At 43.7% G+C, this 72,089-nt stretch overlaps 1 protein-coding gene and 1 long non-coding RNA gene across 3 annotated transcripts in view; one reads left to right on the top strand and one right to left on the bottom strand.

Annotated features, from left to right (window-relative positions):
• LOC107180500 overlaps window positions 1–610 on the top strand; it is a 14,082-nt gene extending 13,472 nt beyond the window's left edge. For both annotated transcript variants that reach the window (XR_006210105.1, XR_006210104.1), the window contains one exon: window positions 371–610. This is a non-coding gene — a long non-coding RNA (uncharacterized LOC107180500). The remainder of the gene's footprint in view (window positions 1–370) is intronic.
• A 28,729-nt stretch (window positions 611–29,339) lies between these two features.
• On the bottom strand, window positions 29,340–59,154 carry PIWIL3 (piwi like RNA-mediated gene silencing 3). Its single transcript, XM_042961555.1, has 21 exons — window positions 59,062–59,154; window positions 58,076–58,302; window positions 56,869–56,971; window positions 53,903–54,002; window positions 53,102–53,316; window positions 51,711–51,829; window positions 50,768–50,848; window positions 49,744–49,938; window positions 47,498–47,609; window positions 44,062–44,188; window positions 43,725–43,842; window positions 43,217–43,331; window positions 42,514–42,701; window positions 41,854–41,926; window positions 34,856–35,056; window positions 34,607–34,710; window positions 32,305–32,375; window positions 31,748–31,898; window positions 31,075–31,200; window positions 30,029–30,176; window positions 29,340–29,865 (listed from the first exon to the last, which is right to left on the bottom strand). Exons 1-21 carry the CDS (start codon window positions 59,152–59,154, stop codon window positions 29,749–29,751), a joined length of 2,784 nt encoding a protein of 927 aa, XP_042817489.1. The 3' UTR covers window positions 29,340–29,748.
• Window positions 59,155–72,089: the final 12,935 nt, after the last annotated feature.

Here is a 72,089-nt window from a genome sequence, read left to right as displayed (position 1 = left end):
AGGTCCACAAATGTTCTATTTCTAACAAATGTCACCAGCTCTCTTGGGATCCTCTAAACCTAAACTCTTTCCCCTGCCAGAAAAAAAAAATTACTGCTTTTCACATATACTTCATTACAATCTTTTAAAAAAATGATTATTTAGTTTTGAAAGCGATGGTCAGTTGGGGGGGGGTGCAGGGAGGAACGGGGCAGAGAGAGAGAATCCCAAGTAGGCTCTGTGCTGTCATCGCAGAACCTGATGTGGTGCTTGAACTCACTTACTGTGAGATCATGATCTGAGCCCAAATCCAGAGTTGGACGCTTAACTGACTGAGCCACCCAGGCACTCCTCATTATAATCTTAATTCTTGTTCCCCACGACTTCACAGATGATGATTTGGATCTCCACGGCCAACTCTGGACTAGCTGATTTGAACAAAATCATTCATTTGAGAAGCATCTTAGAAAAAGGAAGGACCCTAATTGGCAATACGTTTTGGTTGCTATGTTGAGACCTCCAAGGGAAATTCTGAATCAAAAACGGTCTCACTGAAAGATTGTTTGGACAAAGCTAATGAACAATTTGACACACCTAAACAAGAATAAAGTAGAAAAACCTCTTTAGTAAATCCTCCCCTCCTCATGCCCCAGTTGTATCCCTGTATCTGCTTCTCCTCTTATGCATCTGGTCTCTCTCCTGCACCTGCTCCCTGTCCCTCCCCTTCTATAGATCCCTCACTTTGCCCTCCAAATTCACCTAAAACACCAAAGTGCCCCTGGCCTCTAAAGATCTGTCCCTCCCATAGCGAGGTGTGAAGGCAACAGCACACCGTGTAAATCTTAAAACTGAACTTATGTAAGAGCTTATACTTCAAGATGTTTCTAACCCAAAGAGGACCAGAAAATATTCATGGAAGCATTTAAAATTCTTTTAGGTGCATATATGACCCAGGATTAACGGACATATATCAACCGATACACATATTGGTTGGGCTCTCAAATGATAAATCTTGAACGGAAAAAGCTGATTGGACTGACCTAGAAAGACACCTACAAGACCCCCTTTTCTACCGTAAACTAAAGGGTCAAAAAAGGGGTGGTGATGGTTATAAAAAAGCCAAATACCAAATGCCAATTCAGGTATTTTTAGGAAATATTTTTCATTCTCATTCGTGAGTTTAAAAAGGTGCTGTTGTAACAGTAACCCTTTCATCTCATTCTGTCAGTGGAGTTACACCTGAAATTGGAGACCTAACTTTAAAACATAAATTAAAAGGGAAAAGAACCCCTTTAGCTGAACGACAGTGACCTGGGAGAACATTTGGAAAGGGCTTTACAACAAAAACAAGACAAGGAGAAGTGGTGGCCATGCGGGTGACACAGCTAGGTGGCCCACTCCCTAAACCAACTACCTATGGAGAAGGACATTTGTAGATATTGTCAACAGATTCAGCACTGGGAATTAGATGGTCCCTTGTGCTGAAAGGAAACCAAGACCCAAGAAACATCCCTCCAATGAGATAAGTGAGGGTGTTCCAAGGAAAAGAAGGTTTCACAATCTTGCTACATGCTTAAGCATGCAAGACTTAAATATAAATAGACAGGATCGTCTTCATCAATACCTAGCAGATAAGGGTGCTACTATTTGGATGTTAAATGCTGCCATTGCTGCTTATCCTCTTCCTTGGAGTAAACATGCTATGCATGTGATTGGCCTCAAATAACCCAAAGATTTTCCTTGTCTCCCCACCCTTAACCACAACCTGAGACCCCTTAGCTGAAAAAATTAACCTCCGCTTCTCTAGGATTCCACCCAGGCAGATTTAATAGGGAGAGACTGCACGTGGAATTGTAATTTCTTGACAATTTCTTGAGATCCTACACGTCTGTGTATAATCAAGTTGTATCTGCTCTGGATGTACCTTTGCCTCTTCCATGATATGTAAGGCATACCCTAGATAAGGATATTGTTGCTGTACCTGACACTCCATGTGCTAAAAATCCCATTGACATAGGCACAACAATTGGATCAGAACCTATAAAAGTTTAGGTAGAGCCTACCAAACCACTACTTGAACTTCCCCAATATCCCTTCAAGCCAGAAAAAAAAAATCAAACTTGCAGCTTAAAGCCTTTTATCTGAAAGTCCTCCTACACCCTCTACTAGTGTTTGTAATATCCCTGTTATGCCAGTAAAGACACCAAATGAATGAGGATACTGATTTGTTCATGATCTCAGGGTCATCAACAAAATTGTTATTTCTTGCTTCCCTGGAGTACCTAACCCAAATGCCATCCTGTTGTCAATTCTTCAAAGCTACTTGCTTCAGCATCATGGATCTTTGCTCTGCCTTTTTCAATGTCTCCCTAGACCAGGCGAGTCAATACTTTTTGCTCTCTCCTGGAAAGAACAGTAGCATAGTGGAGGGCCATGGCCCAGGAACTTCGATGCCCCATGTACTTTTCCCATGTGCTCCACCAACACTTAAAAAAAACCCTAAGTTTCCCTTGTAATTCAGTTCTCATACAATATGTAAATGATCTCCCACTTTGTCGAGAGAACAAAAAAATCCTATAAAAAGGCTTCCATTTACTTGCTCTCAACCTTAGCAAGAGAGAAATAATTGAGTTTCCAAAGAAATTACATTTTTGCCAGACACAGTTCATTATTTCAGACATAACCTATTTAAAGAGGGGGAAACACTTCCATCCTTCCATTAAGATTAGCAAAAACTCTCAGAAACCTGTGAGATCCCTTGGTGTAAATACACACAAGCAGTTATGGCTACCCAGTCACTTCCCTTGGGAACACAGTGGATAACCCACTATACCTTAGTAGCTGGAAGACCCATGTATCTGCAAATTTCACCACCCAGACAAGACTGCCCTACTGCATACAGACAAGGCAAAAGATTGCAAAGAACTGTTGTACTAATACCCAAGTTTTTCACCAACAACTTAAGGCTGCCTTCCTTCAACATCTTCCTAGAAGCTTCTTCATGATCTTCAACTGGAGATTTTTCTGTGGGAACAGACATCAGAGCAAAACTGCTCTTACACGGCATTGGAATGGGCCCTATCAGGTACTGTTTAAATTAAATAAAGCAGTGAAACTCCTGGGATTCACCCTTGGCATCATATTTCACCGTGTGTGTGTGTATCTGTGTGTGTGTGTGTGTGTGTGTGTGTAATTATATATGCATATATATTTGTATATTCAGAATTAGAAAGCTATTCAAACTGGGAGGCCTCAAACAGGTTTCTTGGAGATCTTCTGTAAGCAGACAGCTGACCCAAGGTTTTCAGAACAGACAAATGGGGACGCCCAGATGACTTAGTTTTGTAAGTGTCCGAGTCTTGTTTTCAGCTCAGGTGATGATCTCACAGGTCTGTGGGTTTGAACCCTACATCAGGTTCTGTGCTGACAGTGCAGAGCCTCCTTGGAATTATCTTTGTTCCTTTCTCTCTGTCCCTCCCATGATCTCTCTCTCTCTCAAAATAAATAAATAAACGTAAAATATTTTTTAAAATCAGGTGACGGATTTTAATGGTCCGCAAATGGTGACGGATAGTGAGCAGCTTCCACCCAAGATGTTGGGCAAAACCTCCCATCTAATTCTTTTTCTGTTTTGCATCTGCTTAGTTAAAACAATTCTGCTCATTTTCCAGAAATTCTTTGTTGACATCCACCCATCATTACCCCTTTACTCCTTTTCTCTTTCTCGTTTTTAAAAGATTTTCTTTTTTCGGGGTGCCTGGGTGGCTCAGTCGGCTAAGCGTCCGACTTCGGCTCAGGTCATGACCTTGCGGTCCGTGAGTTCAAGCCCCGAGTCTGGCTCTGTGCTGACAGCTCAGAGCCTGGAGCCTGTTTCAAATTCTGTGTCTCCCTCTCTCTCTGACCCTCCCCCATTCATGCTCTGTCTCTCTCTGTGGGCCCCCAGCCCATTTTTAAAAAAAAAAAAAAAAAAAAGATTTTCTTTTTAAGTAATATCTCCACCCAACCTGGGGCTCGAACTTGCAACCTGAGATCAAGAGTCATGTGTTCTACTGACTGAGTCAGTCAGGCGCCCCTCCTTTTTTCTTACTATAATCCTTATGCTAGTTATAAACATTGTTGGCCAGAAGAGACCCAAACAGTTGCCATTACCCTCAGTCTTCCTGAATGCTGGATATGCCATCTATCATCAGACCCCATGGTAAATACTTCTGGGAAATTTGGGTTTCATCAAATGAAATGAATCACCAAGGCTTTAAATTCCAGTTCATATATGAGCTCCAAAATGAGGCCACATTTCATTTCTCATATTTTTTAATATTTCAGTTTTTCAATATTTCAATTTTCATTATTATATGTGCACTACTGGAGGAATTAGTTCTTATGAAAAACATTAGGACAATGCTCCCTTTGGTGGAAATTGCATAGAAGTCTATAGGGGCACCTGGGTGGTTCAGTCAGTTAAGGGTCCAAGTCTTGATCTCAGCTCAGACCTTGATCTCAGGGTTGTGAGTTTAAGCCCCATGCTGGGTTCCATGATGGGGGTGAAGTCTACTTAAAAACAAACAAAAAAACACATACCTGTAAGAAACCTACCTCTAAAGGGCATCTGAGTGGTTGAGTCGGTAAAGTGTCAACTTTGGCTCAGGTCATGATCTCATGGTTTGTGAGTTCAAACCCTGTGTCAGGATCATTGCTGACAGCGTGAAGCCTGCTTCAGATCCTCTGTCCCCCTGTATCTCTGCACTCCCCCACTCTCACGTGCTCTCTTTCCTCAAAAATAAATAAACATTAAAAAAAGAAACCTATCTTGAATTTTGGCAAAATTTAGATAAAAAAATCTATGCCCTGTTTGGAATACACAGCAGTCTCAACCAATTGGCATGAGTAGTAATGGAGAGTTACGTTGCCCTAGATTTCTTGTTGGTTAGTCATGGTGGCATCTGTGCCATTGCTAACACTTTTTGTGCTTGGACCAATAAAGTCAGGTAGGCAAAATAGGGTATAAAGTGCTTGAGAAAAAAGCTGTTTGGATTCAAGGCTGACCCTCGGGGCTTATGGGATTTGTTCTCTTGGCCTGGATTAGGCAATTGGAGTTCCTGGTTTTGAAGCACCTAACATGGAGTATTAATTGTTCTAGTTTTTTTGTTTGTTTGTTTCATAGAGGTTATGATTTTGTCCCTAACATGGACTGTTATTTGTTCTTGCTTGTTTGTTTCTTTGTTTCATAGCAGTCATGTTGCTGGTCCATTGCATTCTATCTGGAGTCTTAAATGCATTTATGTAAAATGATCTCGAATCAGGTGGCTGCTGTGATGAGAACAAACTGGTCATGAAGGTCATCCTCCAAGACAGTTAACTATGAAGATGGTTGACAGTGTCCAGCAGCAAAGTATGGGATCTCAGGTTTTCTCTGAATGGGCCAACCTCTCAAAAGTGAGATCATAACCAAAATGGGGGACTGAGAATGGAAGATACAAAAGAACAGTGGCCTGGCCATATATAAAAATAGGACTCTGATATGAGGTCTGCAGCAACCAGCCCAGGAAATCAACCCATTTTCTTCAGTTTTGGCATATTACCTAGAAGTCAGACGTGTAGGTGTCAGACCGCTCTCTCGAGCAAACAGCCCCGGAAGCTAAATAATAACCTCTGTATTGAATTGACTGGGCCAAATGGCCAAGACTTGATTTGCCACTGCGAGTATCCCTGAATTTTGTCCTCACTTGCAACTTAAGACCAGCAGATAAAACCACAGATGCACCCCTAACAATGATATAGGATGCCCTTCTTCTAGAACACTCACCATAGCTTCCTTATGCCAATAGTCTCCTGCATCACTGAGGCCTTGTATTATTCTGTCTCTACAAAGTTTCTCTAACTTCTGTCCATCTCTGAGTCTGCCCAAAGGCAAGGGATAGTGGCTGACTCCCTTGCTCTAGCAAATTTTGAAGAAATCACCTGTACTTATTATCATTTGTTTTGTCTTTATTTGTATCCACAGCAACACTGAGTAGTGTCAAAAAACACTGAACGGTCCAGGTAGGGAGCTGGGCTAAGTCAAGAGTGCTGGGCCCACCCTGCTGGGGACCCACTGAAGTCTGCTTCTAGCTCAAGTATTCCTTACACTGGTATTTTCCTGATTTGGGTGGTTCTGGAAATGCATAACTTTCCCATTCCCTTCAACTCCCTAGACTTCTCCAGCAAGCATCTGGTTACAGAAGTTCTGTGGTCTTGGTGTTCAGCTTTGGAAACATTGAGACCAAGTTCTGAAACAACCATGTGGAACTGCTGAGTAAGAAAGTCGAGATGGTGTGGGCTAGAGATTTTAAAATTGAATCGAGGCCATCCTAGGTCAGAAAGATTGGAAATTATCAGTATAGATGCTACCTGAAAGAAAAAGAAAGTAGGAAAATATGTCTGGTGATCCTCAAGTAGTGTCCTGGGGAGGGGGTCTCCAAGATGTGGTTATGGGGAGGGCACTCCCAGAGGAGATAAGGCTCTGTCCCCTGCCACAAAAGGGTCTAGACTCATCAAAAGGATGACGAGTCTGTAGAAACTGGATCTGGGGGATGAAGGAAGGAGCAGGGAAAGTGGATACTCAGAGCCAGAACAGCTAGGCTTAGTCCATGCAGCTTAGACACTTCAATCAATAGCCAGTGAGACACGGAAGGCCACAGACAATTTATGAAGCCACCAAAGCACTAGCCCAGGTGGCCACTCTCCAAATTACTTCACAATACCTGCTCATCCAGAGCTGGTCAGTTGAAGGGAAGCTAATTCTTAGCAGAGCCATCATGTGACCATTGGTTTGGAATGTCTTGGCTTCTGAGTCAGCTTGGGAGCCAAACAACCCTGCTCAGTGAGGGTGTTCAACTGGTCACCTGGAAGGCACCATGTGAGATGGCTGGTGGTGTGAAGATGCCGGGGAAGGATGGCCCACGTTGGGCTTCCCCTCATCCTTCAGAGGGGCTTCACTTGGGGGCAACTGCATCGTGTTTTGGGTCGAGGATTGAAACCTAGAGATGGGAGACTGAGTTAGGATCTCGGTTTTTCTCTTGGCTCAGGCATCTCCTCCAAGGCATCAACTGTTGTCTTCGCAGAAAATGGGGCAGGAGGATTTGAGGAAGAGACTGAGGGGCCCCTGGTTAGGGGTGCAGGGCATGATTTCAGGTGTTCAGAGATCTCTCTCTCCAGGGAACCAGCTAAATTTCTGTCTTGAACACCCAACTAAACAGTGTAGTGACTTTTGGTGAGTCACTTTTTCTCTCTAAATTTGAATGCCCCCACTGTAAAATACAGATGACAGGCCCTGCTCTGCCGCCTCCCACCTCAACAGGGCTGACACAGAAACCACAGGAGATCACAGATATTCTCTTTGAGATCACAGATATTCTCTTTGAGCTGTAAGCATCTCTCCATATAAAGGATAGCAGGAAGCTTACATCCTCCCCTGCTGTGGAGCCATCCACAACACCTCTCTGGATTCAACCACTACCAAGTGTCTACCTTATTTAGTGATTGAACACCTAGGGTAGTTATGAAACACCAGCCACTTATTTTTCTAAAGACTTTACTTGTGTTTAATCATTTTGAGCTCACAACTTAATACTAAAAATTAGGCCCTATTAACATTTCAATATCTCAGAACAGAGAAACAAGTCACAGAGGGGTCTATACAACTTTCTCAGGTACATGGAGCTTCTAAGCAGAGTTTTGACCCAGGCCTTCAGTCATGGACTATGTACTTGCTGTGCTTCTATAATGCCTCAGGGAAATAAAGCTATTTGCTCACAAAACCTGTCTGTTGGGTGTTCGAAGTGTACACCCAGTTGCAAGATCTCTAGAAGTCCAACTTGGCTTCACGAGGCTCTGCTGGTCAGCTGGCGAATAATGGAATCAAAAGATTGATTGTGAATACATGATCACTAATTTCCCTATGGACTTCTACAGCAAGGTGTCAGCAGTTCTCTCTATTGCAATGCATTTCCCAGGATCTTGTTTCAAGGATGAAGAAGAAGAAATGTTCCCCTGAGGTCAAGAATATCAACTGGCACCAGGCAGTGCTTCAGAAAACTCCACATCTGGCAAACAACAGGGGGTATTCTATAAATGACCCCATTGAGGTATTGTGGAAATTCACTCATTAAGTTCATTCAAGAAGAAGGATTCTACTTTAGTCAGTGGCCCATATTTAATAGAAAACCATAAAAATCTGAACCATATTCTTCTGTATGCAAAGGGGGATGATCAAGGCAATCAGTTGTGCTGTAACTGTATAGAAGTTAAGATACATTTCTAACTCAAGATTGGGCACACGTTTTACACTAAACAATATCTCTAGCTGTTGTATAGACCTTTAGCTGACTTGTGAACATTGGCTCTAATAGATCTCTTCCTAAAACAGTGTTTACAGATTTTTAAGAACCTTAATAGGCATTATTTAGAACAGGAGGTTTAGATGAATGTAAGAGTTGAACAGATAATGTAGAAAGTTCCCATATTCTACCCCTCCAGTTTCCCCAACTGATAACATCTAACACGAGTGTAGTACCTTTGGTATAATTAGCAAAATCATAATGGCACATTTTCATTAAATTAAAGTCTGCAGCTTCCATTGAAATTCACTCTTTGTGCTTTGATATTCTATGAATTTTGACAAATGCATAATGTCGTGCATCACCGTGACAATATTCTACAGAAATCCATACACCAGTGTCCCTAACTGCGCTATCCAGGGGAGCAGCCACTGAGCAGATGTGCCTGCTTATGCTTAAGTTAATTAAAGTAAATGAAGTTAAACACTCAAGCAGTTGAATATCCCTGCTGCTTTGGAGACTGAGGAATGGGGTATGAAATCCGAGAGAAGGAGGAAATATATGTGAAGCTTTGTTTTGTTTTGTTTTTCATGTGTCAATGTCATAACAGTAGGAGATACTATGTGTGTGGGCTTCAAGTGAGTTTTGCTCTTCAAGATGATCTTTCCCCCAAGACCAGCTCTTTTCTGCTTCTCCACCGAGCATCAAAGCCTCAATTACATTTGGTTTGCACGTTTTGCGAATTGAACAGGGAAGTTACTACATTGGGTTTGGTATGACCTGTGACAGAAGAAGTCTGGGGAGACACACTGTCACACACGTGAACTGGAGACCAAGTGCTACCATGTGAGCTGGAGGCTGGGGATGTGGGGACCCTCTCTCTGCACCTTCAGGTCTCAGACCAGCACCTGCATGGGACACCCTCAGCTTTGCCTCTGGGTGAAAGGATGCTCCTGGAGTGGGCATCACAGAAAATGTACCCTCTCAGCCTCCTGCAGAAGTGAGGTGGGAGGTGCACCCTGGAGCACGTTTCTCTCAGGATCAGAATAAATCCTGCACATGTGAGTCCATGTGAGAGAGGCCTGTGTGCAGCTGCCCTGAGACCCTCCCTGGTTGGCAGGAATTCTAGAAGCCTGTGTGAAGGCTGCTGGGCTGGCCATACACACTGGCTCTCACGGCCCCACTGAGCTCTCCCCTGGGACTGACCAGGCCCAGAGACTCCGAGCAGCAGACAGGAGTCCCTGCCCCTGTCACAACCTGCTGCTCCAGACACACGGTCCTGGCCCTTCGTTCCTGTGACCTTCGTTCAGGCCTGCCCGGGGTCTCTCCCCAGTCTTTCCAGGGCTCAGGCAAAGGCTGGCAGGTACAGTGTTCATGTGGTTTCACCTACTATAGAACCCCTATCACGCTGCTTGTGGATTAGGGGAATTTGGACAAGGTACTTTTAATTTCATGTTTATCCTCTTAGGGGCTAGGAAAGGTACAGGGTTGTTCTGAGGATTAAGTATCTCCAACTACCTAAGGTCACCCCAGGCACAGGACAGACACTCTGTGTGTGGCAGTGGTTGCCATTCTCTCTGACAAGGCCCAGCACAACCCCAGGCCTGTGGCAGGTATCCCAGGGGGGGTTGGCTGCATTGGTTACTTGATCAACTGATTGATTAGGGAGGCTGGCTGTATATCCATGATCATTCCTCCCCTCCACCCATATGACACAACAGTCTGGTCGGTGGAGGTGACAGGAGAAGGGAAAGGACACTGATCATGGGAGATAGAAGGGAAGCAGCAGGTTGTGAGTACTGAGGAAGGCAATGTCATGCACAGAAATGCATGGAGACAGCAGCTGCCTTCTAAGAAGAACAAGATGACACCAGCTTTCATTCCAGGCCACAATTATGGAATGTGAGGGCTGGAAAAGTACATTGGAGATCAGAGACCCAGTCCCTTATCGTGGCCCCAGGGAGGAGTGGAGAGCTGAGGTCAGAATGGGGCCTGAGATCAGCCCTTATCCTGCCAGGAGCAGTGAGTATGAGTTCTCACTGTCTCCTGTTCTTTCCCAAAGCCACCCCTTCCGGGCCACAGCTGCCATGGTCCATGCCAAAGATTAATTGCAGATTATGAAGACTCAGAAAAAGGGAGCAAAATCCTGCACCTAATTTCTTTCCTCTGTCATGTTCTTCACCTTCTTGCATTCCCATCCTTAAGCTCCTTCTTCTGTGGCTCTTCACCACTCCCTCTTTGAATGATTCTCATCCTGAAGAACCTGGTCCTGTCCAGGCACAGGACATCCTCACATCTCCAGTGTCTATAAGATCTCCCACCAACCCCTCACCCGCTTTCTGAGCAGCGCCTTGGGTCCACACCTGAGTCTGCACTCCTGGATCCTGCTCAGCCATCCTGAGTGGTGGACTGGGAGGAGGGTGGGGGCGGAGGATGGATGGGCCCACCTGCCTGAGAGGCTCCCCCAGAAGACTGGGGGTTCCAGGAACCCCGCAATTGGTGCTCTCCTGCCCCGGGGAGGGGCGTGGTGCTCTGGACAGGCTCGATCTTTCTCTTCCCACCAGCTGGCAGGGGTCAGAAAGTCTCTTCCCCCACGCTCAAGAGGGGGGTGGGTGAAGAAGGTGAGAGACGATAAAGTGGAAGAATAAGAGGAAATGTGGAATGTGGAGAGGGCAGGAGGAAAAGCAGAAGGCAAATAAGGGCCCACATCTCCGTGGCTTCCCTAACTTTCTCTTGGGCCCTTCAGGAAAGGCAACCAAAGGGAAGGGAGCCCTGTGGCGGCCATATTGCACGTGATCACGCAAGGGAGAGACTGGAGGGTGGTAAGAACCAGGCAGGAAAGGGGAGGGATGCCCTGAGCACATCTCTCCTGGAAACCGATACCTGCTCCATATTTCCAGGGATGCATGGCCCTGACTCTGCCCAAGTAAGGCCTCCCGGGAAAAGTGAGGGCAGAGGCCCCGCGCTCCCTGGCATGCAAGCAGGGCGGCTCCCCAGGTCCAGATCTGCAGACCCGTGACCACACAGCAGCCTGGGCATCAAGTAGGGGCCACCGCAGCCTCCAGCCCAGGCTGGGAGTAGCCCAAGCCCTTGGGGTCTGTCAGCTTCTGCGGAGCCCTGTGGACAGCCTGGATCACCTCAAACTGGGGTTCTATAATTTTTTGTTCTAATATATATATATATATATATATATATATATGTAAAAATCAACACACACACATGGAAATGAAGGGAAATTCAGTGCAGTGTCTATTAGGGAATTTGTAAGGAGTTGAATTGCAAATTGCTTATGTTTCTTTTATTTTCCAATTTTTTAAATTAATTCAAATATAACTGGTTTAATTCCATTTGTGTTATTTTTATTTTTATTTTTTTAAGGTTTCATTACATCTTAGACAGTAGTGTCTTCTGTAGCCTTTTCGCACTGAAACACATTAAGCCATAAAGATTATTATTTTTTTACTACCTCATCATAAGCTTCTTTAAATGGAAAGGCACATGTCAGGCATTTGGATGTAATGGGGAGAAAAGATACTGAGAAAGAAAAGGGAAGCCCTCTAAGTGTCACTTTGATGGTGCAGGTGTCATGCTAGGCCCTATCACAGGTGGATGAGGGGACATCATCACCTCTCCCCCTCCAACCCTGTGTCATCAGACCTCCTGCTCCTCACAGGCCAGGGGTGGGACTTGGGATTTTCCTCCTGCAGTCCAGAGCCTCCCCTTTCTTCTGCTCCAATACCCTGTTCAAGGGACCAGACGCTTGAGAGCTGCACAGCCACATGCCCAGGTTAAATCTCTCCTGGAGGACACTTAACACTGTCAGCCAACGACAATCCCCTTAGCCAAGAGCCCCAAACAGGCCCCTGGCAGTGTCTGGGCCCAAGGTCACCTTCCAAGACTGGAGGAATCTTTGGGGTCCCACACACCCACCCCAGGCACCCCTCCTCCTTCCACCTCTGTGCCTCTGCAGGGAATAGGGCACCCATGTTTGCTGCTGCTTTGAGACCTGTGAAGGAAGCACTAAGCAAGTGTCGGCTGGGGTCTCAGAGCACCTAAGTGTCTAGAAGCTTAAAAAGAAGACAGGAGGTCATGGACGAAGGGCTACCCGCTAACTCAGTGCCAGCCTCTGAGCATGTGAATTGTATAGCTTCTGCCTTAGTTGCAGAGATATGTTTTATAGTTAATGCTGGAGGATTTTACATCAAGAAAAATTTATCTTTTGCCTGCTTTATCTTGAAGTCATTTTTATGTAAAATAAAACACACAAAAGCACATGATGCATAGGTAGCAGAAGCTGAATTACTGTGGGCACCACACTCTGTAGCGGTGATTTTCCCTCTGTGAAAGACAAATGCTTCTCTCTCTTTTTTTAAAATAGATTTTTAGTTTTTTTTAAATTTTTTCTTTTCTTTATATTAAACATAATTTATTGTCAAAATGCTTTCCATACAACACCCATTGCTCATCCCAACAGGTGCCCTCCTCCCTGCCCATCACCCACTTTCCCCTCTCCCCCACCCCCCATCCACCCTGTTTGTTCTCAGTATTTAAGAGTCTCTTATGGTTTGCCTTCCTCCCTCTCTGTAACTTTTTTTCCCCCTTCCACTCCCCCCATGGTTCTCTATTAAGTTTCTCAGGATCCACATATGAGTGAAAACATATGGTATCTGTCTTTCTCTGCCTGACTTATTTCACTTAGCGTAATACCCTCCAGTTCCACCCACATTGCTACAAATGGCCAGATTTCATTCTTTCTCATTGCCAAGTAGAGGGATTCAGACAAATGCTTCTGAGAAGCGTCTTCCAGCTTCTTTGCCCTGCCCCCATGCCTGCACAGTGGAAATTGGATCCTCCCAGCTCTCCAGTTTGTTCCACTACCTTCCCAGGGTGCCACCATACTCTTTTGTGCCCTAATTATGTATAATCATCATGCTTGGGAAATACATGGTAACCGATTTCATTCCTTAACCTAATAAATTAGCAATTATTTTTATCTCCTTTTACAGGAGGCTGCCAGGGTGCTAGAGCCATTCTGTATGTGGGACTAAGATTCGCAGCAGATATGTTTATAAGAAACCATAAAGCTGTACTTAAGATGTGTGCACTATACATACAATAGATAAAGCAGCCATTAAAAAAAGACAATATAAGAAATAAATTTTCACATGAAGCACACTTCAAGCCCAGGTGGCTTCCTTTAATTTCAAACAAACGTTGCAGATGGAAATGCCTGTCTCTTCCAGAGAAATTTCCATCCAGACACGGAAATACACACTCTTCCAGAGAACAGATACAGAGGGAATATGCCCACATTGCTTTCATTGGATCAGAAGAAAATTGATGCCACCCCAGCAGTAGGCATGACAGGAAAGGGGGGCACACAGGTCAACTCTCCTGGATGTAGATGTCAAAATCCAAAACCATACAGCATAAATCTGGAGATTTGGGAAGCAAATTGAGATCTCACAGTGGGGTTCCAATGGGTGGATGTGGACAGGGTCAGTAGCACTTTGCGTGTTGCCCCAGGGGTGGTGAGAAGGGACAGTGCCATTGGGTTGGTGGAATAAATATTTGATGACAGAGGGAAGGAGAATCTGAGTGACTCTCAGGGAGAGCCCTGGGGTGGGTGTCACAGGCTGTGGCTATGGAGGGGACCCTTTAAGAGGACATGGGACTCTGTCCCCTTCCACTGCCAGGGCCAGACTCCAGACAAGGAGTCGGGAGAGATTTTGTCACATAGGGAAGTAGGAAAGTTGCACACTCAGAGCCAGTGCAGCCCCTGCCCTCCCTCAGCCAGGCTGTTCTGACAGTTGCTCACATTAGTGGTCAGTAGGCAGTGGGGGACATGCCAGCTTCATCCATTAAAGCACCAAACACCAGCCCAGCAAGTCATGCCCTCCGGGGTTGGTCATTGAAGACCAAGCTCATTCACTAGAGAGCTGTCATGTGGGTAGTGGGCTTGGAAATACCCATGTTCTGAGCTGCATGGGGGCATGTAGACCACTAGTCAGATGCCCAGGAGCTCACATTGGACAGCTGTTGTGTGAAGATGCTGCAGGAGGAGAGACATAGAGGGGACACCCCGACCCTTCAAGGGACTTCCTTTTTGGAAAGCGACATTGCTTTTGGATCAGGGATCCAAACCTATGGGTGGAGGCTGAGGCAGGCATGTGCTCCCTTTGGAATTTCACGGCAGGAGAGTTTGGGGATCAGAGGGAAAACAGGAGCTAGAGAACTCTGGGGGCTCCGGGATCTCTGTCCCTAGAAACCAACTACATTCCTGTCCCAGACTGTCCTGTCATCAGCTTCTTCACTCTAGTTGCTTAAAATCTCTGAATTTCAGTGTCATGAACTACAAAATATGGGTTACTGCCCTGCCCTGTGCATTCCATGGAGTCTGATGGGGATCACAGGAGATGATGGCAGATATTCTCCATGACCAGGAAAGCCTCATGCCCACATTAAAGTGGAAAGGTTACCTTCCACCCACCCTTGCCCTGTGGCCATCCAGGTTTCCTCTCTGCAGGCAACCACTCCTACATTTCTTGCTTGTTCTTCCAGGCATGTAATATCGGGTCACATATGGAGCACTTAGGAGGTCCCAATCATTTTCCTTAGGCATTATTTGGATTTTCTTATAGTAAGCTTTATAATACTAGTAAGTAGGTCCCTTATCACAGAACAGGGAACTGAGGTCAGAGGGGTTAGGTAACTTTCCCAGGTATGTGTGGTTTCTAGTATGATCTGATACAGGTTATCAGGCACCAGCTCCCAAGCTCTCCATCACTGTCCTCTGTATTGTCCTTTCTACATGGTCTCATCTAATATCAGGTCCTTAGGCACAAGTCTGCTGGGGGTGGTAAGTGCATACCACATCGCAATACCCCTCTTCTAAGCCCAGCTCAGACTCAGCTGGCTCCCCAGTCACTGGTGAACAAGGAGAATGGGAGTGTGATCTAGGGATGCATGAATATCCCAGGTGCATATTAACAGCTCTCTCCCTTTTTAGTGTATTTTCTAGGATCATGGCTCAGATTACAAAAAGAGAGGATCCTAAGGGATTCAAACACAGGACTCACAAGAAAGGCATCTGTGCTCAAGACAATCTACTGGCTTTCCCCAGCAGTACTTCAGCAGCATCAAGATGGACATCTTTCCAAACAACAGGGTCGAGCCACAAATAACACCCCAATGAATGACTACTCCATTGAAGAAGGTAGTGTGGGTATAAAATCAGTAAGTAGATTCAAGAGGAGTAAGGGTAGTTTGTACAGTGGAGACTGGATGTTGGTGAGGATGGAAGGAGCAGGGAAGGTGTACACTCAGAGGCAGGGAGCCTCTGCCCGCTTCTAGCCATGCCTTTATCCAGGCTGCTCAGATGGTGGGTCAGATTGTTCGTCAGGGAGACACCGAGGCCTCTAGACCTCATCTTCCAGAGCACCAACCTAGCAGACCCCTTTCCTAGCTACTATCAACTGCTCATCACCCAGGCTTGGTCAGTTGAAGATGACGCTGATTCACTGGGCAACTGTCCTGTGGGCAGTTGGTTTGGAATGTTCTGGGTTCTGAGACATTTGGGAGTCAAACAGACCAGTGGTCATTCAGGGTGGTCACCCGGCCACCAGCAAGGCAGCTAGTAGCATCAAGTACTGGGGGGCACGGGATGGGGAGATGGGGATGTGTTTTTCATTCTCACACCTCCCCAGGCCCCATCCATCAGGGGGAAAAGGCATTGTTTTCTGGGTCAGGGATTAAAATAGAGAGGCAGGAGTTGGGTTGGGTTTTGGGCCATTCTCTTGGGCCAGCACCTCCTTAGGGAGCCAGCTGTCTCCTTGCAACAACCTTGGGGCCAAAGGATGTGGGCCAGGGAGTGAGGAAAGGGCTTGGTTTCAGTATGCAGGGCATGATCTCCTATCCAGGTGATCAGAGATCTCTGTCCTCAGGGAATTGTCTGTATCCCCTGCCTCTGAACCATAAGTCATCAGTGCTGTGATTCTGAGTGAGCCACTTAATCTCTCTAAATGTCAATGCCCTGAACCATAAAATATAGGTCCCAGCCCCTTCTCTGCCCACCCCACAGTCCTTTCATGAACATCACCAGAATTAACAGGTTTTCTTCACTATTAGAAGTGTAATATTGAAGTCTCCTAGTTTTATTGTTGAGAGATCAGTTTCTCCTTTTAATTGTCAGTTCCATGTACTTTCGCGCTCTCCTGTTGATGCAAAATGTTTACAATGATCTCTTTGAAGGATGGACACTTTGTCACTATACCATGTCCTTCTTTGTCTCTAGAAAAAAAACTGTCATAAAGCTTATTTGTCTTCACAAAGCCAGTCTAGTTCTCTTGATTACTATTTGCTTGGTATATATTTTCCATCCTTTTTACTTTCAATGCCTTTGTGTCTTAGGTTTAAAGCATGACTCTCCTGTAGATGGCATAGAGAGAGATTGTTGTTTTCTACCCATTCTGTCAATATCTGCCTCTTAATTGGATGTAAATTCCATGTACCCTTAAGTACTCATCAGGTAGCATCGAAATCTATTGTTTTTTTCATTATTTCTGTATATATCTTCTTGTTTTAATATTCCTCCATTCCTGCTTTCTTCTGTGTTATTTTCTAGTGTACCAACTAAATTCCCATGTTGTTTCTTTTACTATATATTCAGGGAATACTTAGTAGTTTCACTGGAGATTACAACTAATGTCTTAATTTCCAACATTCTAATTGGATTCATACCAGATTAATTTCAATGGCATACAGACATTTGACCCCTTTAAAATTTTTTCATTTACTTATTTTAGAGGGAGAGAGAGCATGAGTGGGGGAGTGGAGCAGAGAGAGAGAGAGAGAGAGAGAGAGAGAGTCTCAAGCAGGTTCTGCACTGATTGTGGACTCTGGGCAGGGCATGATCCCCCGACGCTGAGATCATGACTTGAGCTGAAATCAAGAGCCAGATGCTCAACTGTCTGAACACCCAGGCGCCCCTAGAGACTTGACTCTTAATATATCTAATTGATGTCCTCTCTTTTTGCCAATATTTTCACTCAAATTACCTCTTTATACAGTCTGTGATCATTAACATATATATTTACATTTTATGTATTTATAATATATGCAATTTATATATATGTATAATATTAACTTCTCAGTTTTAAATTAGAAGAAAATCTATTGTTTATATACTTAGGCTATATATAGTTTATGTGCTTATACACTTATACATTTGTACTTTTTTATATTTACCTGTGTAACTATTTCTTCATGTAGAAATAAATGCCTTTGCATTTTAGATGGAAGGACTCAGGATTTCGTTTTTTTGTAAGTTTATTATTTATTTTGAGAAAGAGATAACGCATTTGCAGGGGAGGGCAAAGAGAGAGAAAGAATCCTAAGCAGGCTCCACACTATCAATGTGGAGCCCAATGCAGGGCTTGAGCTCACAAACCATGAGATCGTGACCTAAGCCAAAATCAAGAGTCAGATATGAAATGGAATGATCCACCCAGGTGCCCCAGGACTTAGGGTTTCTTGTAAGGCTGGTAATAGCAATGGATTCTCTCAGATTTTGTTTACCTGGGAATGTCTTAATGTCTTATTCCATTGCTGAAGGACATCCTGGATAGATACAGAATTCTCGTGCACAGGTTTTGTCTTTTAGCACTTTCAGTAGATATCCCACTGCTTTCTGGCCTCCGTGGTTTCTGATGAAAATTTGCCGTTAAACTTACTGAGGACACTCTATACATAATTAATCACTTTTCTTGTATTGTTTTCACAATCCTTTGTCTGTGGCCTTGAACCATTTTAGTGGGATGTGAGTTTATCCCGCTTGGTGTTCATTGAACTTCTTGAATATTTGATTAATGTTTTCATCAATTCAGTGAGATTTAGTGTACCAACTAAATTCAGTGAGATTTTTGCTCTTATTACTTTGCATATTCTCCCTGTCCTTTCTCTCTTTTATGTCTTTCTGGGACTCTCTCTCTCTCAGTTAGTTAGTGTGTTAGTATGCTTGATAGTATTACACAGGTCTTTGGGGCTTTGTTCATCCATCCCCCCACTTTTATTTTTCTTAACTTGCTGTCAATCAGACTGGATCTCAATTTTCCTACCTTCGAATTTGCTGGTTCTGTCTTCCTCTTGCTCAAATCTGCTGTTCAGCTCTGTTGCGCATTTAACTGTATCCCATCCCAAATTATGTATCAGAGCTCTAACCCCCAGTACTTGTGAAAGTAGAAGTAAGGTCTTTCCAGATATCATCAACCCAGGATTGGGGCTGGCCCTAATGCAAAGGCTGTTGTCCTTACCAGAGCATGGAGGTCTGGACACACAGACAGAGGGGCAAAGGCCATGTCATGTGCTGGCTGAGGCAGAGATAGAAGAACTGCAGATATAAGCCAAGGAAAGCCATGGGTTTCCAGAAAAATACCGAAAGCAAGATAGTGAAGAGGGATAATTCCCCACCTCTTTCTCAGCCTACAGCTTGAGTTCAGACTTCTAGCTTTTCACACAGCAGCATATCACAGGAAATTTCTGTTGTTTAAAGCCACATAGTGTGTATAGTAATTTGCCACAGCAGCCCCAGAAAATCAATTCAAGCCTCTCTGGTGACATTTTATTCTTTTCAACTCCAGAAGTTCTATTTGGTTCTCTTTTATAATTTATATCTTTTTATTGTTACTCTTCACTTGGAGAGGCACAATTCTTGTACTGTAGTTTAGTTCTTTAACTATGAGCTCTGTGAAGTCCTTGAATGTCTTTAAAATAGCTGATACAGAGAAAGACAGATACCATATGTTTTCACTCTTATGTGGATCCTGAGAAACTTAACAGAAGTTCCATGGGGGAGGGGAAGAAAAAAAAAGAAAAAAAAGAGATTAGAGAGGGAGAGAGCCAAAGCATAAGAGACTCTTAAAAACTGAGAACAAACTGAGGGTTGATGGGGGGTGGGAGGGAGGGGAGGGTGGGTGATGGGTATTGAGGAGGGTGCCTTTTGGGATGAGCTCTGGGTGTTGTATGGAAACCAATTTGACAATATATTTCATATTTAAAAAAAAAACATCTACTCTCTTAGCACCAAAATAAATAAATAAATAAAAATAAAATAAAATAACTGATACAAAGTATTTGTCCAATGTCTGGACTTCTCTCAGGGACAGCTCTGTTGGTTGCCTTTTTTTTTTCTTGTGTATCAGTCTGGGAAGACTCACTGAACTCAGCATACAGTCATGCTGATTGCTATGGTTTATTACAGTAGAAGCACACCCAGCAAAAGAAGCAAAGGGAAAAGGCACATGGGAGGAGGCCCAAAGAACACCAGGCACAGGCTTTTAAGAATCCTGTTGCAATGGGGGTGCCTGGGTGACTCAGTTGGTTTTGTGCCCAACTTCAGCTCAGGCCATGATCTCACGGTCGGTGAGTTAGAGCCCTGCATCAACTCTGTGCTGACAGGTCAGATCCTGGAGTTTGCTTTAGATTCTGTGTCTTGCTCTCTCTCTGCCCCTCCCCAACTTGTGCTCGCTCTCTCTCTCTTGGTCTCAAAAATAAATAAACATTAAAAAAATAATTTAAAATGTCCTGTTGCAATGGAGTCTCATGGGTACACCTCATTCCTCCAGCAATGACTCGAGACAATATGTGTGAAACATTGTCTTCCAGGGAAGTTCATTAGTGACTGTGCGCCCAAAGGTTTTTAGTGGAGACCAGTCATTTAGCACATAACTGAAGGCCAGAATTCTAGCAAGTAAGAGATTCTTAGCATAAACCACAGTGTTCATACAGTTGAGGCAGACCAAGCCACTCTTGCCAGAGAATGTTGGGGGCCCTCCTGGTTCCAAGTTCCCAGACGTCAGCCAGTGGCTAATCGAGCAAGCAGAACTTTCTAAGGAAAGCAGTCTCAAACCTGCTGTGTAACTCTTTCCTGTATAGAGCCAGAGTTAGTAATTTCCTTGTAGGTCTCTTATAATTACAATTATTTGGGGTGAAGTGGTGTATAAATTAAACATTTTAAATATTATGGCAACTCTGGCAATCGGATCTCACCCCTCCCTATGATTGATTGTGTTAGCTTTTTTTTGTGTGTGTGTGTCATTGCTGTTTTCTTGTGAGTGACCTCTCTGAACTCATTCTCTGAAGAAGTCTGTATTCTTTGTGATGTATGACCGTGGTAGTACCTGCTTGGCTACTTGGTGGTGCAGCCGTTGACTGGATCGAGATTGCATTAGCAGCCCAGAACTGAGAAGTCACTCAGTCCTTGCTGAGGGCCTGTGTGGGCATGTGGAACTGTGTCTTCAACACTCAGCTGGCAGCAGAGAACTCTGCCATAACCTTCACTTGCTGAAGAACAACATCAAGGTCAGCCAGCCGGTGACAACATGGGGGCTTGTGGAGTCTTTTCTGAGCATGTGCACAGCCCTACATTTGCATGTGGTCTAGATTCCTAGGACTAAGAGCTTTTCAAAACTCCTACAGAAATTTCATTTCTCAGCTCCTTTTTTAGGCTTTTTGTTGGCCTGTTATTTGCTCCAAGTATTATCCATTACATTAAGCAAGTGCAAGTTAAGCAATTGCCTGTATTTTTGTTTTGTTGTGTTTTGACAATGATTCCAGGGGAAAAAAGGCTTTTTGTGCTGGGAAAGCTCCAAGTCCAATTAGATGCAGACAGTCGAATAAGTAGGGTCTGATAGAGACCTACCAGATAGGTCCAGTAGTGATTATTTCCTAGGAATGAAGTTTTGAGGAGACTTAAGCCCCTCTTTGCTCTGTCTGGTGGCTGGCTGCAGTGCTCTCACTGTGAATGTGGGCTCTTCATTTTCTGGATTGCATGGAACCACAGAGCAGGGCATGGGGCAAGGCACGTGAGAACAGCACGAAACTCATTGTTCTGAGATTTAGCTGCTGTTTTCCTGGAACCAGCATCCCCTCCATTGCTGCAAATCCCCATTCATTTCCAGAGTTCTGCAAATGTTGATGGCGGCAATTTGGGACAGATTCCTCATTGCTTTTTTGGAGGGCAGAATTTTGTGGGTCTGTCAGCTGCCATCTCTCCACTAAAGTCATTCACCAAATCATATTCTTTTGAGTATCCTCAGGCCACATGCCTGACGGATTGTCCTCGGGTTTTTGTAATATGCACAGTTCAATATAAACTGCATCTCAGATGAAAACTCACCTTGAAGTTGTGTGCACACTGTTAGGTCAAATACGTGCAATTAAACAAAAACAGAGGCTAGTCTCACTTTAAAAGGAACTTTCTTAAGGGCACCTGGGTGGCTCAGTTGGTTAAACATCCCACTTCGGCTCACGTCATGATCTCACGGTTCATGAGTTTGAGCCCTGTGTCAGGCTCTGTGCTCTCGGTGCAGAGCCTGCTTCAGATGGTCTGTCTCCCTCTCTTTCTTGCCCCTTCCCAACTCATGCTCACCCTCTCTCTCAAAAATTAAATAAGCATTAAAAATAAATAAATGAATAAAAGGAATTTTCTTAAAACAGTATACTGAATAATGTAACCCAGCACTTGTGGCTAATATTGACAGTATCGTACAGTTGAATTTAGGTTATTAGATGTGGTTTTGTTGTGTTATTTTTAAGTTGGAAAAAGTAAACAATTGTTCAAAGCTTATTATATATATTATTTTGTAGTGGTCAAATTTGGATATTTATGATTTCCTTCACTTATAAATTTCACTCATCCTCACAGTCACAGAGATGGATATTTTGGAATAAAATAAAATTATTTTTGGCCAGGAATGTTTTATCAAAAACTATCTTGATGAGACGTGATTTATGGAAAAGAAATGTGAACATATCCAGGGATTCCAAGATACAATGTAAAGCTTCCAGGCATTGGAGATCCACATTGCATCTTTTTAAAAAATTTTTTTAATGTTTTTATTTTTAAGAGTGCACCTGCACACGAGAGAGAGAGAGAGAGAGAGAGAGAGAGAGAGACAGAATCTGAAGCAGGCTTCAGTCTATGAGCTATCAGCAAAGAGCCTGACTCGAGGCTCGAACTCATGGACCATGAGCTCATGACCTGAGCCGAAGTCGGATTCTCAACTGACTGAGCCACCCAGGTGCCCCTCCATGTTGCATCTTTAAAATACATGCAGAATTGCTCCAAACTGCCCAAAGGCTGTCTACAGCAGCCAAGAGGATGCAGCTGATTTTTGTATCCTGTTTTCCTAGAGACCATTCCAAACCTGTATCACACAGATGTGTGTATAGCAGAGAGGTTGGGGAGGACTCAGATTCTCACTGTATCTCCTATCACGGAAGTCTGAGCGTCAGGACACTGTTATTGTGGCTTCAAGTTGACTCTGTGCCCTGAGCTGTGTCTCAGCACACCCTGCAGTTTGCTGGGTTGGTTACAAGTTGTCTTGTTGATTGAGGTAAAGCTCCTGTCACATAGGCTTCCCATCACTTCCTTCTCAAATTTTCCTTGTCACCTCCTGATTCCATCCATATGCTTTTTCCTCTGCAGGAGACATTGCTTCTGCCACTGCTCACCCCAGCCATGACCCACACTGCACCCCAGTTACCCTGAATGCATTCCTCAGCTGGGGGCGCAGTCAGCCCCTCCAAGAGAGCCACCCAGGGGCTCCCTGACTAGAGCTGTGCCCAGGTGATCTGTTTCAGGGATCTCTTCCTAGGTGACTTTTTATTGCGTGGTTATTTCATATGTATCTTCCAGAGAATAATTAGGATCGATGGAGGCAGAGGCTGCAAAGTTCTTACACAGGCATGCTGCGCACACCCACTTGCACCTGGTGAACAGGACATTCTCCAGAGACAGGACAACGGGTGTACGTGGGGGAGGGTGCAGGATCTGTATCTGTGCAGTCTGCTCCATGCCCAGCTCTGCCCTTCACACCGCATGACCCAGGGCAGGCTCAACAAACCTCTCTAGGAGTCCCTTTCCTCATGTCTAAAATAGGAGTGACAGTCATTCCAGTACCATCCTCAAGGGGTGCTTGTGAAGACAGAGAGAAGTATTATTCGCCTAAGGTCCTCGCAAGGTGCTTGTCCTGTTATCACTAAATGTGTGGAGGCCTGGCCCCGCATTACTGGGTCACGACCTCACTCATCAGGCCTGAGCCTCCATGCAGCTCTGAGGTCCATGCTAGGACCACAGTCACCACAGCTGTCACCCCCCCCCCCATTGCCACAGCCAACCCCAAACTCTGTCTTTTGTGTATGGTGTAAGAAAGTGGTCCAGGTTCATTCTTCTGCATGTCACTGTCCAGTTTTCCCAGCACCGCTTGCTCAAGAGACTGTCTTTATTCTGTTGGGTGTTCTTTCCTGTTTTGTCACAGATTAGTTGGCCATACGTTTGTGGGTCCATTTCTGGGTTCTCTATTCTGTTCCATTGATCTGAGTGTTTTTGTGCCAGTACCAGTCAGCCTCTACCATGGGCATTCTTTTCTCAGTTCTATGTTGTGTGCCTGCCTTTTGTTTTCCTTAAAGCACAGATGTCTAGGGGCTGAATGTCTCTACTGGGGACATGGGATACGCAGTAGTGCTGTGGTGTCCCTGCCCTCCTGGCACGTTCATTGTACAGTCTCTCAGGTTCTTCCAAAGAACACAAACCCCCCCCACACTCCATGCTCCCCCACATGTCCCAAGCACTTAACTGGAAATTGTCCATTTAATCCAAACTTGTAAAGTGAGTTTAGTCACCTCTGCATGCAGCCTGCCTGAAGAGAGGTTAGTAAATTCCTTGTCCAAAGCCAGGCAGAAAAGCCTGTTTAGCCCCATAGTCACTGAAGACATGGGATAAGTCATCAAGACAACTTCCTAAGGAACAGAACTCACACTTGAATCCTTAGTGGTCACTTCCTACGTCATTCCTTCAATGAACATATATCATTCTAAACAGACTCAAAGTTTTCCATCGAATGCAAGATGGTTCACTCCACAACTAACCAAAGCGGGCAAGCCGAACCATAATCCCAGAATGAGGTGAGCACCAAGAACTTCTGGGCATCACAGCTTCGGGGGCAGCACCAGGGAGCGGCTGATACCAGCCTGCACAGCACAGTATAAAGATGCTGCCCTGCCCAGTGCAAGATAGGGACCTCTTTGGCCAGGATGCCCCACCACTGAGATTCCTGGGACAGTGCAGACTGTGCCCAGGGCCCTGCAAGAAAGGCAGAGAGACACGGGAATGGTGAGGCTGTTGTGCCCTCAGATAAGAAGGAAATGGCCGGGCCTCCCCTGACTCATGGACAGCAGATCACCTGGACAGAGAGGGAGGAGGAGGGGAGGTGGGTTCTTAGGCTGTGATGGACATGCCCCTGGAGCTCTGCTTCCTGAGGAACTCACGTGCCCTATTCAATGGGACCTGCAGATCCTTCTCCTACCCTTGGAGGGAGCCCCATCTGAGATCTGAGACAGGACTGTGCCCCAGCGGCTCTAGCAGGGCAGGCCTACTACACCCCCTGCTGCCTGAGCGCCAGAGGCACCTACACAAAGGGGACCCTGGAGAGACAGAACTGCACCCCATGCTCTGTCCGCTGCCCCCTCTTCACAGTCAGGGGTCTCCTTACTGCCCACGAGCTTCCTCTTCAGGCTGTAGCCTCTTTTCCGTGGTGAAGCCCTGACCTCTGTGAAATGGCCTCCGTGGTGCAGAGCCCTGTAGAAGGGGGCCAGAGGGAAGCCGCGCTCAGACAGCACTTGTTCCAGATTGAGGACATTGGAAGGACAAAGGACAGTGATGGACTGGCCAAGACCAACCAGCTTCCCACTATGGCAGTCATGAGGGGTGGACGATCTTCACCTCACCCTGCGGTTCCTCCCACACTGTCATCCCTGATTGGGGGGAGGGGACAATGCAGGGATGTGTCCTCAGGGACAGAGAGACAGCTCTCAGTGTATTTCATGGGTGTTCCACTCTGGCAGATGTGAGCCCTCCTTGTAACAAGCCGGTTACCCTCAGCCTAAGATCGGACCCAGGGATCAACTGGGGCTACTGTTTGGGGGTGTACATATAGAACCAAGAGACTGGGAGTGAGCAAGAGTTTCGAGGGGAGAGCTTTTTCCCTAGGCAAGCTGGTCCTAGGAACTAAGGACAGAGTGATCTTCTGACCAAGAGCCCCAGACAGTGAGGACGGCTGAGTCAGCAGACCACACTCAGGACTTTAGAAATGGAGGTGCAGCAACACACCCAGTTCCAGGGGACCAGAAGAGAAAGGATGGCCATGCGTGACCACCCCCCCCACCCCCCATCCCACAGACACATCCCTGGAACTCAGCAGGCACCCACTAAGCAACAGTGACAAGGAAGGCTCTGGGCAGTGAATAGGTGCAGGCAGCCCATGGGTTTTAATCTCACTTCCTTGTGAGCCCTGAGCACAATGCAGGCCCCAAGCCACTGCCTCGTGCTGGGCAGTAATACTCAACCTCATCTCCAGGCTCAAGCCGCAGAGAGAGAGAGGCTGGGTGGCCTAACCTGGAGCCTAAGAATCTCTCTGAGATCCCTTAAAATCTGTTATAATTCTGTGGGTCAGGAGTTTGGGAACATGGCCCAGGTGTTTCTACAACCAGGCTGCTCCCCGGTTGCCAACACTGTTGTTTCCAGTGGAAGTGATGGTAGCCATCTGTCCTGGGCTCTTGGATACAGAGGGTGGCTGAGTCAGCCCTGCCTGGGCCACACACCCTGGCAGGGGAAGGCACAGGTAGAACAGAAAGCCAGGTGAGTGATGGGGTGGAACAGAGCTGAGAGGTCCCCCACAAATCTTCCACCCAGGGCAGGTCGGCTGCCACCTATGCAGACTGAGGAGGACAAGGGCGAAAGGAACACAGGACACGGTGCAGATACTCAAAAGACTTCTGCCCCCGCTGAGATTCCAGTGCCGCCCCCCCCTCCCCGCACTGAGTGTCTCTTATTCTCTCCCTGGGTACCTATGAAGGGAGGGGTTTCTACATTCAAATAGTACTTGCTCCCAGACACTCCTGGGCAATATTATCTGTGTCAGAATAATGCCCACCCCCCAAGATACTCATGTTCTAATCTTTGGAATCTGCCCAGATGTTGCCTTGTATGGGGAAAGGTAATTAAAGTTGTAAACTGGGGTGTGAGAGCAACCTGGCTGCCATATCTGCCACCCCATTGATCACCAGGGTTGACTCAGCTGGTCTGGCTGGCTGGACAGATGTCCCCTTCCTCCCTCACAACTCCATATGCATTCCTCCTCAAGCTGCACACCCGGTCCAAGAGGACTACCTTCCCTAATAAAGGAGAACCGTTCTTTGGTCAAGGCCTTACAAGTAGCTGCAATTTTCCTGTTAGAACCTCTCAATAAGCTCTCCAGGTCCCTTCATAGGAGAACTTGGGTGGTCAAGCTTCCAAGACTCCAGACATATCCAAATGAGGCACTGCATGTGGCAATCTGCCTTTCTTAAAAAAGAAATGAAAAAAGCTGCAGATGGAACTAAGGCTGCTAATCAGCTAACAAAATAGGGGGGAGGATCCTGGATTGGCTAAGTGATCCCAATGTCATCACAAGAGTCGTTAAAAGTAGAAGTGGGAGGGGCACCTGGGTGGCTCAGTCAGTTAAGCGTCCGACTTCAGCTCGGGTCATGATCTCGCAGTTTGTGGGTTCAAGCCCCACATTGGGCTCTGTGCTCACCGCTCAGAGCCTGGAGGCTGCTTTTGGATTCTGTGTCTCCCTCACTCTCTGCCCCTCCCCCACTTGCGCTCTCTCTCTCTCTCTCTCTCTCAAAAATAAATGAACATTAAAAAAATTTTTTAAGAAGTAGAAGTGGGGAAGAGGAGTCACCATTAGGATGGGGGAATGAGCTAATCAGCCATTGCCAGCTTTGAAGTTGGTAGGAGCCATGGGGTAAGGAACAGCCTCTGGAAGCCAGAAAACACAAGAGACGCATTCTCTGCCAGCACTTCCAGAAAGGAATACACTGCTGACATGCTTAATTTAGCCCAGTGTGAGGCCCAGGTCAGCCCTATAACCTACAAAATGAAGATACCACATTTATGAGGTCTGAAGGTGCTAACTTTGTGGTAATTTGTTACAGTAATAGAAAGCTGACACAGCAATTCCCACATCAACAGGCTGAAAATCATGAACATTTCAATAGATACGGAATAAGCATTTGGCAAAATTCAACATCCATTCATGCTAAAGACTCAATAAATAAGAATTAATACTGTCAACTTGATGAAGGACACTTGAAGAATCTATAGTTTATGAAATAAATATCATAACAAATACCAGGGTCATCCCTCTAGATTTCCTTATGCTAGATATTGGTGCTATTTTCTTCTGTGTCTCACCATCTCCTCAATGCTGTTTAACATTCTGATATTTTGTCCAGCTCTTTGAGTTGTGCTCAGTGGGAGGTTTGATATATATATTTATTAACTTTTGCCAGAGGAAGTTCATTTTTCTTACATATTGCATTGCTACTTAGGCCAAACCCATTCCCAAAAGACCTTTAGTTCAACACCTACTCTGTAATACGTAATAGGAAACTCAGGCACAGTGATATATAAGTGGGATTTATAAGCTCTTGGAACAGTGAGGCTTTCTCCTAGAAATATTGACTACCAGCCTCCTTCACCTAATTTATAAAGTGCTAGTAAGCTAATAAAGTCAGATAGCACCTTAATCACAAAACTATTTCCATGTATCTTAGAAAACCAACAACTTCTTTTAGTCAGTAGATTAAGAAACTTAAGACCAGACTATATTTTTAAAGTAACAAGACCCTCTGTTAAGTTTCTCTAGATCCACATGTGAGTGAAAACATTTGGTATCTATCTTCCTCTGACTGACTTATTTCACTTAATACCCTCCAGTTCCATCCACGTTGCTGCAAATGGCCAGATTTCATTCTTTCTCATTGCCAAGTAGTATTCCATTGGAACAGAAGACCATCGGGGAGGGGAAGGGGAAAAAATGTTACAAAGAGTGAGAGGCAAACCATAAAAGAGACTCTTAAATACTGAGAACTGAGGGTTGATGGGGGGTGGGGGAGAGGGGAAAGTGGGTGATGGGCATTGAGGAGGGCACTTGTTGGGATGAGCACTAGGTGTTGTATGGAAACCAATTTGACAAGTTACATTAAAAATATAATAAAGTAACAAGACCCAATTTCAATGATTGTAACATGAATACCTTTATTACATCATTTTAAATTTATAAATCTTGAAATTTGTATATACTGTTATAAATAAATGATTTGTCTTGTACTTATGGGAAATGTTCAGAAAGTTTTAATAACTACTTTGAATTTGTTCTTTCCATTTTATATAGATCTCTAGAAATGTATTATCCTAAGTCAAAATCTAGCATCAGAAAAAAACATGTTACCTTAATTTATCTTTAATTATAGACCCATCCTCTATATTCTATTTATCATTATTGCCAATCCTGCTAGGTAAGCTATTACTTGGATTACAATATATTTCAAAATGACTTTTGTTTTAATTTTATTTCTTAGAAAACTGGTTCAAATTGCAAACCTAAACTGATTAACTTATGATCAAAGAAATTCTATTGTTTTTAAACATATCCTTTTTTGTTATGTCTGAAACAAATCAACTCCTTACTGCTCCCCAAAATATGATTCTATGTAGGAATATTTAAAAAAAACAACAACAAAGTTTCACATATTTCCTGAATCTATTTAAAGATAGTTTTAAGGGAAGAGAGAGAAAAAAAGTATCTGTTTTCGAGAAAGACACAATAGCTTCATTTTAACAAATTACTCAGGACCCTTTTGATTACAGTCCAGTTAACAATAATGTCCCACTTAGAACATGCACAAGAGAATGAATTAGTCAGAAGTGCTAATAGAGCTCTTCATTTTGCTTCTTTGTGGAAAAAGTGACAAAACATTTTGATGTTCCTAAGCTGTCAACTCTTAAAGCAAAAGGCTCTCCTCATTACATCTCTACCAGAGATACATTTCAAATTTCCACCCCAGTCCAAAGAGTAATCGATACTACATACATGTTATTTCTTTCATACAAAATTTTAATTAACACAAATAAATCCCCATTTAATTTTGCATTTTTTTTAAAGAGCTTTGCTGTTCTTTAAGAACTAAGTGTTTCAAAAAGCTTTATTTTCCAAGTACAATCTACCTGTGCACGTGACTAACATCCAGCCACTACACTGAGTACAGTAACTTGCTCAGAACACCAAGTGTTCAGGCATGGTCAATCATAAAGTCACTGTAACACATTTCAAAGGTGGATTGCAAGACAAAACCCTCACAGCCCATTTTCCTGCCTGGAAAATAGAAGGGTCATGTTCAGTCAGTGGTAGTATTGCCCAAAGCATGCGCCACTCTGAACCCTCATGTCTAACCAATAATGATTATAATTTAAAACTGCATCGAGGAAAGTATCTCAGAAGGACAGCTTAAAAAGGAAAAATAAGTTCACAAATGGTGGCTTTCAACAAGTCGTCAGGCTCTCTTCTGTGGGTCACAGGTAAAAGAGACGGCTTGCCAGGGAATAGTGTGGTTCTTGGTGGATACTCTGGCCCACAAGGTAAGCCAGTTTATGGGCATAGTGACAAGGAGCAGGGACTCGAATGACACCCTTTAGTGGGAAGAAGAACAACAACAAAAAAAATTAAGCTTCTCTCTACTTTCCCTAAATGTAACTTTTCAGAGATACCAATTCAAAGGTTCAGAAAGTATAGATTTAATTTCGAACAGTTTTACAGATCTATAGGAAAATCCATATCAAAAAAAGTACTTACTGACAAATTATAATACATGTGGCATAGTCTGTAAGTTAGACACTGTATTCCATCTGGGGTGAAGTGAACGGTGTCATGGATAACATTATAGTGAGTGGGAGTGACAGTACCATCTTTCACAGACTGGCTCACGATAAAAAAGTCATACCTGGAATCACACAACACAGGAATACAGCATGTCAGCTTATTTTCAGAAAGAAAAAACAACGTAGCAAACCTAGTATCTGACGTGACGTGAATGGACAGAAATCCATTCTATGGACAAGAGTTTCCTTTACATTTAGAAGCCTGCCTGACTGTTGAGCAATGATTGGGGAAAGCAAGTCTACAAAGGGCAGTGCAACCATCAATACAAGCAAACAAGTAATAATGCTCTCATGATTTCTACAAAAGCATCTGTGCTGATGCCCAGATGCAGAAACTTGAAGTTGGCATGTTGGATACGATCGTAGGGACACTGAATTTAGAGTTCCAGGGATGAACACCTTCTCCTCTTCCCAGAAAGTCACCAGAATCCATTCAAAGTCCCCAGTGATAGAAATGGCAAGGTTCATCAACTTCTTGTAGCTCACGGGTTTTTATGTGTACTATGTTCTGCTTGGTGTTGATCTTACTTTCTTTCCACTTGCTTTTCTCTTCATTCTTTTCCTGCCCTCTCCTAGATTGATCGATGTTTGTCCTTCCTTAATCTTACTATGTTTCTCCCTGTCTGATGCTATGAAGGTCCTGTTTGTTTCCCATTCAGGGTTCTGCATAGTTCTTTCATTTGGCAGAATGGATGAGTCTCCATTTGACCAGGAGTCCTGCCATCCTTCCCAACAACTGAAGAATCTCAGAATGGTAAGCATATTTAAATTCTAGGAGAAGACAACTGAAGACAGAAACCTCTATAATCCCATGTGTATCTGTTTATATAATTTTTTCACCATCTTTAGGTCAATTCTTTCTTCTCCAAACCATGCAAACCTTTTTTTAGAAGAAAAAAAATAACGTTTCTGTTTGAATAAAAGGGAACATTTATTTAAATAAATAAAGGGATGGCTTACCATTGCCTCTTGGTCACCTCCACATCAATAACCGTTCCTGGAAGTGGATTTTGAAGTCTTCCTTGATACTCAGCAAAAAATCTGGTATTTATTCGTTTCTTCACCACAACGACAGTTAGTCGGACCCTTAAGAGTTACGATTGGTGTCACTAGGTGTGCCCCATAATCTCAGAAGCATTCAGAGGTTGAAACACCACACAAAAAAAGACTGCTCCCCACACACCCCAATTTTACGGTCCTAGTTCTGTGTGCCCGACTCAAGCAGTAAAAGAGGTTCCTATTCACAGCCACCCACATCATAGGGGGAGGAACTTCTTCACAAGGTCAGGACCCCTCCTACCTATGCTGGGCACCAGGATTCACCCACAAACAGATGAGGCCAGAGGAGGCAGTTGAGAGGAATTCTCCAGCCCTCGACTGACACAACTCCAGAAGAAAGGAGTTGCATAAACACGAACCATCGACCAGCTACGTTCATGGATTTTAATGAATATCTGAGGTTAAGAAGCCCCCGCTACATGAAGGGTGGCAGGGAGATTAGGAAAAAGGAAAGTTCATGGGGGCTCCAAAGGAAGAACACAATCTGGAATGTTCCAGTTCTGCTCTGCACTCTTGGCTTGGGTGTGGAGTAGAATGTCAAAAAATCTGCATTTTACAACTTATATACTTAGACTCGTCGCCGTAAACAGATTTTAAGGAGGACCGAATCTGTGGTACTTCGTGTTCAATCAGTGCTTGAAGCTGACCGTCCCCCACTCCATCCCGATACACAATGATGGATTGTGGCAGAAATAGATTATGTTTATACCAGAGCTTCAGGGCAGCTGAAAGGAAACGAGAAACACAGATAAATAGACAGTAACTGGGAACAAACTGGCCACCGCTATTTGTAACAACTCCTAGGTTCAGTTTTTCAACACTGTAGCCTCCAGGACACTTTCACAGCTTTTAGGCCTTCAGGCTAGCTCAGGGTTTCTCAACAGCACCACTACTGAAATTCTGAGCCAGGTAATTCTTTGTGGTGGTGACGGTAGGTGTGTTGCTGTCTTCTGCATCATTCCTGGTCTCTACCCACTAACTAGATGCCAGTGGCACTTCCATCCCAGTTGTGACAACCAAGAGTGTCTTTAGGCATTGCCAAAAATCTCCTGGGGGATAATCTCTCCACTAGTGGCCAACTAGTATATACAACTATAAAGTCAGGCACTCCAACCTCCAGGGGACACTGACCTTCCAAGCAGGCTTTCAGCCCACTCACAAGCTCCTGCCCCGCTTCTTGGAAGACACACTGAGAGAACCACCTGTTTGGAGAAACATAAGCCATTAGTTTGGCAAATAGGATTCTTAAGATTTCATCATTTTGATGCTGAGTTAATCTAGGACTTCCAAAAAAAAAAAAAAGTCACTATCAGTAGCTGAGGATCCATTTGAGGATCCATTCTTTTATTTCCCTGCAGAGATCAAAGCAGGGTCTGGTATCTTAGGCATTTAATAATATTCTGAATGGACACAAATAGTGATATAGAATGGAAGCATTGATTAACATTGCTACAAATTATTCATACTTTCAAAGTGCTGACTACTGCTATCTCACCCACTGGTGGACACTACAAAATAAATAGACTGTTTTCCTGGAGATTCCTGCTTCCAGGCTGATGCCTTAAACAATGGTTCATCCATAATAATCTGCTTTGAAGGAGCAATCTGCTTTGGAATGGTAATAGCTACTCGACTGTGTCCCAATAGATCAATAGTTGTCTCAACGTTACTGTTTTTTCTTTTGTAAATATTTTGAGAGAGAGAGGCAGAGAGAGGCAGAGAGAGGCAGAGAGATAATCCTAATCAAGTTCCCCATTCACGAACCATGAGATAATGACCTGAGCCAAAATCAAGAGTCAGATAATTAACCAACCGAGCCACCCAGGCACCTCTGGTCTCAGTGTTCTATCCCCTGTGATTTAATTAGTTCAAAGTATTACAATAACTTGACATGATACAACGTATTTGTTTGTCTGCCTCTTTTTCGGTATTTACATTCTATGAGAAGAGATGATGCTTTTGGGCACTACATTTTCACTGCTCTTTTCACAGCATTTGAACATAGCAAGTGCTCAAAAAGCTCTCTGAACCAGGGACACTGGGTGGCTCTGTCGGTTGAGCATCTGACTCCTGGTTTTGGTTCAGATCATGATCTCACAGTTCATGGTTTCAAGCCCCGTGTCAGGCTCTGCACTGACAGCATGGAGCCTGCCTGGGATTCTCTCTCCCTCTCTCTCTGCCCCTCCTCTGCTCACTTTGTCTCTCTCAAAATAAAATTTTGAAAATTATCTATGAACTGAATGAAAGCTTAATTTCCTCCCCATTATTTTCAAATTCCCTTCCCCACACAAAAAAAACAAAACAATGTTACCGTATGGAAATAGAGTATGACTGGGAAAAAAATGGTCATTTATGAAAATAAAGATGGATCCTCAAAAGAAAACTCTCGAATTATACCTAGTGGGTCACATTCATCATTAAACATAGCAGTGATTTGTGACGGTCATACATGTCCTAATGCTCAGGAAACTATAAAGTGTGTGCAAACTCATCTAAAGGTGGATTCTGTTCTAAGCCCAGAAAACAGAAGTGTTCCTGGAGCAAAGGAGAAGCATGGGGTATGGAAGCAGGTCTTCTTTGGCAGGTGCATTATATATGAACGTATGAAGACAACATCCCATATCTATGGGTTACTGGTTGCATTCCTAGTCGGTCTTCCCCATGTACACCCTCAGTTCTTTCCCGTGGCTGATAGTCCCCATGCAGAGACCCACTGATAAGAGCCTTTGGTAGGCAGAATCCTACCTGTCCTAATCCCCAGGACTGTGACTATCAGGAGATATTGCCCCGTGATTATGTCCTGTGACACAGTTGACTTTATGATAAGGAGATTTTCCAGATGGACTGTATCTAATCTCATGAGCCCCTTTAAAAGCAGAGAGTTTTCTCTGGCTGATGGCTGAGGAGAAGGAGAGGTTTGAAGCAGAACAAGGACTCAAGGTGCCCTGGGGGATCAGGGCGTGCAAGAAGGAATGTGGATGAAATGCTAGGAATGGAGACTGGCCAGCAGGTGGCAGCCAGCAAGAAAATGAGGACCTCTGTCCTTGGTCTACAAAAAAAATGAATTCTGCCCAAAGGACGTGCCCTTGGATTCTCCAGACCAGAATGTGGCTTGGCTGACACTTTAACCTCTGCCCTATGAGGACCTGAGAGCCATGTGGTGCCAGATGGCTGACCCACGGACCTGCGTGCAGACACATGAGTGTCATCTTAAACTGCCATATTGGTCATCATTTGTTACACAGCTATAGAAAAATCATACAGAGGCTTCCACACAAAATGTTTTTGGAGCATAACCTTGCCAGAAGAGGAGCAGTACAAGGTGGCTAAGAACACATTGTCTGTGGACCTTGCTAACGAGCATTAGTTACGCCCACTCTCCTGCTTGTCCAGCCAGCTGCCAACTGAACCATGTCTGCCAGAGCCCACTCACTGCGTTAATTCCTGATTGACGCTGGACACGAAGCCTGCAATGGACTTCCGTCGATTTACAATATCGTGGAAACAGTCAATACCGACGAACATTGCATTCCGTAACTGAAAGGTTTAAGAAGGGAGTCCATTGAGTTAGGACAAAACGTGAGCAAAATTAAGCAATTACATGTTAAAGAGAGTCAAATACAGTCTTAGCGAAATCAATGAAACAACTCAAATAAAGAGAAGGCAAAGAAATCCAACATACTCCTGTTTCCACCTTCCAGAGGGCTCCTCCCATCTTGCAGTTCATCTGCTGGGCAATCTTTGTAGCAATGGTCATCAGTGTCTGGGGTTTGTCTAAGGTCCGTGCCACCACACACTGGCTTGGGATGGGGCAATTGACGCACAGGTATTTTTTAATGCCATCATACAGGTCTTTCCTGTCACTGGACAGCACACAAAGGACCTTGAAAGAAAGCAAAGATGAAACTGTCCAAGATGCAACCACAGTGACAGGAGCAATGGACAGGAGAAATATCAAGGAAGATATTTAGGTGGAACACTGATAAAGCAGAGTCCATTTATTCAATAGCTGATCTGTGAAAGGTCTGGAATCCTGTTACATTAAATAATTGTAAAGTGTGTAGAAGAGAGTCTGGGAGCCAGGCACAGGTGATACACATCGATTGTTTGAACTTGCAAAGTCTGTACATCCTGGTTATTCTGTTTCTAGGAGTTTATCATGAAGTTATCAAGGAAGGGTTAAAACACAGATTGAAGCATACCATTCTCAGGACAGTCACCGCTTCCAGTTGCAGACTATGTGAGAAGCACTTGCCAAGCATTGTACTCAACTCAATTAATTCCTCAACAACCTACTGAGATGAATACTAGTATCCCCATCTTAACTCCAAGCAAACACGCTCAGGAGTTATGGGAACCACCAGATTCGCAGGCAGCAGAGCAAGGTTTCCTACATGTGCTCAAACCTCCAGCAGGACACAGAGCCATGAGGAAGAGCCATTACTGCTTGCTGCTTTCTGACTATAATGAGAAAATCCTCAATATATTATTTTTACCATGATGATGCCTTCAGCAAGATTTTTTTTGGCAAATATCCTTAATCAGATTAGGGAAATTATTGTTTTAATGTTTATTTTGACAGAGACAGAGAACAGGGGAGGGGCAGAGAGAGGGAGACCCAGAATCCAAAGCTGTCTCCATGCTCTGAGCTGTCAGCACAGAACCCGACATGGGGCTCGAACTCCTGAACCGTGAGATCATGACCTGAGTCAAAGTTGGATGCTCAACTGACTGAGCCACGCAGGCACCCCAGGAAATTCTTATTCTAGATTAAATGAGTTTTTCTTCTCACATAAGAAATGTGGAATTCTATCAAATGCATTATCTGCATTTTTTTTCAGTTGCAATCATTTTTCCTATAATTCACAATACTAACCAGCTAATTACTTCTCTTTCTAAAAACTGAATTTCAAGTTTTCAGATCTACTAGCACCCCCCTGGACCATGGTGTTCTCCTAATATTTTTTTTAGCCTCCAAGGAATCTTAATCATGAACTCTCCTTGTTCTTAATGTTGTCAAGCCTCTTTTGGCCTCTTTTCTTCACACTTGATAACCTCAAGTTTTAATATTCTTGGCTTCAAATTTGTTGTTCTGTTTAGTTTCTGCTTTTTGTTATTTCCTCCTACTTTATTTTGGTTCATTCTGTTCTTAGCGCATTAAAATTTAGACTTCATTCCCAATGCATTCACCGAGGGCCAGGAGTCCCCCATTGTTATTAGTTTGCTGTTTTATACAGGTCTTGATACATACTACTTACATGGTCTAAGTTTTTTTTTTTTTTTTTTAACTTCCATTAATATTCTTCTTTTTTTAAGAAAAAAAAAAACACGTTTATTTTGAGGAGAGTGTGTGGGAGGGGAAGAGAGAGAAAGAATCCCAAGCAGGCTCTGTCTGCACTGTCAGCATGGAGCCTGATGCAGAGCTCAGACTCACAAACCTTGAGATCATGGCCTGAGCCAAAATCAATTGGATGTTTAACCAACTGAGCCACCCAGGTGCCCTTCCGTTGATATTATTCTAATATAATTGCTACTTACAAGTAATTCTTCGGTTTTTAAATGTACGTGGACTAATGATTTCTACTTGCAGTGGACTGTAGTCACTGTGTGTGTTCGATAGTAATGTCAGTCCTTCATTATTGGTTTAGGATTTCTCCATGTCCATTGGGATCACTTAAGTATAAAGCTGAACTAACTTACAGATATGTTTTGAAAAGCACCTAATCTTTTGGGTACAGATTATACACACACACATACATACACACACACACACACACACACACACACACACACACCTTTCCTTCTTTATATGTATATATTTATATATTATCTGGTAAGTCAGGCTTTTAAATATGAGTTTAAAATCTTCTACATTCTAATTTTTATGTGATGATTTCTGAGTTTTCTGAGAGTGGTCAGCTAACATTGTCTCCTACAACCAGCTTCTGGAGTAGCATGGACCTGTCTCCTCCTGAGGAGAACTTGTTCAAGCTTATGAAAATATAGGGGCATGCCTGTTTATGGCCTTGTTAAACTGGCTGAGCTCTAAAGTTAACGGCAATAAAAAGGAATGAAATCCTGCCATTCTCAACTATGTGGATGGAACTAGAGGGTATTATGCTAAGTGAAGTCAGAGAAAGACAAACATCATATGACTTCACTCATATGAGAACATTAAGATACAAAACAGATGAACATAAGGGAAGGGAAACAAAAATAATATAAAAACAGGGAGGGGGACAAAAACATAAGAGACTCTTAAATATGGAGAACAAACAGGGTTGCTGGAGGGGTTGTGGGGGGGGGATGGGCTAAATGGGTAAGGGGCATTAAGGAATCTACTCCTGAAATCATTGTGGCACTATATGCTAACTAACTTGGATGCAAATTTAAAAAAATAAATAAAAAATTAAAAAAAAGATTTACAGAGTTAAGATAGGAGAGAAGTAGAGAGATGATCCCATCAAGTGGGGATGCTTTCTCCCAAAGTGTCTGCCCACCCTCTGAAAGGTTGGAGACTATGAACAGACAGCCTGAGAGAGAGAGGAGGACAGAAATTGAAGGCAATGCCCTGTCGAGGAAAGAGTACTAGAGATAGATTTTGAGTCTCTACCACTCAAAACTAAACAGATGAGCTTTAGAACACTACATATTAAGGCATGAAGCCACGGGAATGTTCAAGCTGACAGTTGTACCAATGTGCGCACCGACCATTTTGGGAAAAGTGATAAGTAGCATCTAATGACAAGGGACCATTCTACTCCAAGGTAAATTGCCAACAGAAATGCATGTGCACAAAAGACATGTACTAAAGTATGCAAAACAGTACTCTAGATCATAGCAAAACTAGAGACATCCCACATGTCCATCAAGAATAGAATGGGTTAAGTGGAAAAAAAATGGGATACTACTAGGGCAAGAGAGCAAATAAACCACAGCTATATCCCACTAAAGGCGAAGCTCAAGGTTGAACAAAAAGAAAAACAGACCAAAAAGACTATGTAGGGACACCTGGGTGGCTCAGTCGGCTAAGCGTCTGACCTCAACTCAGATCATGGTCTCGCGGTTCATGAGTTCAAGCCCCGCTTCGGGCTCTATGCTGTCAGTTCAGAGGCCGGAGCCTGCTTCAGATTCTGTGTCTCCCTCTCACTCTGTCTCTCTCTCTCTCTCTCTCTCCCAAAAATAAACATTAAAAAAAGGACTAAATGGTGGACTCTTTAGGGGCAAAATTCAAACACACACAACACGAAGCTCTGGTGACAGCAGTCAGGGGTGGGTAGTAGATGCATTAGGAGAACAGTAAGCATAAAGGAAACAGTCTACTTCACAGGAGGGTAAAAGATCATAATCCATTAAATAAAAATCCATGAGTCCATGTTTACATAACTAAATAAATACATACCGGCACGAGTCAAGAAGAATGGAAAGGTCTTCCTAATAGAAAAACAACTAACAAACACAGAAGAGATGCCAAAAGCATAAAAAGCACTGACTGGGGAGCACCATAATAAGCACTATTTCAGGCACAAATCATCAATGGATGCTAAAACTGGGGAGTGAAACTTCACCGAGAAACAGGAAATGTGCATAGTCTCAAAACGTCTCCCCCCAATTAACTGATCAATTACAAAGGGGGTGGAAATTGTCACTTTAAAAATGGGGAAAACTACCAGACCTCATCTTGAATCAGATGATCCAAATTAAAATTACAAGTCAACACCACATGCTCCCAAACATGATGAGTTGAAAACAAGATGGCGTCGCTTCTGTGGTAATCCTGCAAGAGCACGTGACCTGACTCCAGCTGCAAAGAAACGGGCAAAGTCATACTGAGGACTGTTCTACAAAATAACTGACCAGCGTACTTTCAGAATGTCAAGGCCATAGATCTCAAAGGCAGAACAAAGAAATTTTCCAGATTAAAAGTAGACTAAAAAGACATGGCCATCAGATGCGTCAGGTGACTCGGGGCACTTTGGGTGGCTCAGTTGGTTAAATGTCTGACTCTTGATTTGGGCTCAGGTCATGATCTCACGGTTCATGGGATCAAACCTCATGTCAGGCTCAGCACTAGCAGCAAGGAGCCTGCTTGAGATTCTCTCTCTTTCTCTCTGTCCCTCCCCCGGTTGTGTTCTTTCTGGAAAATAAATACATTAATTTAAAACAAAATAAATTCTTAAATGCCTCAGGTGATCCTAGAAGGACCCAATAATTTGGTTTCCTATAAAGGAGATGGTTGGTAGAATCGGAATTAGGCGGGTAGATGGATGAATGGCTCAGGAAAACACACATACTGTTAATAATGACACACATGCATAAATGGACATATGTGTGTATGTTCTGTACATAAGGAGAGGGAGAGAATGATTTGCAGAAAAGGGGGTAGGTAGATGGAAAGGAGAGGGAGAGAGAGCAATTATATGGATGTGTTAGAATGTATTATTTGTGGAATCCAGATGATGGCTGTAGAGAGCTTAGTACTGTCTTTGCAACTCTTCCTGTAAGTCTGAAATTGCATTAAAATATAAAGTTAAAAGAACTTAAGGTTCTAAATATTCATGAGAACAGAAACTGGAAGTTTCAGATTGATGTGTAATGGTTATTTGGAAAAGGAACACAGTAAGGTTCTCTGTTTAAAATAATGGGGACAGTGTTCTCAGTTGGCACTTTTTACTGCAAATGTTTAATTTCCAGGAACCGGTTATTACAGGCAAGTGAATGTATTTTTATTCTTTTAGCCTTAAGTTTTTAACAAAATCCTAGATTTGTTTTTCACAGGAAGGAAATCAAAGAAATCCCCATAGCTTGAACACACTTTTATTTCCTGTTACTGCTGTACTCTTCCAACTCACACATTTATAGGAATTTAATTATTCAAACACTTGTGCTTCCTCATCATGCCTTGTTTAAACCAGTGAGCTATAGGGGGTTATCTGTATACACCATAAGGAGAATATATTCCCAAACTATCTGCGAATTGTTGGTAGTGTTACCACCAGTCCATATTGCATATCTGTGACGTTAAAATTTTATTTTAGATGTAATATAAATCTGTAGCTTGATGTCCTCTGGCCCCCCACCTTACTGCCACACAGCTTTGAGATTTGTTAGCCGCATGGCTTCACCCCTGTTCACATACATGAATTCCCTCTCTACTCGATCTATGGAGATTTCCATTTGCACTCAAAGACCATTTTACACATAATTGTCAATCCTTGTGTTATGTGGTCATCCCCAGTTGTGTGGCATGCATAAGAAGGACTGTAGACATGCTCCCCCCAACTCCATCTGACAGAATACCTTACAATATTGAAGGAGCTACCTTGAGTAGAAGATACTGTTCCAAAAAAGCAAAGTTAGGACAAATGACTCAAAGTGGGACAAGATCCCATTCAAGGGATAAAGACATCTTTTAAGACATTCCCACAATTAAAAAGGCAGTCTTGAGCTTTTCAGGCAGATGCTAAATGAGCAAAGAAATTCCTGTTTAGAGGATTTAAACAACTACCAAGGTTCTTCAACTCTGATTCTAACAAATGGAAACACTATGCTTTGCTGATTTCCAGTGAAGTCTTCCAGCTGAGGATCTAAGGCTGCAACACCGAAGAACAGAACAAAACACAGCACTCAACAAGGAACAGGAGGCAATACACAAAATTTAAGTACAATAGGATTTCAAAAATAAGACCTTTCATTTAAGAATGCGTATGGCTCATACAAGGTAGGCTTCAGAGTAGCCTAAAAGCCTCCTTAGTAGAAACTAAAAAGAGAAAAGTCTACCCTTTCTGTAAAGGACAATAGGAGAAACATCCTGGTTTCATGATCAAGAAACAAAGATCCCTTTAAAGATCATCCTGGAGAAGGAAGAAGGAATGCAAGATGGATTAGGAGAAAGAACCCCAGGAACGAAGAAGAAAAAAGTTGCCTTCGTAATTCAGATACAACATAATGACAACTTAGTCTAAGGCACTGGATGGAGAAAAGGTAAGGAAAAGTCCTCAGAAAAATACCAAGCTAGAGAACACATGCTGGACTAGAACGAGATCATGGACTTCAAAGGGTACAGCTGGGGGTGGAGACAGGATGAATGTGATTACCATAATTCACCTTACTTTACATTTATATGGTGGTTTTCAGTTTGCGAGATGTTTATTCGTTTTTTAATGATTGAGACAGAGAGAGAGAGAGAGAGAGAGAGAGAGAGAGAGGGAGAAAGAGAGCGAGCGTGTGCACACAAGTGGGGGAGGGGCAGAGAGAGAGAGGAAGAGAGAGAATCCCAAGCAGGCTCAGAGCTGTCAGTGTAGAGCCCAACATGGGGTTCAATCCCATGAACTGTGAGATCACAATCTAAGCCAAAACCAAGAGTCAGACACTTAACTGACTGAACCATCCAGGCGCCTCTGTGAGATTTTAAAAAATAATAATTCCAAGTTCTCAAGCCTGAAAGAATTAGCATAACATGGTAACATTACCTAGTGGCTAAAACCCAACATTACCTAGTGGCTAAAACCAAAAGGCTGTATTCAGCTACATGAGAGGGGTAAATTTATATTTGTTTGCTAGTTTTGGAAACCACTGGCAACATTTCAAATTTAAAAATACATACAAATGCAGTTTTAGGATAGTCACTAAGTAGTGTGCATATATAAATATATATATACATATATAATAGACACTTACCATCTGTGTTTTGGATGACACATGGTTTTCTAAGATGGTTGTATAGGATTGGACTGTATCATTTACTTCAAGCCTAGAAAATAAGTATATATACTCTATTCAAAAGGTGACAAATAGTGAACATGTAACATTTTATGCAACCAATGAAGCATGATGTAAGATAAAACAAGATACTATGTTAAGTACTTCAGTTGAAAGTTTGTTTTTAAAAATAAGGTCAATTTTTAGCTTCCTCAACATGTATCCCAATAGCCACAAACCATATATCACAAAAGCCTATTTTAATACCTGTTGACTAGGATAGACTTTTTTGTTTACAAACTTTCATTTTGATGAAGTGACTGATTCCTATAACTTAGTATCTTCTGATTTCAATTTTAGATTGATAACTGCTTTTAAATTTTTTTTAATGTTTATTTTTAGAGAGAGAGAGAGAGAGAGAGAGAGTGTGAGCGGGGGAGGGGCAGAGAGAGGGAGACACCGAATCCGAAGCAGGCTCCAGGCTCCAAGCTGTCAGCACAGAGCCTGACGTGGGGCTCAAACTCACAAGCTGTAAGATCATGACCTGAGCCGAAGTCAGACACTTAACTGACTGAGCCACCCAGGCACCCCTTGCTGACAACTAATTTTTAAATTGGATATAATTTCTGCCATACTTACATTTTTGCGTCTCTCATAGCTATGCCCATGGTGGGTGTAACTTTCCGTAGGCTCTGTAGCAAGGACAAGGCTGCTCCATAATTTCTCCTAGGATATAGCACTAGCCAATGATCTAGTGACTTCACATTGAGTAAAGGTCCACTTCTAGTTTCTTTTGACCAATCTGCAAATTGTGGATGGGAGTTGAACTGGAAGAGAATTCCAAGACAGACAGACAGACAGACAGACAGACATATATACATATATATTTTTTTAATGAAGTTTTATACATCATCGAAGAGCCTTTCCATCGTAAATCTGTGCTACTTCGTATTGAAACACTACAGTTTTAAACTTCAGTCATAACTGAATGATATCTTTTTCCTTAAGATAGAGGTTAGTAATACTGGAATTCCATCATGGGTCATTCTGGGCTGTTTTGGTTCTAGGTAGTTGACTCGTAAGGATGCATTTGGAAGATAATTTTGCCATGAGCAATGTCCACAGTACTAATAAAGATAAAACACAGTTTACTACATGCCAACCACGTTACATGCATTCTCATTGAACATCTGCTTACTGTCTCATAGAGAAAGGACAGGTAACCCAAGAAGAGAGAGTAGTCCCAGGTATTGACCTGAGTGAGTTCCTCTGCATTATTATTCACCTGACCTCAAATAACTAAATGAGTAAGTGAAACATGGCCACTTTGAAATGGTCTTACCGCTCTGCTTCCTTGAAGAATTCTTACTTCTTTCATAATTCTTCCTGAGAAGGACACGAAGTTGGGGTCAAATTTCAAATCCCAAAGTTGGAGTTCCCTTTGTGCACTCTTATTTCTGAAAGTTAAAATTTCCAAAAATCAATCCAAACGAAATAAGCAAAGGCAATGATCCACTTATAAAATTCTCCTCTAATCTAAAGATATCTTCTATTGTCCTCTGTGCTGACATGGTACAAAGAAGGTCCCTGGTACCCCGAAATCATGATGTCTTTGCTCTCACATTTGTGCAGGGTCTTAGGATCTTTCTATATCATTCTCCCCCTCCAGACTTCTCCTAACTTTGCATTGACAGAAAAAAATAGAGTTGTTTCCCCCAAGATATCGTCTTTGTCCCAACTGTCACATTTTAGTTGGAGAATCTGAGATGCCAGGGGTTCTACGCAGTCTCCGCTTCAGGACACACACACACACACACACACACACACACACACAGAAAAATAACACTTACTTTTGTACAATATTCATGAATCTTCGTAATTCATGCTGCCTTTTTTCTGGATCCAACCTTGTATGCATAGCCAAGTCTCTCATCACTCTGTAGTCTTTACGCATTTCATCTGTTAGACCTTTACAAAAAAAAAAGTTTAGAAAAGATATAGCTAAAGAAGCAAGAATAGATTTACACGAGAGAAGCCTTGACCACTGTATCTGCAAGAGGAAGAACCAGCAGAGAGAATGCAGCTCTGGGCCATATGGAGTATTATGAAAAGCCAGTACTTCTACATCCTAACACCTGGGGCTTAAAAGGGGTGGACTTCTCTGAAGACTGCATAAATCTGTAGTACCTGTCAGGTAGCATAGCTCAGGAACCAGCATTATAGGCTCATGGGGCGTGTCCTGTTGGCTCTTTTTCCATTTGCCTTTGCTGACCAAAAGTGGTTGAGTTAGGTCAGTAACCACTAGACCATGTTGCTGCTCAACAGAAACAAGAAAGAACACTGGTGTAACTATAAGTGAAGCCTCAGAAAAGTCACATAAATATGTATAGAAGTGCATTTTGGGGTCACCAACAGAGGCCTGGGGGTGTGCTGGTGATACGGTTTCCTCAAGTTTAAGAACGCATTAAAGATACTCTTAATATTCTCTTAGTTAGACGTCCCACAGATGGCCTCTTTTTTTCCCTCTATCAACACACGTAGCCAAGGAGAGAGGGATTCTTACAGACATTATATTGGGGGTCATTGTACCATCCTTTCACTACATATATGTAAACATATGACAGTCTCTTAGGATCTGTATTTCTCACTACAGCACTGTCTTAAAGATTCCTCAAACATACTTGAGAACTTTCAAGAGGATTCCCAAATGAAGGGGTGGACAACAAACCCAGTCAACTTTTTAGAGTTGCAATTCCACATCTATTCCCAACATGCCTCCTGCATCATTTCCCCTAAACTCTCAGTCCCTGCTTCCAGGAGGAAGAGATATTTGCCAAGACATCCTACCCCTGGGTTGCAATTTCCATGCCACAAACTGCCTTTACTCTCTAACACACAGCAATGGTTCTTCATAGATCCTTCCATGCCGATCAGCAAGGTCCTCATCAGTAAGAAGTTAGCCACATGAATTCTGGTGTTATCTGCCTGCTAAACATCCTGAGAACTCCAAAGGAGTTCCTACCTGAGACAAAACTTCACATCCAGTGTTCATGGCTCTTTTTCTCTTAAGCTGAACTATTGCTTTTAATTCTTATGATCTCATTGCAGACTATATATGGTTTTTTTTTCCACCCTTACAGTGGTCTTTAGTTATTTGAAAGACAGCTGGGATTCACCCCCACTTTCCTGGTTCTAGAGTCTTAAGGCCCAAGCTTGTGCAGGTATCTACATGTGTGTAGAATCATGGCATCGTTTTAGGGCCTCATCTATCAAAGCCTTTGGACGAGCTATTCTTCCTGTCAAAAACTTTGGGAAACACACCTCTTATTTCCCATAGCTGCCATGCAACATCCTAGAAGGATCTCCTCCTCCAACATCAACTTCTGCACCTAAACAGGAGTTCTGTTGTCCTTCTTTGCAGCATTATGAAATCTTTTTTGAAGGCCAGGATTGTACTTTCCTTCTAAGGGCTCATCGATGGATTCCAGGATTTTTCTAGATCTCATGACAACAGGACAACTAAATTGCCATCTGTCATTAGACTGAGTTCCCACCAGGGCATCCCAAGACGACTCAAGTCGTTTCGAATATTTCAGCCCGTCTGTTTTTTTTCCTCAATTAAACCTGCTGAAACCACAATCTTATGTTTCTTTTACATCCAAGGCTCCTGCCTATCAACTCGTGCCAAGAAGGTAGTTTGTCTTCATGTGACAAATCCTCTAATTATTCCCAAACCCACTGCTCTGTGATGCCAGCATGTGTGAATTTACTACAACCTATATATATTTGAACTTCTATGTGCTAGTCATGGTGTAAGACAGAAGAGGTATTTACAAGGAGCAAAACCAACATTGTCCTGCCCTGGTGGAACTCTGTCTACAGAGAGGGGAGAGATTCATAAAATAACCACTCAAATACAGAATTCCAAATTGGGATAGATGCTATGAAATGCAAGAGCACAACAGAACAGGGGGACCCCACAGAGGCCTGAAGTTTCAGGTTGGTGTGGGGGTGGGGTGGATGTACTCTGGATACCCAGCATGGCTCTTCTCAATCAATGACATTTAAGGTCAAATTTGGAGAATGAACAAGCAAATATCAGCCTGGTATCTCCATCTACCACCTCCATCAGAGCCTAAGTCAACCCAAAAATCCCTAATCTCCTCACACCGACTCCCCCGTTGTAGTAAATAACTCTGGCATCCACTCACTTCCTACCTCTCCCACCCTAATTCCGGTCACCATTATCATTGACCTAAAGTGACTTAGCCACCTCCTCACTGATGACTCTGCCTCCCTTTTTACCCACATACAGCCCATTCCTTGTAATTAGACACATATCTGTAAAATAAAATATATCACTTCATCCATCTGTATAACACCTCACAATATCTGATTTGTCTCCGTGGACAGAACTTTATACAACGTGGCCCCCACTTCATCCTCTGATTTCATATCCTACAACCCAAGGATGTCCTCCCCGCAACCATGTGCACTTCTTCACAGAATAATCTAGCCTTGTTTGGGATCTGGATACATCTTGCCCATCTGGAAAGTGGGGCCTTTTCTCTTCTCCCTCATTTGCACACAGCTTGCTCCTTTCAGACATTCACATACCAGCTTCTCAGAGCTTTCCATGACCTCCCACTCTGAACCACCAGACACTGTCCATAATACCTCTCAATTTTAATTATCTGGATATATCCCTCATAATCCTTAGAATAGTCTTGTCTGCTGTCTCTCTTCCTGCCATAAGGATGCAAGTTCCTTAAGAACAGACAACTCAGTGGTCTTACCAATGTATACCCAAGATGTGTAATGGGCACTCATTAAGTGCTTTTTTGGATTGAATGAACAAGAACTAAGTATGAAGCACAAGTGAGGATAATGTAATAGCACCATCCCCTTGAAGGGATGCCAGAGGGCTGTGTAGCCTTGGTGGTTCCAAGTAGCCATGGTTTGGATTCCAGTATAAAAATACAAGCTGTTTTTAAAAAAATATTTATAAGTTCTTTCCATTTGCTACAGATATCTGTAATTCCTTTTTCTCATCTGCCAAAGCTAGAAGACTAATCTCGTCAACTACTTATCTTTGTGCACCAAACTAAGTTTACTTATGTCTTTGTGAACAAAGATTGAGGAATCCATGAGTTCTGAGATTCAGCACACAGCTGGCATCCTTCCAGATGGTAATTAATCATTTGTTTCTTCTTTTCAAACCAAATTCTATAGGGCTCAAACTTCTATATAAGGAAAGTGTTCATATATGAAGTCTTGCCATATTCTATTTTCTACCCAATGATCCATCAATATGTTTCAAACTACCATAGCCTCTTCTTAGGCCCACGGTAGAGGCCATATTGGAGCCATTCTAATCATGTGACATTACCCTCTATATGAGGCACTCGAATGCATGGATAATAGATCTGTCAAGTTACAATACCTCTAAGGAGAAATTTTATAATAGATTATTATATATGTTATAGGTTAAAATAGTATGTTATATTATTATAATCTAACATATAAGACTCTATATTGCACATGTATTTTTATGAGACATATTTGACTACATAATAAGAAAAAAATGAGATTTAAATACATTGAAAGACAGGAGATTTCCTACCTCCTTGTAGTAGTCTACAAAGGTGATTTCCTCACCACCTGATTTCTTAAACGTACTTCTGGGAGTCTCCTCCCAATTAATAGCATCCACTCGATAAGTTCTATTGTTATACCTGTGGAATGGTCACAACATATAGTATTATTCCTAACATATTTATGGCATGGGATCATGTAAGAAGTGAGAAGCTTTAAATCCTACAAGAAATTTCAGGATATATCCACTTTAGTAAATTCATATGACATATAATTCACCTATGTAAGGGTACAATCCAATGGTTTTAGTATATTCACAGAGTTGTAAATCCTATACATTTGCCTACCCACCTTATTTCACATGAATTGAATGATACAGTATGTGACCTTTCCTGACAGCCTTCTTCCACTTAGTGTACTATTTTTCAAGGTTTATCTATGCCGTAGCATGTATTGGTATTTCATTCATTTTTGTTGCCAAATGACACACTATTTTATGGATATACATTTTTATTTTTCCATTTAGCAGTTGGTGAACATTTGAGTTGTTAACACCTTTGAGCTATTATGAATAATGAGGTTATGGACATTCATGTATCAATTCTGGTAAACATAGGTTTTCATTTCTCTTGGGTATAAAACTAGGAATAGATTTCTGGCTCATATGGTGACATTATATTTAGCATATTGAGAAAGGACCATCCTGTTTTCCAAAGAGACCACACCATTTTTACTTCTACCAGCAGTATGTGACTGTTGGTTCCAACTTTTTCACATTATTGCCAACACTTAATCTCTGCCTTTTCAAATTAAGCCATCATAGTATGAACAGGTATTTGCTTGTGGTTTGACTTTGCATTTCCCTGATGGCCAATAATATTGAGTTTCTTTTCATGTGATTATTGGCCATTTATGTATTTTCTTTGGAGGCTTGTCTATTCAGATCCTTTGCCCATTTTTTGAAAGTTGGGTTGAAAAAATAAATAAAAGTTAGGTTCTCTTTTAATTATTGACTTGTAAACATTTCTTACATATGGAGATGCAAGTTATTTAGGAGATATGTGATTTCAAATGTTCTCTCATTCTCTCCTTTTTTTCTTTTTTCTTTTTCTTTTTCTTTTTTTTTTTTTTACTTTAAAGAAAGAAAGTTTTTAATTTGGTGAAGTCCAATTTATATTTTCCTTCTGTCATCCCTTCTCTGTTGGCATTTTATTTTATAAGGTTTTGCCTAACTCAAAGTCAAGAAAATTTACTCCTAGATTTTCTTCTAGGAATTTTATAGTTTTAACTCTTACATTTAGGTCTATTTTGAGTTAATTTTGGGGATAAATTGGAGTTAATTTTGTATCTTCTGTGAGGAAGGGCCAGGTGGATATCCAGTGGTCCCAGCAATATTTGAGGAAAAGAGTATTCCTTCCCCAAGAAAGCAGTCTTGACATTTGTTGAAAAAAAATCATGGACTGTAAATGTGAGGGTTAACTCCAGGATTCTCAGTTCTATTCCATTGATTTTTAGGTCTATCTTCATACCAGTATCCCACTGTCCTGATTCCTAGAGCTTTGTAGTAAATTTTGAAATTGGGAAGCAAGAATAAAGTTGAGGACTCCTAAGATGATGCTGGCTAAGCAGTTTTACATCCACGCTCTTCAGCTTAAAATGTCTGGTCTAGAGGAAGATTAAAACACTTCCGTCAAGCGGAAATTTGCTAATGGATTATAATTAAGCCCTGATTTTTAAAAATAGTTAGGCACAAAGCAAGAGAAAAGAAATTTGGAAGGAGCATATTCTGTTACATGTGAGAGAGGGTTCAGAGCAGGTGACTGGATCAACATCAGGAATCACAAGAACAGCAAAATCTACAACTGAAACTTATCTTTTTCTCATGCTGTATAGCCAGATGAGAAAAGCATGGATGGATTCTCACCATTTCCATGCTATTTCTGCTTCTGATCTTTAATGTTTAGTGATTTGAAAACTATAGGACCATCTCTTATGGGGGGAAAAGTTCTCAGTGATTGGATAGGTTTTTAAAAAGCAGACTTACAGGACACGTGGGTGTCACAGTTGGTTAAGTGTCCGACTTCAGCTCAGGTCATGATCTCATGGTTCGTGGGTTCAAGCCCCACATCAGGCTCTGTGCTGACAGTGCAGAGCCTGGAATCTGCTTCGGATTCTGTCTGTCTCTCTCTCTCTCTTTCTGCCCCTCCCCCACTCTGTTTTTCTCTCCAAACAAACAAACAAACATTAAAAAATTAATTAAAAAAAATCACTTACTTTGTAAAAACAATTGATCCAACTAATTCTTTAGAAATTTCCTTAGCATCTTTCCTTTGGGATTTGTTATCAACATGCATTATTAGATCATAAGCAGTTTGCATTCGGAGCAGTTTATGGTTCACATCAGCACAGAGGGTAATGCTGGTTTCATACTCAAGAATAGAAGTACTATATCCAGGCCAGATTACCAGCCTGCAAACAGAATACATTAGATGTAAGGGTCAAAGTCCAAGCTCTGAACAAAGAAGCAAGTGTCCCAGGGTTGGAACTTGGGGTCTAAAACTGGTGCTTAGGAGTCAAGCAGTTTCAATTTCTTATTTTTAGTAAGAACTGATCTTTTAAAGGACCTTTCCAATAGAGATTTACCTGATGTGCTAGTTATAACTCTTACACCCTCTTTGTTAAACCATATTGTTATCACCCACAGGCTCACATACCTATATCCACACACGTACATACGTATGTGAGAATATGTAGGATATAGGTGTATAAATTATAAACATATACACAATATATATACATACATACATGTAGCTATAATTACTATGAGTGGGAGAGAGCCAAAGCATAAGAGACTGTTAAAAACTGAGAACAAACTGAGGGTTGATGGGGGGTGGGAGGGAGGGCAGGGTGGGTGATGGGTATTGAGGAGGGCACCTTTTGGGATGAGCACTGGGTGTTGTATGGAAACCAATTTGACAGTAAATTTCATATATTAAAAAAAAAAAAAAAGAAAGTATTTAAGAGAAATTTATTATCCAAATTTTAGAAGATTTAGACTTCTTATGAGGTTTATATAACTACCGAATACCTCAAGGTTTATGCTTATCACTCTAGGATTATAAGAGTGAATCTTTTCACTTCGATTCAAATTTACATTAAAATCTAACTTAATCGTTCATGGCCAGTGGGTACCACTGAAAAGACCATCACTTATAAATCCTACTGCTTCAAATGAGAGTAACTTTCTCAAATGCTTCTATGGTCAGGTCTGTAGAATGTGAAACTTTCCACTGTGTACTTATGATTGAGGAACTCCGTGGCCTCATTCTCGTTGTAATAGTTGCGACCAACTTGCTTCAAATCCATCATCTTCAAAATTCTAGAAATTGGAAGAATGGATTTCATTGAAACCACAGTGAATATTATTAAGCATTTACTAACAAACACGGAGATACACTGGGGGAAAGAAATCTACAAGTGACTTTGTTTTACAAACAATTAACAGGAAGTGCCTGATACAACAAGTAAATGACATTGTAAGGTAGATATTAAAGCCCCTTGAACCTCCATTTTCCCCTCCTTTACATAATCTACAACAAAAGGTCATGGGAAGGTCATCAGAAGGTCCTTCATCCCCAGAAATGAACTGAAACCTCTTTTGCAGACTATGTGCCTCCAATTTTCATTTTCACTATTTGTGCATCACCAGGCTGTGAGGCTGTGCACTCAGCCTGCTTGGCTGAGTCAGTTAAGTACCAGACTTTGGCTCAGGGCATGATCTTGCACTGAGGGCTCAAGCCCCGCACTGGGCTCTGTGCTGACAGCTCAGAGCCTGGATCCTGCTTCGGATTCTGTGTCTCTCTCTCTCTGCCCCTCCCCCCTTGTGCTCTATCTCTCTTACAAAAATAAACAAACACTTGGAAAAGAAAACAAATGCACATTTACCCCAGGGAGAAAGAGGCATCGCTGTGCACAGTTGACATCTGCCCCTCCCTAGACAGGGAGCAGGCATGTGATGTGGGGTAGGCAGGAAGAACAATGTCAACAATAAGCCACAGAACTCAAACAAAACTCAAATCTAGGTGAGGTTCAAGTGCTGATTCATCTCAAAGATCGCTTGCCCTCCCAGAACATGAGGAGACATCGAGAACACAAATTCTAGGACCAAACACCTATGTGCAGTGCCACTGACACACTAACATGCAACCAAATCTCAAGGAAACGAAATCTTACAAACACACTTTCTAAAGAGAATGTTGTAATAACGTAAGCAGTCCAGTGAGGTGGGTTTGAGTTCACTGCAGAATTCAATGGTGACCTTCACAATCTTTTTGCCCCATCGGCTGACCAGTTCTGTTTTCTGAGGTAAAGAAAAAACAAAAAGGTCTGGTGCTCCTTCCAAGGAGAGTATGCTCATTACTAGACCACAAATCAACAGGTCACTTGGGTGTCTGGCAGGAGCAATCTTAACCCCCAGAGGCACATGCAGGTAGAAAATAGGATTTAGGAGACCCAAATGGGGGTCAGAATTAAATATTTACAATGATTTTTTTTTAACTTAAACAAGCTCCTGTAAATTATGCACTTGGTAAATATAGAAGTTTATTGAAGTGGGGTGTCTGGGTGGCTCAGTCGGTTAAATGTCTGACTTGAGCTCAGGTCACGATCTCACAATTTGTGTGCTCTAGCCCTATATTGGGCTTTGTGCTGACAGCTCAGAGCCTGGAGCCAGCTTCAGATTCTGTGTCTCCCTCTCTCTGCCCCTCCCCTGCTCACACTCTGCCTGTCTCTGCCTGTCTCTCTCTCTCTCTCTCTCTCTCTCTCTCAAAAATAAACGTTGGAAAAAAATTTTTTTAAGTTTATTGAAGAGGGTCACCTGGGTGGCTCAAGCAGTTAAGCCTCTGACTTTTCATTTCAGCTCAGGTTATGATCTCATGGTTCAGGGGTTTGAGACCCACTTCAGGCTCTGTGCTGTATCAAACCTGCTTGAGATTCTTTCTCTCTGCCCCTCCCCCAATTGCTCACTCTCAAAAATATTAAATTAAGGAAAAGAAATGGAATATTAAGTCCTTCCAGTTCTGTGTGTGCATGTGCATGCATGTGTGATGTATTGGAACAAGAAATAAAAACTTATTCAATACTTCATCAGCATTTGAGCCCTATTTGCCATTGAAAAGGTAAAAAATATATATTTTGCTCCTAAATTTATTTTAACCACCAAAATGAGGCATGAGGGAACATCAGTGATAGCCAAAAATGGCATGTGGGTTTTGTTACAAATCCTATGGGCAAGAGATCTTCAAGAGGTCTCCATGAACCATTGTATAAAAATGGTATATTTGCTATAATACAGGGAGAATGTGAGAGAAAGAAAGAACAAAGGTCAAGAAAATGTCCACTAACAGGAGTGCCTGCATGGCTCAGTTGGTTAAGTGCCCAACTCTTGACTTCAGCTCAGGTCATGATCTTGTGGTTTGTGGATTCAAGCCCTGTGGCCCTGCACAGTCAGTGCAGAGCCTGCTTGGGATTCTCTCTCCCTTGCTCTCTGCTCCTCCCCTACATGTGCTTTCTCTTTCTCAAAATAAGTGAATAAACTTAAAGAAAAAGAAAATATCCAATAACATTACTTCACCTGCTTTTGTAGTTTATGAGGCAGTAATAAAGAGTTCCCATCAAATATGTGACACTCTCCAATTACATGTTTATGCTGGCAAAGCAAATCTGTACGAACTTTTCCATCTTCAATCTCTGGCATGTAATCAATGTTATACTTATACGTGAGGAGTTCAGGGCGAGAGGTCACTCGGAAATGGTTGGTGAATAGCTTTACCACTCTACCTTGCGTTCCTGAAAAAAACAAGCCACATGTCAATAATGAAACAAGTTGACCAATCGCTCCCAAAACAATGTAGACACCACGATCTTGAGAGCTTAAGTTAGGTCAAACAAAGACATGAACAAGTAATGAACACTTACACACACCTGATGCCCAGAATATGTACCAGCCTTTTAAAGGAATCCTCACACAAACATACATTTAGAGTTAAAATAGAAGATTAAAATATTAAATTAACAATAACAAGAGATCAAAAGAAAACCTCTTGTAACACAAAGCTTCTAAATGGGGAGGGTGAGTGGGGAGCCACTGTTTGTAATAGTGTTTAGCATAAAAAAAAAGGCTCAACACAACCAAAGAACTGGGTCATTTGATTTTAGTTGCTATAAAAGGAAAAGAAAACTGGAGAATACATCCAGGTCCCAAAATAGGTCTCTATTTCTGCAAAGGTGGAGGTTATTACAACATGAGAAGGTGGGAAGGTACCTCCACTCACAGTGATGGGGTGAAGCTCTAAGACTCTCAAATACAAATGAACCTCAGAACAAGATCAACACGAACAATTCCATAACATTAGGTTGTTAAAGGCCAGCACACCTGTTGTGGAGTCTTTCACATGTTCCAAGTACTGTCGGGTATTCACCACCTGGTCTTGAAAAATGGCTCCAATACCCCTTTTCCCCTTCAGTGACAATGCCTGCAATCCAGCCCCCAGCTGAAGTTCTTCTGCACAGAAACAAATGCAAAAACCATGAATTTTATATAAAAAACAAATGGAAACGTAAACAAAGGACAATGTTAAGTACAACTTAAGTTGAGGTTGTTGGAGGTAGAAAACAGGGTTGTCAAAGGATCCAAACAACAGTAGTTCAGTAATGATCACCAGAAAAGGTGAATGTTACCCAGAAGCCTTTCCCAACAAGACCCCATTCCATGTCAGCGGCTACCCTAGCACCACGTTCATTGCTGCTATGGTGTTTGCCTCCTTTCATCCAGTATTTGCTCAGAGTGCAAGCTTCTTCAAATCAGAAACTTTGTCCTTTCTCTGACTTCTTTATAGGCTAATCACCTGATACCAGAGTGCCCTCTAGTGGGCATCATAAAATGCTGACTAAATAAACAGCCCTTTCAAAAAAAAAAAAAATGCATGAGAGGTGTTTGAGTGACCTCAGTGGATGAAGCTGAGGACTCTTGGTTTCAGCTCAGGTCATTATTTCACAGTTCCTGAATTTGAGCCCTGCATCAGAGCTCTGTGCTGACAGCATGGAGTCTGCTTGGGATTCTCTCTCTGCTCCTCCTCTGCTCTGGCTCTCTCCCTCTCTCTACATAAACAAACTAAAAAAAAAAAATTGTTTATCAAAAGCCAGTTTCATGATTTTTTTTTAAAAAAACAACTGATCGATTTTTTTTTAACAGCAACTGGGAAAGGCTCTCATGTTATTTTTATCACATTGTAATATTCATCTAACTATTTTAAAGGTCAATATTTGGAGCACAGTGCAAGGCAATCTTTCACATATCATGAAAGAAACCTCCATAAATGGGTAATACAGTCCATGCTTTGGGTTGCACAAACTGGTTTTCTTCAAAATGTTACTTCTGGAAGCTATTATCCCCAGCTTATGATGCTCTTATAAAAACACAGTCTGAATTTCCATAATAGAAAAACTTATTTCATTTTACACATAAGTTTTTAAATGATTTTTATCAAACTCTCAATTCCTGACACACCCAGCAATCAAATTTATCATATTCAAACTTCAGTGAAAGAAAACAGCAAGCATCATTCATTAGTACTTGCTACATAACAATATACTTTACATAAAATATTAATAACCCCTGAGATGTGACAGGTGATAAAAATAGGTGTCTTAATATTGTATATTCATGTTTATAACTTCATCTTATGGGGTCTGGAATTTGTCTCAGTTTATTATAAACGTATTTATAACAGAGGATACCAAAAGCAGAGGCAACAGGAGCAAAAATAGACAAGTGGGAATTCAAACTAAATACTTTCTGTACAGCAAATGAATCAATCAACAGAATGAAAGGCAACTTATGGAATGGGAGAAAGTATTTGCAAACCATGTATCTGATAAGGGGTTAATTTAAAATACAATAAGGAACTTCTGCTACTCAATAGCCAAATACCTAATAACCTAATTTTTTTTTTTAATGGGGAAAGGACCTGAATCGGCATCTCTCCAAAGAGGACATATAAATGGCAAACAGATATATGAAAAGATGCTCAAGGTCATTCATCAGAGAAATGCAAATCAAAACCACAATGAGCTATCACTTTCCACCCGTAAGTATGGCAATTATATCACACACACACACAAAGCACACGTGCACACACACAAAGCATGCATGCACGCAAAGTATGCATGCACACACGAAGAACCTCCCCCCCGCCCCAAAAAAAAGACAGCAAGTGTTAGTGAAGATGTCAAAAAACCTGAACCCTCTTAGAATACAAAATGATATAGCTGCTATGGAAAACAGTATGGAGATTCCCCAAACACTTAAAGGTAGAACCACCAATCCAGCAATCCCACTTCTGGAGGATTCTTTCAAAGAATTGAAATTAGAATCTTAAAGAGCCATGTTTGCTGCAGCCCTTGTTAAAACTAGCCAAGCCCTGGAAACAACCTGAATGCCCATCAATGACTGAATGGATAAAGTTAATACAGTATATACACACAGTGGAATATGATTCAGCCTTAAAAAGGAAATCCTGCAATAGGAGGCATGATCTTGAGGACATCATGCTAAGTGAAATAAGCCAGTCCTCGAAGGACAGATCCTGCATAATTCCACTGGTAGAAGACATCTAAAATAGTCAAAGTCACAGAAGCAGATAGTAGAATGGTGCAATTCGGTGAGGGGAATGAGGAGTTGCTACTCAACAGGTGGAAAATTTCCCTTATGCAAGTTCTAGATAGCTGCCGTGTAACATTGTGCCACTAGTTCACAGTACTGTATTGTACACTTAAAAATATGTTACAGGGTAGATCTCATATTAACTCTTCTCACCATAATTAGTAAGAATTTAAAACTAAAATAGCAGCAAATCAGAGAATCAGATTTGAGGTGTAATTATATGAGCCAAATCCTTGGCAATCAGTATTAGGCTGCATGCACACCTGCATAATGATAACCTTTCACCTATGAAAATAAAATGAAGGTAAATGCTGAGATGCCCGATGAGCTGCCCAAGCATTCCATACAGTGGTTTACAGTAAGGTTTCTAGAGTTCTTAATTAACTTGGAGTTATTGTATACACATGCACTGTCTAAATCTGAAAAGCAATTCTTTTGAACAATTGGCTAGTCTGATTGATAATAGTCTCCATTTCTTTTTCCTAAACCTTAAAATAGAAGGGGACTAAAACACTGACAGGTAATTCATTGCAGAAATGAAAAATAGTTGCAAGCTGTACACTCTTCGCATCCTGCCAAAACATACTGAGGTTCTCTGCCTAGAGTTTTATGGCTGTGGTACACCCTCATGTATTAAACACCTCCCCCCCCCCATATCCCTCTCTTTCCCTCTTTACTTGGAGGCTGAGGTGTTCTTCTTGGTCTTCTTCGTCGTGCAGGCTTGACCACTGGACTTTCCAGTGGCTGGAGGCCAGGCTGAATTTGACCAGTTTGCTGGGTCTGTATGTTTTAGGAGATAGAAATAAAGAGTGATAGTAACAGTGTTTGTTCATCATCCCTAAATGGCTTGCCTGCCAGGTGCCAGGCACTGCCAGGGCATGAAGCATGTTCCCTTGTAAAGGCTCACATGCCAGTGACAGAAAATAAAAGTCATGATTTCTCTAGGTTAGTGTGTTAATTGCTAAGGAATTGAAGAAATGTAGAACCAAGCAAAGTACAGAAAACTGGGTATTACCAGAAGGTGGGATGTGAGGGGGCTGGTTGAATTCACGGGGGACAAAGACCCTCAGTGAGAAGTTGCCAATGAATCAAAAACTGGAAAGAGGAGAGTGAGTTACAAGGTTATACAAGCCATAGGTAGAGGAAAGAGCAAATTTTCTACTGTAGAAACGTTCAAGAAAGAACAAGGTGGCCGATGTGACTGCTGCAAGGTGAGCACGAGGTAGAGAAGCTTAGGTCAGAGAGGTGGTGGGAGAGAGGCCATTTTTTTCAATGTTTATTTTTGAGAGAGAGAGGGAGGGAGAGAACAAGCAGGGGAGGGTCAGAGAGAGAGAGAGAGGAAGACAGAGGATCCAAAGCGGGCTCTGCACGGTCACACTTGGGGCTCAAACCTACAAACCGTGAGATCATGATTTGAGCTGAAGTCGGGGCTTAATGGAATGAGCCACAGGTGCACCCCAGGAGGGAAGCCATCTCAGATGTGCCTCTGACTGAGAAAATGGGAACCTTTACAGGATGTCAGGCAGAGGAACTGCATGGACCGATTTATATGGTTCTGTGTGCTGGGAAACAGGCAGAAGGAACGACCAGGGTGGAAGCAAGAAGACCAGTTTGGAGACCACTTGCCACGTGCAGCAAGGGATGCTGGTGGCTTGGACCAGAGGGTAATAACAGAGGTGGTGACACATTGTCAGATGGCAGATATTTTTTGGAAAATTGGGAGAGGACAGTGTTTCCTGGATGTTGGTGTGCAGGAAGAGTTTGGGGTCAAGAGAGGAATCTAGGGCATATTTGCATATGAGAAAACGCGTGAGAAGGAAGCAGTAGCTGAGGAAGATAAAGCATCTTTTGCACCAAAGAGAGTGAACAGGCCATTGTGCTCACCGCTGTGGCGGCTCCCGGCGGCGGAGGCGCGGCGGCTCCCGGCGGCGGAGGCGCGGCGGCTCCCGGCGGCGGAGGCGCGGCGGCTCCCGGCGGCGGAGGCGCGGCGGCTCCCGGCGGCGGAGGCGCGGCGGCTCCCGGCGGCGGAGGCGCGGCGGCTCCCGGCGGCGGAGGCGCGGCGGCTCCCGGCGGCGGAGGCGCGGCGGCTCCCGGCGGCGGAGGCGCGGCGGCTCCCGGCGGCGGGGCGGGTTGAGAGGGCGCCCGACCTCGCGCGCGGCCTCGGGCTCGGGTCCTGGCCCGACCTGACATTACTGTCCTGAAGGGGACAGACCCTGGAAGGGGACACAGTTATGTTAGACTTCTCTAGGTAGTTGTCTGGTCACCTTCTACAAACTAGGACTTTGAAGAAGGCATCAGGTTGCTAACTACACGTGTTTTCCAATCACACCAAAAAGACTGCTAGCTGCCAACTTGTCAGAGAAGGATCCTGTGGTAAAAGGGAACCTGGTAAAATATTCTTAGAGATGTGCAGAAAATTATTGACTAGGATTTTTTTCCCCCACACCAAGTGACAGGTCACTGTGGGTTACCCTGCTTGCTTGTAGGAGTCCAGTGCAAACGGAATTCACACCTACCGCCTACCCCCTGGCGCGCGCGCGCGCACACACACACACACACACACACCCACACCCACACACACCACACCCCCACACCCACACACACCACACCCCACACCCACAGGCACACACACCCAGGGCCACCGCCACCTGAATGGGTCACCCTTCCCTGACTCCGCTGACACAACTCACCTTCCTTCCTTCCTCCTGAAGTATTAGTCTGATCTGTGTGGTGTTAGTTGCCTTCTTTCATGCCCTGTAGCCTAGGGTTCCTCTTTCAGCCCCGCAGCGCCTGAGCGCTGACATCCGCTGGGTCAGAGGGGCAAAGCTCCTCTCTGAAAGGGTCAGCCTTTCCCGGGACTGGCCCTGTACCTCGCCACGGCCACCGAAGGGCAGTAGGTCTAGGCTGGCCTCCTTGCGGGACGCTCCCACAGTCAGCAAGGCCCGACCAGCCCCCACCCTCATTTCTATTTCAACCCTGCCGGCCCAGCCCCTTCAGGCACCGCCTCCATCCGGGCCCAAATGAGGCCTACCTAGTAGTGCACCTGGCGGTTTCAAAGGTGCTCTGAGTCTCAGGGGGATGGGCGTGAGTGGTTCTGCCCGCACTCCTGCCCCACCCTACCTCCCCTACCAACCATCCCCCCCTTAACCTGCCAGGTGACTTTACCAAACGAGGTGCACATGGAGCTCCAGAAACTTAGGCCCTTACCACTTAATATTTTAACCAGTTCCCCACTGCTTCCAATAAAATTACATTGTAACCACTGTGACTATCTTTGGATCCAAATCTAGGCTCCTCCATCATCGTCTCCTTGGCCTAGATCCCTACAAGTGGGTTTGCAGTGATTTGTAAGCTTTTAAGTATTGGGGTAATTAAAAAAAATTTTTTTGTTGTTGTTGAATCAGGCTTTTTTGTCCATTGCTTCCAAGTTTCTATCATTCTTTGACTTTGCCACTTAAAATTGTTTTTTAATTCACTAATTCTTTAATTTTTGTAATTGCATTGTCTTGCATTTAAATCCTTGATGCACACACTGGATACCCATTTCATTGTTTAACTTTTTAATTTTAATTCTAGTTAGCATAACAGCATTCCATTAGTTTCCACTGGACAGTCATTTTAATTCAGAGAGAGTTATCTGACACCATTTCTAAAATAATCCTAACCTTGCCCCTGCTTTGAAGTCCCATGGTAATTCTGCAGAAACCTGTGTGTTCCTTTGGCTCTAATTCCAAACTCAGTTCTGCTTTGTCTGGTGTACCAGTAACATGATGTTTTGTTCCTTGACCTTGAAAGTATTCTAAAGACTAGAAAAGCCTAAATTGGCTAAGCACTTGAACATCCCTGGCTGTTCCTTCAAATGAGTTTTTGAGTCAGTGCATTAAGTTCCAGAATATAATAAATGCTGTTGCCTGGTGCCTCTGAGGTTGGATTGAATTTAGACATCGATTTAGTTCTTCTGAGTTGCAGAGTCTTCACTAAGGTTTTCCCGGAAAATCCTTGTGCTCATAAGTGATTCCAAGGAAGATGTTTGGGGGTATCCAGGTTGCTGTATAGAGAGCACCCTAGAAACTGGCTCAGGTGCCCTCTGAGGGGGCATGTGTACCCCCCATGGTGGGGGCCATGTGTACTGAGTGTTCTGGTTTCAGATTCTGGTTTGTCTGGTGGAGGGTAACCTGAGAGAGGGTGTAGGGAGAAGAAGAGGAGAAAACTCTGGAATAGCAAATTGGATGAGACTCCCAGACATCACTTATGGACTTGGTGTCCTGCCCTGAGTCCAGCCCAGTCCTTGGGTATAGCAGGTTCTTAGTATTAAGCACACCTGAGATGCATCCTTCAGTAAGGAGTTGCCTCTTCATGGCACTTGGGACTCTTCCCAGTAAGTCTTCTCTCATGCCTTTCAGAAAAGTTGTACCATATTCTGCCCACTGGCATTAACGGGTCATGCACTGAATTTGTTCCTGAGCTCCATAGAGTCTACATCACTACTTATGAGTGGTCTTTCACCAACAGAATAGAAGGGCCTCAGGGAAAGGATCTGTTCTTTCTCTGCTCTTTCTCCAATGGAGATAACAGTACCCGACCAAGACTAGGCACTCAATTCATATGTTAAGAGAGAATCGATGGATGCATTAATGATTACATTTAATGATGAATCCCTGGGAAGTCTGACTGACTTATAACTCTTTTTTTTTCTTTAAAGTTTATTTATTTTTGATAGAGAGAGAGAAAGAGAGACAGAGAGAGAGAGACAGACAGAGCATGAGTGGGGGAGGGGCAGAGAGAGGGAGACACAGAATCTGAAGCAGATTCCAGGCTCCAAGCTCTCAGCACAGAGCCTAATGCAGGGCTCAAACTCACGGACCGCGAAATCATGACCTGAGCCAAAGTCGGATGCTCAACTGACTGAGCCACCCAGGCGCCCCTGACTTATAACTCTTATAAACAGCCCCAAATGCCACAGAGTTGATCTGATTATCATTACCTTCCTGATGACATGCAGGAATCTGCCAGTGTTCTTTCTGGGCAAAAAAAAAAAAAAAGGAAAGGAGGGCAGTGGGAGAGAAGGTGGTATTTAAGTTGGAAAACTGGGGATACACAGTCAAAAAGCAGTAGATAACTAAATGTAATTTGGATATACAGTTTGTACATATACTGGATCTACACACACATTCTTGCATATACTTATGTATGTATGTATTTATTTACACCTGAAATGAGAAGACACAATCACACACCAAAATAAACCTAATGGAAGAGGCTGACAAAATGGAAGGTGAAAAAACTAAGGTGGTTCTTTAAGAAATCAAGATAGCAGCTAAGCGGCTAAACCACCAAGAAGCCTAATGAAGACAAAAAGAAAGCGCCGAGAATCTTTGCAAAGATAATGAAGAAATGATCACAGAGAGGGAAAGGATGAGAAGAGGAATAATTCACAGGCCTCTGCAAAGTAATGGAGAAACCTGGGTAAAAGGGATGGTTGTCTACACCACCTTGCATAAAATCACATCAATTGCTCCCTCTCTGCTTCCTTCATGTTTCCCTCCCACACCTTGTTCCCACGCCTCTGCTTCCAGGAGATAGATCACATGCTACACGTTCCTACCCAAAGAAATAAATAACCATGAAAGAACACACATCCATTTCTGGAGGTGATGAATATGTTTAGTACCTTCGTTATAGTGATGGTATTACAGGTGAGTGCATAGGAGAAAATTCATCAAGATGTATACAATCAATGTGTGCAATTTGTTGTAAAAAGAGGGAGACAGAGAACATAAAGGTAATGCAGCAAATGTTAACAGTTGGTGAATCTCAGTTAACAACTGATGAATTGAGTTGATCAATATATCAAGATGCTTTGTGCTGTGCTTGAATTCCTCCACCCACCACCCCCACGGGTTTCAAATTGTATCAAAATGAAGAGGCCTAGAAGCTGTGAAGAAAGCATTTGTGCATTCCTACTTAGCGATGCACAATGTAACTCTGTCAACTGAGAGAAGAGGCAGAGCTGAAATAAAAACAAAGTTATTTATTTGGGGTCTCAGAATTGCAGTTTGGGAAAGACACATTTGGGCAGCAACCAAAATAGTGCCTCTACCCTCCCCACCCCCATCCAGGGAATAAAAGGAAAAGGTTTTTGAAGACAAAAGGGAATGCTTGTATATGTCATTTACTAAGAATTCTGATGACTAAGATTGGTGTTGGTGGCAGGAAACAAAACTTGGTGACCGTAACTGGTTTCTAAGGCTATCACTAAGCGGGGTCTCTTACTATAGCAAGTGGCAGGTGTTTGGGCTGAGTCCCTGGAAGAGTTGCAGTTTGGCCCGGTTCCAACATTTGTGGTTCTCCTACCGGTGAGGATGTGCATAAGGCCCATCTCCTTACTGGCCTCTGGCTCCATTTGAAAACCTGTTGACATAAGTGACTATTTTATTTCGCCTTTCACAATGTAATATATTGAAGAAGATAATATTAAGAGGCCAAAAGTGAAGCTTGGGCTTATGTCCGTGTTGTGTTTAAAGCAGGCAACCCAAACCCTAAAGCCCTTAATGCAGTGGCTGGCACACAGCAGGTCCTCAATATATGGTTCTAATATAATGGGGGGGGGGTTGGCTACCAAGCAACCATTTCACATTCTCTGGGCTTCCCAGGGACTCTCATTGGAGATAGTGGGGTGGTGGGATTGTGACTGAGACTCCCGTTGCCCAGAAAGAAGCAGGCGTAGGTCTCAGGCCAGGCCAATAGGATGCTCCCTTCTTGGAACGGGAGCCTCCAACAGCTGGAGCTCCTTCCACCTGAGTGGTGGCACCCTAACCACTCTGTCCTTGCCAGGCAACTATTCCCAAGGGTCTCTCTTTCTGGAGCTACATTGCTTTCAACCCAGTCCTCCAGGCCCCCCTTGGACTCTGGGAATGCCCATTATCCTTCCAGCTTATTTTCTTTTCCCTAAGCTAGTCAAAATCATCTTCTCTGGCTTATGGCACTGACAAATGGAGAAAAGGGGACTCTGAATCCCCTCAGCAAGAGGGCATGCTCTGAGCTGTGACAGGAGGGCTGAAACCCAGGGGGCTCTTGAGGGCAGGATGCAAGTCCTTTAAGTGGACTTCAAGGCCTAACCAGGACCTTGGAAGACTGCCAACCCTTCTTGTTCATGCCACTCCAGCCCCACTGGCCCCCTAGCTATTTGTCATACCCAGTGGCACACTCCTACTGTAAGGGTTAAATTGTAGTGTAGGGCTAATGCTTAGCTTGAAAAATAACAGCTTTGTGTTGACACTGAAGGTTAAGAGATAACAGCCTTGCTTTGCTCTGGTAAACTACGCCTCATACCCTTGTAAATTAGGCTTCACCAATTAAGGAAACAAAAGTTCAAAGAAAAGAGCATCAGAGGCAGGGTCAAGGAGATCCACTGGTTGCAACTTAGAGGCAGAAAGTCTAAAGTAAACACCTCATTAGGCAACTGTTAACTCATCTGGAACCTGTTTCTTTGTTTTGTTCCCAGGTGATGATAAAACGATGTGATTGGTTATAAAAACTCTGTCCCCCGGCTGTTCGGGGCCGCACTCTTATCAAGAGTGTTGGTCCCGATCGGTCGGCCTTGCCTCTCATTGTAATAAACTTTGTTGTGACTGTCACTGGTGCCCGTAGCATTCTGTTTCAGGAGTCGTGTGGATGCAACATTTGGTGCGTTGGCCGGGAAAGTTAAAGGTCTGAAACAGGGCCCTTTCCTTGGATTGTTCCGTGGGAAAGTTAAAGGTCTGAAACAGGGCCCTTTCCTCGGATTGTTCCGCCAGAAAGTTAAAGGTCTGAAACAGGGCCCTTTCTGCGGATTGCTCTGCCGACCCCTGGGAAGAAGCTCGGGATTGGGAGAGGTAAGGAATTCTTGGGGCGCGCCATTTGGATGACTCAGGAGGATCTGCTGGACGTGGCTATAGACCCAGAGTCAGGGATCCTACCAGGACACTGGTGGACCCCATTTGGTTTGGTTTTTGTCAATGAGGATCCTGTTTTCAGGTGGCTGCCACGGCCTACTGGCCTAGAGATCTCAAACTTGTGTTTTCTTCATGTCTTAATTGTCTTCTTCCTGTTGACTGTCTGTGCGTCCTTGTCAGTTCTGCCTATCTTTGTCATGGGTCAAAATCAGAGTACCCCCACCCCTCTGAGTCTCATACTAACCCATTTCCAGGACTATAAGAGAGCTACCTCAGTTTTCGGCCTCCACGTTAAGAAGCCAGTCCTTCGAATTCTCTGCGAGGTGGAATGGACCAGCTTTCAGGTGGAATGGCCTCCACAGGGGACCTTTGACCTTACATTGGTATATAAGTTTCATGATATTGTCTTTTCTAGGCACGAAGACCAAATCCCATATATTGGGGCATGGAGGACCCTCATCGAAAACCCTCCTGATTGGTTAAAACTTCTCCTTCCCCTTCCCCCTTGCCTCCCTAAAGTACAGGCTTTACCACTCAAAGGCAGCCCATCTGGAGCTCAAAATAAGAATCTTAACGGGACTAAGCGGCTGCCCCCTCTATCACCTGCACCGGAGGAAGAAGAAGAAACTTACCACCCGCCACCCTATAGTTCTCGCCCAAAAAAATACGGGTCAAGATGCTTCAGATCAGGAGGCAAGCCCGAGTCGGGACATTCCCCTGAGCTTGTCTCACACCCAGTCAAGGACTCCCTTCCACCCCCCTCCCGCTGCCCTACCCCTTTGTCCGGGGTCACCCCTGCAGGGTGATATCCAACCCTTTATGACTTATGTACCCTTCTCCACTAGTGGCCTTTATAATTGGAAGCTTCAAAACCCTCGTTCTCAGAGAAACCCCAAACATTAATTTCTCTTCTTGAAACTATATTTGTGACCCATCAGCCAGCCTGGGATGACTGCCAGCAGCTCTTGCAGGTTCTCTTCACCACTGAGGAGCGAGATAAGATCCGTCGTGAGGCCCAGAAATTAGTGATGGGGCCAAATGGGCAACCCACCGAGGATCCTGCTGTGCTGGAGGAAGTTTTTCCTTCCTCGCATCCTGAGAATTGGGACCCAAACACTCCTCACGGTAGGCGATCATTAACCCTATTTCGCCAGACTCTACTGGGAGGTCTCTGAGCGGCCACCCGCCGGCCCACAAACATGTCTAAGGTAACAGAAGTAATTCAGGGAGCTGAGGAAAGCCCCCCAGCCTTCTTAGAAAGGCTCATGGAGGCGTACCGCACCTTTACCCCTATTGACCCTGAGGCACCTGAAAATAGTAGGGCATTAAATCTGGCTTTTGTCTCATAGGCAGCCCCAGACATTCGGAAAAAATTACAAAAATTAGATGGGTTTGAAGGAAAAAAAATTTATCTGAGTTAGTTGAAATAGCCCGAAAAGTTTTCAACAATAGGGATTCTCAGGAAAAAAGACAGACAAAAAAAAAAAAATTAAGCAGGGTGGTGGCAGCCGTCCTGGATGCCCGTGAGGGAAGAGGACCCAGAACGCCCAAAGAATTCTGGTCTGGACAAAAGAAAAAAGATAAACAAAGGGTTAAAGTGTCACTAAGAAAAAAATCAGTGTGCATATTGCAAACAAGAGGGACACTGGAAAAAGGATTGCCCCAACTTAGCCCAACGCAAAACTTGGCCACCCCAGGTATCTGTGATGGGAGTCGATTTCGACTGACGGGGCCGCAGCTCGGTGGCCCCTTCTGAGCCGTTGGTTACTGTTAATATAGGGGGACAACCTAAGACCTTCTTGGTGGACACTGGGCCAACATTTTCAGTTCTAAAACAAGATCCGGGCCCCACCAGGCCAGGGGCAACCCTGGTGCAAGGAGGAACTGGGTCCCAGACTTGTAAATGGACCACTGACCGACAAGTAGATTTAGGCCGTAAAACTGTTACACATTCTTTCCTAATCATGCCTGAATGCCCCTACCGTGGATTACTAGAGACCTACTGCATAAACTAACAGCTTCTTTGAAATTCACTGAAGGGGGTATGCATATTAAAGTCGGCCAGGATGGCCCAACAACAATGGTGACTGTGCCACTTGGGGAAGAGGGCCTGCTCACTCCAGTGCCTAATGAAAATGTCCATGCTGTCAATCCCCTCCTTAAAAGCCTCCAAGCGGATTTCCCCCATGTGTGGGCTGAAACCAATCCACCTGGGCTGGCAATTTATCAAGCTCCCATAATAGTGGAACTTAAGGCATCCGCGCTTCTGGTAAGAGTAAAACAATATCCCATGTCCCGGGAGGCTAGGCGGGGAATCGCTATTCACATCAAGCGTTTGCGCGACTCTGGCATTTTGATCCCATGCAAGTCGCCATGGAATACTCTGCTTCTTCCTGTCCAGAAGCCTAACTCATCCGATTTCTGGCCAGTTCAAGACCTAAGAGCAGTAAACGCCAGGGTAATGGACATTCATCCCACTGTACCCAACCCTTATACTCTCCTTAGTCTGCTTCCCCCTTCTCAGGTGTATTATACAGTTCTGGACTTAAAAGATGCCTTCTTTGCCATCCCGCTGGCCCCACAAAGCCAGCCACTATTTGCGTTTGAATGGACTGATCCTGAAGAGGGAAAAGCCAGACAGCTCACCTGGACACGACTCCCCCAAGGATTTAAAAATTCTCGTACTCTTTTTAATGAAGCCCTGCACCAAGATTTAGAGCCATTTCGGATCTTCAACCCACAGGTAACTCTACTGCAATATGTTGATGATATCTTGTTGGCAGCCCCTTCTCATCTGAAATGCCTGAGTGCCACCAAAGAACTCTTGAGTCTTCTACAAAAACTGGGGTATCGAGTGTCAGCCAGAAAAGCACAGATCTGTCGTACTGCAGTGGCCTATTTAGGTAAGCACTATCTTGGTGAACAAAGAATTCGGCCTATACTCGATATTCCTCAATCTAGAACTCGCAAACAAGTCCGCGAGTTCCTTGGGGCAACAAGCTACTGCAGACTCTAGATACCTGGTTTTGCTGAACTGGAGGCCTCTTTATAAGCCACTCTCAAAGGATCTCCAGAGTCCTTCACGTGGGGGGAGACTCAGACTAAAGCCTTACAAGATGCTCTCATAACCCCACCAGCTTTGGCTTTGTCAGATCCCACCAAGCCATTCCATTTGTTTGTAGCCGAAAAAGGAGGGGTAGCCAAGGGAGTTCTGACTCAGCGCCTAAGACCTTGGCACTGACCGGTGGCTTATTTATCCAAACGGCTGGGTCCAGTTGCTTCCGGATGGCCCCCATGCATTTGACAAATTGCCGCCACCGTGCTTCTAGTTAAAGATGCAGACAAACTAACCTTAGGGCAAGCATTGTCTATCACGGGGCCCCATGAAGTAGAAACTTTACTGCGGGCTTCCCCAGAGTGATGGCTGTCAAATGCTTAGATTACCCAAAAATCAAGCATTGCTACTCGACCAGCACCGAATACGTTTTTGTGCTCCCACAACCTTAAACCCAGCCACTTTGCTGCCCGAAGGCCAGAATCCCCCCTGTACACCCTTGCCCAGAAACCTTGGCTCTGATCTTACGGACATTCCTTTACATGACTCTGATATCAGCATGTTTTCAGACGGCAATAGTTTTGTGTTTCAAGGGCAAAGATATGCCGGTGCTGCGGTGACGACAGACCGTGAAGTTTTATGGCAACAGACCCTTCCCCCAGGAACTTCAGCCCAATGCGCAGAGCTCATCGCACTAACAAAAGCCCTAAAACTCAGAAGAAACAAGTCAGTTAACATTTATACGGACAGCCGCTATGCTTTTGCAACCACGCATGTACACGGATCCATTTATCAAGAGTGCGGTCTCCTCACAGCAGAAGGCAAGGCCATCAAAAATAAAGCTGAAATTTTAGATCTTCTAGCAGCCATCTGGGAACCTGCGAGGCTGGCAATCATTCACTGCCCGGGACATCAGAAAGGCGACTCCCTACAGGCAATCGGAAACCGCCTGGCTGATGCAGCAGCCCGAGAAAGCTGCCCCAACTAAAAGTAAAAGTGCCTTGGAGCTACCAATCTTGACAGACCCCCTGCTTCCACTGGAGCCCAGTTACACTCCTAAAGATTTGGAGTGGATTTCCCGAAAAGGGGGAAGCAAGATGCCGGGACAAAAGTGGTTTCAAGATCCTGAAGGTAAGATACTCTTACCGGCGGCACTCGGGAGGCACATGGTGGGTCAGCTCCACCAAGGGACTCATCTGGGAAAAACGAGGATGGCGGAATTAGTGTGGAGAAAGTTCAGGGCACAATGGCTGGGAAAAGAGACTGAAGAGATGGTTGAAAGGTGTGTAAGTTGCGCCCAAGTAAATCAGGGTGCAAATAGGAAGGTTTCAGAAGCTAAAAGAGATAGAGGAATTGAGCCAGGCCGCTTTTGGGAAATAGATTTTCCTGAGATTAAACCAGGGAAATACAGATATAAATACTTGCTTGTTCTTGTAGACACCTTCTCCAGGTGGGTCGAGGCGTTCCCCACCAAATCAGAAATGGCTCAGACGACAGTTAAGAAATTATTAAATGAAATAATTCCTAGATTCGGGCTGCCTTTGAGCATAGGATCAGACAATGGCCCGGCCTTCACGGCGCAGGTGTCCCAGGGTCTAGCCCAGGCATTGGGAATAGATTGGAAATTACATTGTGCATATAGACCCCGGAGCTCGGGTCAAGTAGAAAGGATGAATCGGACCCTAAAAGAGACCTTAACCAAATTGTCCCTTGAGACAGGCGAAAATTGGGTTGATGTCCTGCCTTTTGCCCTTTTGTGAGCGCGTTGTACTCCATTTGTCAAGGGATTTTCCCCTTATGAAATTTTATTTGGCAGACCTCCACCTATCCTGCCGAGGCTAGGAGACGACATAATGGAACAGTTGGAATGGGACCATTTGCTGGCTTCGCTCATGGCCCTGCAACATGTACAGAAGGAAATAACCAGGGCCTTGAGAGAAGCCTTCGCTCATCCTCCTGTTCTTCCCCACCCCTTTCAACCAGGAGACTTAGTCTGGGTCAAAAGGCATGAGCCTAAAACCCTGGAGTCGCGCTGGAAAGGACCACACACCGTGATTCTGACTACGCACACGGCCGTCAAGGTAGATGGTGTCCGAACCTGGAATCATCACTCTCAGGTTAAGAAAAACTGCGTGAAGGCGGGAGCAACCCAGACCGATACAGAACCAGATAACAAACAGCAACGGGAGTTTCAAAGGCACCCAGAAGATCCTTTAAAGCTAAGACTGATGCGAGCATAATAATTTTTTGGGTTTGTATGGTGTTAAGTGTGGGGGACTGTATGGAATTGCATCCCCTATCTTTTTGGCCATACAAATGGGAACTCAGGGACACTGTCATGAGGAAGGTGATAGCATCTAATACCTCTTCCACTGTGCCTTGGTTTTTTTTTTTGTTGTTGTTGTTGTTGTTTGTTTGTTTGATTTATGCGACTTGGTGGGGGACTCATGGGGGACTTTAGTTACTAATTATAAACAGCCAACGGGCTTTGCTCCTCCGGTCCCTGAAAACCCCTATATGGTTACCTATGGATGTGGACACAGGGATCAAGAACAAAAATTGGCTAACATACCAGGGTAAAAAGGGCAGCACCAGTCCTCATTCCACTCCTAGTGGGACTGGGAATTGCGGGATCCACAGCTATTGGAACTGCTGGACTCATTGTGGGGGACCAAAACTTCAAAACTGTAAGCAAGTAGACCGAGACCTAGGCTACTTGGAAACTTCAATTTCTCGGCTAGAACACCAAGTAGACTCTTTAGCCGAGGTTGTATTACAAAACAGAAGAGGGCTTGATTTACTCTTCATGAAGGAAGGGGGCCTCTGCGTGGCCCTCGGAGAAACGTGCTGTTTTTATGCAAACAATTCCAGAGTAATCCGAGACACTCTCAGTTTGGTCAGGGATAATCTTAGGACCAGGGAACGTGCCAGGGAGCCCAGCAATAATTGGTATCAGAGTTTATTCTCTTGGTCCCCCTGGCTCACATCACTGCTTACAGCTGTAGCTGGGCCACTGCTGTTGTTACTTCTCGGGTTAACTATTGGCCCGTGCCTTATCAATTGGTTAGTACAATATGTCAAGAAGCGAGTTAGTGAAATAAAAATTATGATGTTCAGGTCCAATTATATCCCCTTAGTTCCTAATGATGAATCAAGGGATTGATTCACTGACAAGAAAAGGGGGAAATGTAAGGGTTAAATTGTAGTGTAGGGCTAATGCTTAGCTTGAAAAATAACAGCTTTGTGTTGACACTGAAGGTTAAGAGATAACAGCCTTGCTTTGCTCTGGTAAACTATGCCTCATACCCTTGTAAATTAGGCTTCACCAATTAAGGAAACAAAAGTTCAAAGAAAAGAGCATCAGAGGCAGGGTCAAGGAGATCCACTGGTTGCAACTTAGAGGCAGAAAGTCTAAAGTAAACACCTCATTAGGCAACTGTTAACTCATCTGGAACCTGTTTCTTTGTTTTGTTCCCAGGTGATGATAAAACGATGTGATTGGTTATAAAAACTCTGTCCCCCGGCTGTTCGGGGCCGCACTCTTATCAAGAGTGTTGGTCCCGATAGGTCGGCCTTGCCTCTCATTGTAATAAACTTTGTTGTGACTGTCACTGGTGCCCGTAGCATTCTGTTTCAGGAGTCGTGTGGATGCAACATTACCTCAGGGCCTTTGCACTTGCTGTTTCCTTTGCCTGGAATGCTCTTCCTCCAGAAATCCCCCAATATACTCTTCTCTTCTTTGCTCAAATGGCATCTCCTCATGGGACCTCCCTCAAGCACCCTACTTCAAAAATACAAACCCCACCTGTCTCCTTTGCCTACTTCATTTTTCTCCAGAAACTTCCAACATACCACATCATCTGCTTATTTATTTTTCTGTCTACGTCCTATGCCCTGTGAGGGCAGGCTTTTGCCCATCTTGCTCACTTCTGTATCCTCAGTACAGTAACCTGGCATGTGGTAGGTGCTCAATAAATGTTTGTAAACCCGAGTTGCGGTCTGGGTGGACGCGGTCAGGAACTTGGTGGAATAAGCGTTGGTCGCAAAGAGTCTTGGAGATCCTGGCTGACAAGTGCCTTATCGGGGTCCTGGAAGGATCCCACTCTGCCACTCTCCCAGTGACCTGCGTGTGGGGGAGGGAGCCACGTAAGGCCTGGCCAAACTGGGTGGAGAGCCACTGTATCTTGGAAGACTCAATAATAATAATAATAATAATGACAGCTTTTATGGTTGCTGGTCTTTTTTCCTAGGTCTGTGTTAAGTGCTTTACATTCACTATCTCTTTTATGTTTGGTATCATTCTGATGAGGTGGTCCTATTACATCCATTTTATACACATAAATGTATTTTAATGTTTATTTATTTTAGAGACAGAGCACAAGCGGAGTCGGCAGAGACAGAGGGTCACAGAATCGGAAACAGGTTCCAGGCTCTGAGCAGTCAGCACAGGGCCCGACACGGGGCTCGAACCCACGAACCATGAGATCATGACCTGAGCCGAAGTCGGACACTCAAGCAACTGAGCCACCCAGGCGCCCCTATTACATCCATTTTAAAGATGAGAACCCTGAGGCTTGCAGCCTGTCAATAACAGGCCCCACCGCCTCAGGTTACTTCCCTGCAGCCTGGCAAGGAGCGGATCTGGGAATGAACGATGCATTTCCCCCCTGCCCAATAGAGGGGAAGTGGGACCAGGGTCGCCGGGCATGGGAGGTGGGGCTTCCCGTGGAGGCGGGGCTGCTGGTGGTAGGGGCCCAGAGCGAAGGTTGGCCGAGGACCTTCCCGCCAGGGGCCAGGCTGCGCCGTGGCGGCGGGGGCGGCTGCGGGGTGGAGCCTGATGTCACCGGGAGCTCGGCACCGCCCCGCTGGGGCTGCAGCTGCGGAGCAGGAGAGCCGGCACCGCCGCCAC

The sequence above is a fragment of the Panthera tigris genome, chromosome D3, assembly GCF_018350195.1.
Source record: "Panthera tigris isolate Pti1 chromosome D3, P.tigris_Pti1_mat1.1, whole genome shotgun sequence".
NCBI lineage: Eukaryota > Metazoa > Chordata > Mammalia > Carnivora > Felidae > Panthera > Panthera tigris.
Note: the sequence above shows the minus strand (reverse complement) of the source record. Positions and strands in the feature narration are given on the sequence as shown.

Coding starts and splice junctions, on each gene's coding strand:
- PIWIL3 (XM_042961555.1), bottom strand. CDS start 59,154: ATGAGGGTGGGGGCTGGTCGGGCCTTGCTGACTGTGGGAGCGTCCCGC. Junction 58,303..59,061: donor CCTTCGGTGGCCGTGGCGAG/GTACAGGGCCAG, acceptor CGCCGCCGGGAG/CCGCCGCGCCTCCGCCGCCG. Junction 50,849..51,710: donor TACAACATTCTCTTTAGAAA/GTGTGTTTGTAA, acceptor TCCAATTTCTAG/AATTTTGAAGATGATGGATT.